At 34.2% G+C, this 72089-nt stretch overlaps 1 protein-coding gene across 5 annotated transcripts; it reads left to right on the plus strand.

The window, feature by feature from the left end:
• Positions 1 to 9942: 9942 nt before the first annotated feature.
• Positions 9943 to 31268, plus strand: LOC128230101 (uncharacterized). 5 transcript variants are annotated; one of them, XM_052942114.1, is made up of 8 exons: positions 9943 to 10305; positions 18079 to 18354; positions 19221 to 19293; positions 24182 to 24520; positions 25805 to 25885; positions 26200 to 26382; positions 26609 to 26788; positions 27346 to 31268. In XM_052942114.1, exons 2-8 carry the CDS (start codon positions 18085 to 18087, stop codon positions 27429 to 27431), a joined length of 1212 nt encoding a protein of 403 aa, XP_052798074.1. In that variant the 5' UTR covers positions 9943 to 10305; positions 18079 to 18084; the 3' UTR covers positions 27432 to 31268. The 5 variants fall into 5 exon arrangements, with proteins under 5 accessions (XP_052798074.1, XP_052798077.1, XP_052798076.1 ...); XM_052942117.1 differs by lacking the exon at positions 9943 to 10305 and adding an exon at positions 14949 to 15051; XM_052942116.1 differs by lacking the exon at positions 9943 to 10305 and adding an exon at positions 15878 to 15916.
• The last annotated feature ends 40821 nt before the right edge of the window (positions 31269 to 72089 follow it).

Raw genomic sequence — 72089 nt, forward strand, 5'->3', positions numbered from 1 at the left:
TAATTTATTAAAAAAAAATCTACTTGAACATAACAAAGCAATCATAAATTGAAGGCCAGAATCCTCTTTTTTATTATTTTGTACTAAATAAAGTTTTATTAATAATATACCCCTGAACCATCAATCAATCAAACAATTGCCGTTAGATGCATCGATTTCAATAAAAGTTTACATACAAACAGGACAGATCTGTTTTAAATAAGTTATAGCGGTGTTATTTCGTTCTCAATATCTTGTCAATGTTACGTTTCTATTTCATATAAATGTCACCTGTCATTTCTTCGATAACAGAAAAAAATCTGTATATTGTTTATAATTGTTACACCGACAACGTTTTTCATCAATATCACTTATTCTTAAAGGACCACCATAAACATTCGCACACCATATTTTGGGTTCTTCTTACAAATATCTTTGTAAATTATCTGTTTCATTTTTGTCCATTTTGTGAAAAAAAAACTATTAAAAATCATCATTGATACAAGGTCAACTTCTGATTTTGGATATGTACTTTTCGGACAACTTATAATACGATTATTTCTAAAACAAACACGATTTTAATGGCATAAAACGCACAAGTGAAGAATATATAATTATAAAATTAATAGTATTTTCGTCGATTTTACTCAGATAGCGTTCGAATATAAAATAAAGTTTAGCATTGTGCCACTATGTTTCTCAAAATGATTTGACACTAACAAACACATGCCACTAATCGAGTTTGACAATTTGTTGACATACGTTCCCTCCAAAACACAACGTTCCACCGAAACAATATGTTATACTGCTTTATAATTATTATTGTTGTCAAAAAATGCATCTTCATCTTTATTAAAATATTTTTCAAGTATCTCCTCTGATGCTTGAAATTTTCCTCTCAAAGCGATACTTATAATTGCTGAATTGGAATTAAAATCAAAATGCAATTGTGTGATTGAGACCAGCTGCCTTTGCGATAACTTTCACGATCTGAAGCAGTAACGTACGTAACTCAAAAGAAGATAACCGCGTAATGTAGTAACACAACGTGAAGATATATGACGTTGACATAAGTGGCAAAATATTGCAATATCTGACAATAATCCGAGACAATTGCATGGCAAGCAGCAGACAACATGCAGCACGTGGCATCTCGCACTAGAATTTTAAGCCACTTACGCAGACAATACCGTTAGCATGCACACATATGTTACATTTGCTAAACTTTGACTGTATACTATATTCATTACTGCCAAACAACATTAGTTCTTATGTTGCTAAAAGTAACGAAATCGGACTAAGCTTTAATAGGTTATTTAATATTAAGCAAATGAAACAGAGAATCCGTACATTATTATAATGGCATCCTTTCCTCTGACATTAGTGTAAGTTGTTTCTGAAAATCTTTGTCATATGCATCAATCCAGCTTCGTGAATCAATCGTGTTTATTATCATTCTGAAGGGTTAAGGCTATTAGGTATCTTCTCCTACGAAAAATCAACAATAACTGCGTGATAACCTCGTACAATATGTACCGCCAAACATAGAAATTTTGTAAAAATGGGTTTAAGTGTCATGCTTATGTTACAAACGCGTTTTAAAATATCAGCATGTATTATCATTTTAGTGAAAAATTTTGAATTTTTTTTATAATGTCTTCCAATGGTTGAAATCGGTTTTGAATTAATAAGATGAAATTACGCACTTGCCATGATGGGTTTCTCCTTAGATTACACAGCATTTCAAAATTCAAACTAGTTCTGTTGAGGAACTGACTTTAAGTACCATGCATGCAGACGCCAACGCGTGTTCGTTTGTCAAGGAGCACGACTAAACATATATTTTGAGCTTATAACTTAAAAAAAATGTGGTATTGTTAGTTTTTAAATTATTATCAAACTACTTCCGAAGTCTTTACCTGTTTTTTAATAAATATTGAAACATCATTTCACAATGACAACAACTCCACTGTCCCTAGCGGTTTCAGGTGGGGGGAGCGCACTTGACGCCCCACCTAATATAGTTCAAGTTAACTTGTGATTTGATTAAAGGAGAAAAAAGGTTATAAAAAAAAACGCCAACAGTACCCAATTTCGGACTAGTAATTGCTTGTTTTCTTGGGCGAGTATCTCTAAACTCCCCTTCTCAGACTTTAAACCAATTAATTATCGGTTCTAAGGGACAAGTGCATGTTAAACAATTACGCCTCGAAGTTAAGCCCCCTGTAATGTCAAATCCTGGATCGTCCTTGAATGTGGCTACGAATCATTAAAGACAGTCTTCAAACAAAAAGCAACAACACAATATTATTTTTTTATCAAAAGGTAACGACCACTCAGTTTAATAAATAAAGAAGAAAATAATATGTCAAAAAAGACATGTTCAAAAAAAAAAGATTCATACCTGCATTGTACATGTATTATTATTGCTTCAGTGTAACCATCAACGCACATGAGCTGTAGAGTGAAACATGTCCCTTTGAAAGGGACGTGGTATGACAAAAGACACAAATGATTTAAAACTGACATACTTTATCATTTTAATAACAAAAATTGACAATAACCTATACATGTACTTAGTAACATTTTTGTCGTAAAGACGCATAAATAAGGATATAGCAACGTTCGTTGTTCTGAAGTAGACGCTTAAAATAAAATAAATTTTGGTATGGCCTAAACTGTCAGTTAAAGTTTTGCTCGTCGGTGCAAATCATTCAAATTGCTGTAAAACAGTTTCGCTCGACCCTGTATTGTGCTCCTATTTCTGTTCAGACCTGTTTCAATAAAGATAACGACCTAGCCTCTTTAAACTGATAAACACTAATAAAACACACTTAACAACTAGTTATACACAATGTATGTCTAATAAAATGTTAGGAAGGAATTCCGTTGTCGTATCTGTTATGTACGGTAAAACAAGACAAGTGGTTTAAACACATGTTTAGTAAAGGTTTTCTAAAATATTGTGTACTTATGATTACCAGATATTGTGAGAAACAGTTTGAGTTTGTGCTTTCGCGATTCGTACCGTCATCAGTCGCTGTTCGTCGTCCGACACAATCCCTTAAGCAGCTAAAGTTTCTAAGCAATGATTTAGAAACCTATTCATATTGTATATTACGTCCGGTCAAAAATAGATCATTAGGTCAAATATCTTAAACTTATGATGAAATAAATATGATATTCATGATTGTTCATATAATGAGTTAATGCACAAAACTCATTTTTTTAGGATGCTTTAATTGGTATTATATTTAATTTTGTGGAATGAATACGTTTTTATCCGATAACCAGGGATACATATCTGATGAAAATCTGAATAATTCGTTTTCGATAAAAGTGTCAACGATCTCTTTCTTATTTTTTTGTTCATTAGAAAAGTAAGAAAAAATGTCGCAGTTACAATATTTGCCATAACACTTTTTATTCAATAACCTTTTTGAAAGAGGTCCTCGCTATATGTCGTTTATTGTCACGGGACGAGCGTCAAACAGTTGTTTTATGTTTAAAAACCTTAGGTAAAGAACAACATATTATGATGTAGCTTTGTGAATTGCAATCTCATAAGTATCAAGAATAATCTATAAAAGGCTTGTGTCGTAAAGGTGTATGTAATACTCACTGTTGTTCCGCTCAATAACTTCAATTAGAGATGCTTTTTAGATACATAGCTGGGACTGTTTTTACAGCGTTATAATGCAAAGATGTCTCAACGTCGTGGCAACGTTGTATTAAGACTGTATATTTGTTGTCAAAGTAATCGTATCACAACGTTAACAAAACCTCCACATTCATAACATTCTGATATTGTTATTGAATAACGTTAACAAACCTCCGCGGTAACGTTTCTACCACGTTGTTTCAACGTTATATGTAAGCTAAGAATGTCCCGGTAGCATTTTATGGCTGGGTGATGTAATATAAGAATCATCTTTTATCTATCTGACGATAGCAGACTAGCTTACTAGATTTCACATGAGCTATCTGCATGCAATTTATTTCTTTATCAATATTCATGCCCGACGGAATGGTCCTGAGTTTGATTGTTTTGAGTGATAATTTCTCAACGATTTTTTGCTTTGTACTGCGATAGATTATAATAAAAACGACATCAAACCTGGGTAGGGAAAATGAAATATAGTTATGGTATAGTATATAAGTTGTCAGTTACATGTTCTGTGAACTCCAGAGTTACGTGACCACCATGGTCAGCATGATCGTCAAGATTTATTTCAATATCCTGGGCAGCAAGTGTGTCCGGCTCATGGAGAACAAAGCGTGCATGGAGCGCTCCTGATGGGGCCGCTGCCAGCGTTACAAGAACAAGACGGCCTTTACCCTCGTCAACAAGGTCTCATAGGCACGTGGAGTCGGTCAGCCAGAACACAAGCACGTCATCATTAGCGTCGATGGTTTCAGCTCCATGCTCATGGTAAAATGATGTTTTCACATGTGCTTTTTGTGTAAGGATAATATCTGCTGTTTTTTTCATACAAATACAAAATTTTGACGTGAAACCATGCCACCAAATTCTTGGTTGTAAAATCTGCTGATGGTTGACTGTGATATATATAAGAAGAATGAAGTATGTTATAGCCATCTGTAGGAATCCGATTCCTTAAGCCACCATAACATCTATTAAATAAAAGTTATGTGGGGATTTCACAAGGCATGTACCTCAGTATAATTTAAATGGATACCACTTAAGGTTTCGAAAGTTTATTTATTGGACTTTTCAGCCTACATATGTTGTGAGGATCAACATCTCAATTATACTAGTACGTACTTGTATTGATGTCCGGCTAGGAATGCGAGGAATTCGCTGGTCAAGCTGTGCTCTGACGTAATTATTTCTTAATCCGGTGCTGATGAAGAAAACTATAGTTCAAATTGTGTTCGGAAAGAAAAAGGATATAATAAAAAGTTGGTATAATGCTCCATTGTCCGAGTAAACACAAGACACTTTTTGGTTACTAAATAAATCTGTCTGGTAGACTTAAGCTCTACATTATCATTATCAAACAAATGTCGAATATGATAAGCTGAATGTCCTTTTTTGTTACATTAAACCGTATATCAACCATAATAAATTGAGCTTAAATACTTATTTACCGTGCCTTTTAAAACATGTCTCCTCCATCTACAGAAATTTCATTCAGAGTTTAATATTTAAGCTTTTTCTATCAAAAACGGAATTCAATCGGAGTCATCAATTACAGAAGTCAATTAACGGTAAAAAGTTTAAGGTACTATTTGATCCCTTCGCTCGTTATTATAACAAGAAAGCGTTAATATTTATTTGCCTCACTGGTATATATATATATATTCCCTAATACCTGTACTGCGTGCAACTAGAGGTGGTGAGGTTTATCATTGTAAAGCAATAACTTTAAAAGACGTTTGAATTGATAAATCATTTGATTTTACTTTGTATCTTAAACAAGCTTGTAATTGCGGGTCATGTATTGTGCAAGCATTATATACATACTTTCAATTTGGCAATGTAAATGCTTTTATTTTATATCTTCAATTAACTTCAAACATTAATCATTTCAGAATCACCTCCATAAATGTTATAATTTAACTAGAACAATTAAAAAACCTTCGTTTATATGTTTAAAGTTATTATTTGTAAAATGAAAACACTGATGTTTATGATTCAGCTTATGTTTGAAATTGTTTTGTCACTCTCATCAGCCTTCTTATCTATTGCTGTAGTAGCACGGTCAGTGCTCTTTTTTTCTTCTTTACGATTTTAACTTGTTTAAGACGATTTTGTAAAAAAATAAGTAAAAAAAAAGGTTTCAAACTGTGTGATTATAATAAAATGTGTCATTGAACTAACTCTGAGAAAAAAATAACAAAAATAATTTTACAGTACATATTTGTTATATTCTTATTTCAAATGATATTCAGAGTGAACAGAGTGCCGTCATAAAACTTTCGAGTATACCACACGGCTGAAAGAAACGAACTATAACACAAATTGTTTATTGAAACCAAAGGACTGAAAGATTAAGACTACCGTTTTATTTAGATATAGTATTATAGTGACCATTAAAAAGTTTCCCTTATTGATGGTATCTGAAACACTGTTTAAGCACTTTATCCGTCATAGGTTTACTAGAACAGTTGATTTGTTTACATATGTGTATATTCTCATAGAGCAATGAGCAATTAGAGCAAATCAACATTTTGGACATTCTCAAGATTAACAGTTTAAAATACAATGTCAACTCTTGCTTTTCGTAACTGTTATTCAGTTAGAAGAAGACAGTGAGGCAAATTGATTGTGAAACTAAAGCCATAGTCTTACATGTATTACAAAAAAAAATGAAAAAGGTGTTCTTTGTAGGATTCCTTACAAACCCCTATCTTCAGGTTGTGTATGTTATTGCAAAAGAACATATGAATACATTTTGGCTCATGTTTTGAAAACATAGTTGAACAGACCTAAGGAACCATCTACCTCGTAATATAATTGTGATACATTTTCAAGAGTCTGTAAAGTTTTCAGTAAATGTTACGAATATAACCTCTAAGAATACAAACCCACCTTTGCACGAAATACTTAGATAATCACTCAAATTTAAACACAAACCTAGTGTGTCGAACATTTAAGGATTAATTAGTTGGAATGTATTTAATAAAACTCGAAAGGAGTTGAACAAGTTAGGGTTTTCTCTACACACCCTTACTCTTAATTTTACCTGAGCGTATCATTTACTATTAATAATAGTATTAAAGCATTTCATCTTAACTCAATTCTTTATTGTTTTTGCGAGGTGCAGTTATATCTCACCATAACACAAGCAATGCAAAACAAAATTAATAAACTTCGATTGAGCAACGATGGTGACGGGTTGAAACATCTTGTGGTCCGTGCACATTATTGAATCTCGATTTGAAGCATGATTTGTCGTATCAGTTTTGTTTTATCATGCAGCACCTGTAAAATTAATGTACCCTTAGATAAGTCGAATGATTCACTTGATTTGAAAACTCTTACGTTTTGCTGTTTCATGTGTACCGCCATATACCTTTTTTACCGAACTTTTGAAAACAAAACATATCTAAACGAAGTAAATCACCATCACCTTTTTGTAAAATAATCTTTCGAAAAGTATTATTATCATCACGGGTCGATGTAGCCAACTACGATGTTCACATAAGGAAATCATCCTTGAATCGGAGTAACGGGCAGTGAATACGCTTTACGCTCGCATCTGATTTTCCTTAAATTTAAAAGAAAGTATTTTTTCGCTTGCTCGCTCCTACTTTTTAGGCAAAACTCGTAGAACAAAAGATCAATTTTTCATGGCCTTATATTTTTGAAAACAAAAGATAAAAAGTTAATTTACTATTGACATTTTTATATAAATTGTATATAATATTGCCAGCCTTTTTAATCCTGATGTCTTAATTGTCTTGTTGTAAGGGTAAACAGATCTGAAGGAAAATTACTTATATCCACAAATACGTTGTTCAAAATCTAGCCGCAGTACAGAACACACATTGAAAGCAAAGAAATAATACGAACAAACATCGTTAACGTTCAATATATCGAAATGTAATTGAAACGAATGAAATCAACTATGAAATGGACAATGAGAGACAAGCCTTAAGCTTAAACCACAAACGAGACAAAGAAATGTAAGGCCACAAAGGTTAACATTTAGAACCAATTTGGTATGGCCTTATTTCGCAACTTGTCTTCCGGCAGTATGAGGCGCATTCAAACGAGTTGATAGCAAACTGCGTAATGTGTTTACTTTGTAAAAATATTCTTAGTTCGCCGTAAAGGATGGGTACTCTTAAACTTAAAAATAACAACAAATTGAGATCCTGTCACCATGATCAGTCCGTCTTGTAATCACATCATGTATTTAAAAAGATAGTTTGATGTATGTGTAGGCTGTAAAATTGATTTGTGACTTCTTTGTGGTATATTAGACTTCCCAAACTTGTCCTTCATTATTCTGTTTAAAAAACATTCAAACTTACCTTCATATTGTAAACAAAATGAAAGCGTTATTGCATCCGCATTCTTTACATTTTTTAATATTCTGACGTAGTCATACAATGAACACTTTTACGAGTTTATCATTTTAATCTGCATGTACTTATCAGCTCAGTTGTGAAGAACGTGCGTACTGATATGCACACTTTAGGTCAGTGATTATATCACCGGTACCTAGGTTAAGGGAAATATTAAAGTCAGTAAACAGTTGGTAGGCCAGGCGGACGGTCTTTGCGACAAAACATTCCGAGGTTTAAGATAGCATGTCCTGAAATGTGGCACAAATGACAAATATATCGTACCAATGCTGAACATTTCTGTCGTAAGTCTGCTTTTTACGGCGAAATAAAAAAGGCTTGTTTCCAGTTTCCCGTCTGGCTCAAATAGTGTTATTTATACTGGACATATTATGATGGTTTCTTCTCACTTAGAGTAAAATGCTTTGGTTGTTAATAAAGCCGGAAAGACACATGTACTGTTATTTTAAAGTGCTGACCACTGGCAAAATGGCGTGTAAATATCTTTTAGACACGAATTTACCTAAAATAGATATTTCGACCAGCTGATATTGATTTGGCAGTGGCATCGGAAACAAACAGTTTGTATTTTGGCCTATGCCAAAATCACAAAGGATTATTATCTATTTCAAGTCACGGTGAACTTCGGTCATTATTGACATTCATACCGTCAATGGAATATTATCGTAAAAATGCTTTTGTTCGTTTTGGAGGTTTACGTGCATGCACCGAGCGGCATAGAGTGCGTTGTGAATTAAACAGGTACTTTTTCCAGTTTTTGTTACGAAGCAGGGTAAAACTGATAAGCAACTGTACTTAAGCTCAAATATCTGCACAAGATATTATAAAACGCATGACATGATCATTTTCGGGAGCGGTCTAGTGGTTACGTTTGTGGTTTAGAACCTACCAGAGGTACTTTCCCTTCGATTCATAGAAAGGACATCCGTACTGGCTTTTACCAAAGACACTAAATCGAAAGTGATCAACATCATCTCACAATCCACTATAGAGTATTAAGTATGTACAATGACTGGGTGACAAAAATCCTTTACCAGCAGTTATTTTGTTCTATGTTACTATCCTAAGGTTCATAATGTGTTAGTGTAATGACCAATAAACCAGTATCCTAAATGGACTGTTACTTATTCTTATTGTGCAAATTATGCCCGTCACTTATAATGTATCCCCATATCTTTGCGTAGCGATAATTCCTTCGATTTTAACACGCAATGTGCGTCCAAAATAATGATAAACTGTTTTTGGAGGATATGGGTTTCCAATATGTTGAATTAAGTAAATAATCCAGTTTTTGTTTGGACAAAAGCATGCCTGAATGTGAAACTTGAACGTTTACCAATGCACGAAGTGCAGAGTTTATTGAACATTAAATAGTCTGTCAATGAATAATTTCAAGCAAACCGACACTGCCATTTTTAAATATGGACATAACTTCTGTGTTCGAAGTATAATCCATATTCAAGAGTGTATTTAAGAGTGCAGGAACAGGGTTTTATACATACTTTTTTTTTAAATTTAAATTAAGGAATTAATATTTTGAAGCTGTGAAGCGGTCTTTTAAAAGCAAATTGACATCCTCTTAAACGCATGAAATTCACATGAAATATATTATAAATTTAATGTTTTGAGTTTTGGCTCATTGGACGCTATGTGTGTTTTATACATTGAAATTTCAATTAAGATCTTCAAAAAAATGATGCAAGAAAGCTTTATCTCCTTAAAATTAACGTGTGTTACGTGAAATATTTCATAAATAATATTTCGCTTTAAATGCAATATCTAATCGTCTTAAGAAGAACATCCTTAGAATACTTACATACATTATTGTTATTATTGAAGGCATCTAATCAATTTTAATACTTCTACACTTTCGTACTAAATTATTTTCATTCATTTAATAAGGGCCTATTTTTAGTGTAGGAATTTGTCACTTAGCCAAATGGAATCCTGTATATATGGTTAAAGTCATTATTTACATTGAGCGACAATTTCAATTTAGATACACAAGATGTAAGGAGATCAGATAAGATTGATTCAATATAATTGAGGTGAATAGATTGTTTAGTTCATCAGGTGGTTTAATCATCGGCATAAATCGCTTATAGCGAAGACAATTATGGATCATGTGATGTGCTTTAAATGATATCCCAGAGAAAAGATATATATTTTAAAGCCCGCACAACAGAAAAGTTTGGCCATGTGATGGAAGTAGTAAGGCTGTGATTAGTTACAAGAAAACAAAAAAATCGGGACTAGAAACCTTCAAAGGTAAATATGTTTACACTTTAATTGTATTATTACTACGGTGACGTTTATGCTCCGCATTGCGTTTTAATAACCTTATCAGTTTGAAATGAAGAACACATTTGTAGCTTTGGAAAATATATTTCATGTACAACTACAAAATATGTTGGAAGTGCATTTTTCGAGTGTATCTCTCGTTGAGGGTGTGATTAATTGTTTATACTTATGCCTTTATCGTTTGGTCACTACAATTGTCTTTTTAAAGTACATAATGTTATAAGCACAATATTGCAAATAATGAAAAGAAAATCAAGGGAGATTTTAACCATTTTTTTTATATGAACAGTTTAGAATAAAATATCTGATCTTAGTCGAATTTTGGAAGAGTTTTGGAAAATTTATTTTCTGAATTTACTTCGATCCCACCTAGAATTTATGGCAAAATAGGTAATTCATATAATTCTACAATCATCAGTTACTGTAGACAAATTAAAAACGTGTTATAGACTATAAGAATCAATGTCGCAAGTTGTATTATAAGGTTTAAAGGTTACTTTAAGCATGACACATACTTCAACATGAATCATGATGAAATAGTCCGATAGACATGAATAAAGAAAAGGAAGTAATAGGAGTAAATCGATCCACTATTGGTGTTAATCAGAATTGAGCTAAATTGGCATGACATCCTTCGTTCATGAGTTGATATGTATGCTACATTATTTATATATTGTGATTAACCATGTTTAATGTTCGCTCCTTTTCTACTTTTTCATTGTGATTTGCTGTTTTAAAAGTATATTTAAACGAAAAGGAATTGAACATTGAATGTATGACAATTTTAGTTTTGGCTTAGTCGACTTGCCTATCTAGACTCTAATTATTCGTCAAGATCTCTACAATTATTATGTGGTAGGGTTTTAAAAGAATAAAATACAACCTACATTTTCAGCTCATGAATTTGACCAAAAGCAATCATAAAGTACTAGGCTTCATCATTAAGAATTTCGTGGGTGTTTGAAGGTACACATTCGTCGTGTCATATTTTGTATTGACAATGTATCAATGAGTTCCGTCTTAAGTCGGTTATACGGTCTAAAGTAAAATAATTTTTGATGATTTAGGAGCGCTCGATAACTACGCTCACTCCGCCCATTCTAAACAATTTAGAAAAAAATGTTTTATTTATATTTTTTTTTCTAGGGATGGCAACGAGTACCCGAGTACTCGAGTACTCGATCGAACGTCCGAGTACTCGAGTACCAAATCACTACTCGAGTACTCGGAAATAAATCTATTAAAATCACCAAATACACGATTTACAGATAAAATATCAGATCTGGTTAGTTGCCAAGAGGACAATTTACGGTCCCTCTAATCCCCGCTGTGTAATTTAGTCATTTATTTATATTTATTTATGTTTTCTTCAAAAGATTAATATTTTACATTTTCATTTATTGATTTATTGATTGATTGTCTGATTAATCTGGTGATTCATGTTTTACTTGATAGTGATATTTTGTTTGAGCCATTGGTTTAGAATTAATTTACAATAAATGTATTTTATTAAGAGCGAGTACACTACAAGTTTCAAGTTTAATTGGCATTATCGGCAACACAAGAGCCAAGTGAGACATGGCAACGTGCAAAAACCAAACCTGCATAACAAAACATTGACTATCTTTCAATTTCTAGTTATACAAAAAGTACGTATTTTGATATTGCCAAATTGAATTAACCGAATTTCATAAACATGTGAAGGATACGTGATAAAAGCTCGTTTACTTGACCTCTAAACTAAAAATAACTTGATATTATTTAATGGGTTATCACTATCTAACACGAATAGAGACACGTAACGGAAGGTTTTTTCCAATATTGACGCATTTATAGATATCGTAGTGCTATTTAAAACGCAGCATTCAGTTATTCTGATAAAAAAAACAATTATGTAAACACCGTCTTTCGATACATACAGCAATCTGATTAAATTTATTTACATTTTTTATTTTGCAAATAACATATAACAAGTTTAGGTAATTTCTAAAGAAAAGTCCGTATCAGTCTGCATTCAATTAGGGAAACATGTATCTTAATTTACCTTTACACATGTTGCTTTAATGTTTAAGTATTTTTGCAGTGCAGACTTGTAAAAATAAAACGAATAAGACAAATGAAAAGCCTAAAACAACATTTGTTTTCTTTTTATATCATTTATTGTTAAAATACGTAATGAAAGTTTACTTAGAAGGTGAAAATGAACAAAAATACGACCAACGCACAGTATACGTCATTAACGATACATGTATACACAATCATGTCTTCGCGAACACATATTCAATTTTTCCGAGTAATCGAGTACCCGAGTACTCGATCGAACGATCGTCCGAGTAATCGAGTATTAATTTTACTACTCGTTGCCATCCCTACTTTTTTCTGAAATACCAGATATTTCGGCCTAATCGTTAACATCCAAATATAACCATGTTTAATATGCTTCGCTTCTGAATAAAGGTCCGGAGATAAGATTTAGATTATAAAGACCATGTTTTATGAAAACATTGTATGGCCAGTGATGCATTTAAATTACAACGCTGGCGGGCCTAAAGCCCGACCTCCACACCATCGGCGTAAAGCCTATCCCTGACAGGTATCGCCTGATCGGGCATTGTTGGATGCGTCTGGTCTTGTTTTCCTCAGGAAATTTTCCAAGGATACCAAATTTGGTATTTATTCAGTCTAAAGCCGGGTGAAGGCACCTGTCCTTTTAATTTTTTTGCAATAATATGTCTTGGAGTGGGTTGGCGTTTATGGTTCGGACGACAGGGGCATGGTTCAGAGCTGTTTATGCGCTAAAACTTGACTTTACATGTGATATTAAACTTTTCAGATATGTATTTAATCAGAATACTTTCACAGTCCTCGTCCTTTGTATGTAGATATTACTGAAAACAAACATTTCTCTCATATTTTGCTTTTACTGTAAATTAAATCATCTCTTAGACTAGTATTTATTGGTTTCATGTCAATGATAACTGCGCTCACTACAACATTTTCGCGACGAATATCACCTGAATACTGTTCATTACAGTTTATATTTCACAACATCATATTTTCGCTGTATCTCGACTTAAACATATGTATCACTCACAAACTGCACAGAATCTTCTTGATATCTAATGCTAGACCTGGATTTGAAACTCATCTACGTGTGTGTATAAATAGTTTAATGTTATCTCTGTCTCATACAACTTGTCCATTTTTATACTTTGCTAAGCCCCTTTTAAAGAAAGGAAAATTTACAGAGGCAAATTGCAAAGTCGTAGACAAAGTCTTGTTTTGATTGTTGAAAAAACATGGTCTGTTTTGGACATTGAAACTGAACTGGTAGGGTTTTCCTGCCCATTATAACGTCACATTTTTTTTGTCTTGTATTAGGGCTAAGGGGACGGTAGTTCATCGGTCAATATATAGCAAACATATTCCATTGCGTTATGCTCTCTACATATTTCATTTGCAAAGCATTGCTTTGCCTGGTATAAATTTAAATGATGGGACGTTTTTCATGGTACATAAATACGCGAATGGTGACCATAAATAAAGCCTATGTAATAACGACGGATGCTTGGCCAACAGTAAAAGATTAACTGGGAATGCTTTTATTTTGTTTAGGGATTAGTCAATATCTGCTATTATCTGATATTTCAGCAAAAATTTTCCTCGGAAAATAACAAAAGCATATACGCTATGAAATAAAGATTGACTGATTGAATGATCAATCAACTGCTTGATTGAATAACTGTGTTACTGATCGATTATTTAAAATCAATTGGTCAATAAACTGATTGTCGATTTGATTGTTTGAGAGGAAAATGATTAGCGCAGCAATGTAAACCACTATTTGGCTATAAAACGCGTGTTACTATGGTTTCATTTGCAATGGCTTCTCAAAATTATTGAAAGCAAGCTGAGAATGGCGGCATTTCTTGTTCATTTAACTCGACCCTAATAAATTCATTTCGAAAATCAATAAACCAAAAATCCAAACGATATCAAATCCCAGCCGTCTGTGGGGAGTCGGCATTCTATCATAGACAACACACGATTGACCTAAAACGTACGTTGTGTAATATATAGTGTAACAAAATTTTGAATCATGATTTTCAAAGGTCGTAAGGTTTAATTGCCATGAAAGTAGACAACGTATTGTTGTTTCCACCAGATATTCCCGTACAGTTTCATTAGAGATAAATGAAAAATACCGTATATAAATGTCTATGTAACAGGCTATACAAATCATAATTGTGAATATAACACGCATGCTTAGTTAATTTTTTTTATTTGCAACGTATCTTTTTACGCCACTGTACTATGATAATTATTCAATGGGTTTTAAATAAGTAATCTAGGCTCTTCTTTTATATCAACCAAAGCATATCTTGATTAAATGTTCTTCAATATCTACGTATAAGCTTCTATATAATACATACAGTGAAGAGAGCTTAAACAGGAATGGCAAAAAATACGGCCATTACAAGATATTCTTTTCACGCATTTTAAAAGGGTATGTTTGATCAGCACGCACACGGTACTACCTTATCATGCACTACAAAATATCTGAAAAATGTTATTGTTATGCTTTCTTTTCACAAGCTTTGGGATGGGTTGCCGATACGACTTTTTAATACCCTGCGTACGTGCCGAAATAATGTTTTGGTGAACTTGCTGAAAAGGGCAAAAATGTGATTGCACTCTTGATCACAATGAAAGGTATTTTACAAAACAATTTACGCACTTGAAAGACAAAACAATCAATCTATAACTGTTCAAAGATCTCAGCAGTAATTTAAATGAATAGTACAGGGACAAGCCCAGTAGTTATTCATGTTCTGAATACCTCACTATCCGCTATTGGTTATGTATATAATACTGCTTGATATTTTGATAAGAAAAAAACATGCGATCAGACATTGTCTGCTATTTAATGTAAGGCATCACCACAATTTTCTACTTACATGTCCTAGTATATTTGACGAATTTGGTGACTGACAATACTGATAGCAACTAAACGATTTTTATAAACCTTTCTTTTATATAAAATTACTCATATCTGTTTATCCATTGATCACGTACATAAGAGGCCATAAAGACAAATGTTAGAGTCATATAATTTACATTATTGTTCGATGCATATACTATCTCGAAGTATCAAACAAGAATTACTATTTTCACTACAAGAGACTTTATCATATATTTTAATTAGTGATAATAAAAGCGCTTACCGTTAATTTCATATTTGACAGTATCAGGCAGCCAATGTTTGACATTTCTATAAGAACACTCAACAGTGAAAGACAAACACTGCGTTTTACTATTAAGATATTGCTAGCAATACATGTCTGAATAGCTGTGTTTGGCCTCTTATAATGCAAGTGAGCTTCAACTAGTTTAAGACTAAGAGTATTGTATTAGTAAAATTGTGTTCGCACGTGTATTAAGTGCAATTAGATAGCACATTTAGTTGTTCAGAGTTGTTGACATTTGTATTTAACCTATTCATTCCGCAGATAGTCACGTAGTCATATTGGAGTGTTATCTTAAATATGCTGATTTCGTCAGTGTTTAATATCGCCAGGTATGTTGTAAAATAGTTTATACCTTTACAGTACTCGTAATGAGAAGGTTGCGCAATCACCTATAGCTATTGGATAGACAACTTCCATTACATTGCATACATGATAAGCTTAGCCAATAGTTTAAACTGTGATACAAAGAGGTTACGAAACCATTGTATAAGTGTACGTGTATTTGGGATACTGTTTATGAAGTTAGTGATCCAGGTAAGTGAAAATTGTTCTAGTTTAGACCGACGAGGAAATGACGTACGTGACAATAAGCGAGCTCAAAATGATCTTTTAACTTAATTGCAAAGTTTACCTCTTCGAAAGCTACACGTAAATCTAAGAGTTAATATTTTGTTTTAACATCATTTGTCTCAGTGGCATTTTAAACCAAACATAAAAACTAACAAAGGTTTTTAAGTCTGAGTATTCATCCCGTAAATTCGAAAAGTACATAACGGAAACTCAACGTGAGACACTCAATGAAGCATAATAACAAAGTAAGATTATATCGACATTAAGTCAATATTGCGGCTAACAATTAAACGGACTACGAAAAAATGAGATCAATCGGAAGGGCCTGAGTGAGTACTAGTAGTAATATTAATATTAGTAGTAGTAGAAGTAGTAGTAGTAGCAGTAGCTGTAGCAGTAGCAGTAGCAGTAGCAGCAACAGCAGAAACAGTAGCGGTAGTAATAGTAGTAGTAGTAGTAAAACTGTCGAAGATTTATAACGCATTGGATAGTAAACCTAAATTCAGACATACGTGCATACAAGCAATACGATTTGTCGCACCATTTCTACGCAATCCCTATCTACCGCTGGTATTCCAGGTCGTTTATCATCATGTATTTGAGTGATAAAGACTTCATCCAAATGATTATCTTTACGATGTAGTTATATTTTAGATAAAACATTAAACATTTAATTGACAAGATTCGAGAAGTATATTACAGATACTTGAATTTCAGTGAGTGAACCACTAAACAAATACTTAATCGTACACTTATCTATATTATTTAACCAAGAATTTGTCAAAAAGTCTTTGACAAAACTGAATATATTTTAGAAGAGCATATTTTCAAAGACGGAATCTAAAGATAATCACCACCTGTAACATTTTTTATCTGATTTATTAAATATTATTATCAAATCCTTAAATTGCATGTAGTTGCACGCACAATTAAGGCTTTCAATTAATGACAACTTGAACAAAATTGAATGTATGCTTACAAACATTTTCATACAATTAATAACTTTTATAAAACTTAATGTATACATAATCTACCGTACCGTTCGAACATTTTTTTAAATACGATAGAAGTTACTTAATTTTAGTATCAATATCACTTCCTTATACAGATATAAACTAGTTCACTATGAAGGATATCATGTTTTGACTATAATATGTGTATACCGTATTGATAAACGTTGTATGAAAAATATGTTTCGACAAAAGAAATTAGATATGTAAAATGAGTTTACATGAATCAAAGTACCTGACAGTATGTTGGTTTGAACGAACACACAGGAAAACAAAGCAGTAATAATAAAATGTAACCGAGATGATATCGAATTATCTACCCGATCATTATTCATATGATTCATATGTGTGACCCCAGTCGATTTTGTTTCTGATTTTCGACAAATGTATCCTTAGTAAGAGCATTCCAAGCACCTTGGTGTATGTTTTCCAATTTATGAACTATCATTCTATTATATGAAATCACGTTTCATCGTAATAATGTTTTATCATTTATATTTGTTGAAATCATCAAACTCATGTTAATGTAGATTCGAACTTGAATAGTTCATACGAAAATCATCAGGATTTAGAATACCAGCGGGTACTATCTTCACAAACGCAAATTTAGATAATTGCTACCAAGCTACCGAAGTAATCGCTTACAGGTAATTCCAAATGGGAGATATCGGTGCTTCAGCTTTAATATGAAAAGGGCATGGTAGAATATTGAAAAAGGCGAAAATAGGGGAGGATGTGTGAGATGTTTGGTTCTCCCTTACGATCTTTGTTACTTTCAATCCAAAATTACGTGAAACAAGATATACATTTGTGTAACATAATTTATCATCATTCGGATAATATACTCATGCTATTAGAAACAGCATTTGAATTGTTTTTAATTTGCTGAATGTTATTTTGTTTTCTTTCAGGTCAGCATGTCGAGTTTTGATAAACTACTTGCTTTAGTTCTTCCTACAACTCATGATGTCTTTAGCTACTGTCGGAACAAAGTCAAAGCTGTTTGTGAATACATTTATGATACTTGCCATTTGCAACTACACAGCAAAAGGACAGAAGAAAAAAATAATGTAGCTATTACAGACATGAAAGGGAATCGGAAGAAGAGTTTCATCAAAAGTAAAAACAAAAACAGCGAAAGAAATAGAGAACCCAAGATACATCTTGTTTCAATTTTGTTGATTGCGGTGAGTAACATTAAAAACATTCAAGATTTCTTTATACATTTTGAAGAACGGTATGATTCATAATTAATCACTAAAGTCCGTACGCTTGTTTTTTGTATTGCTTGATTAGTTTTATATTTATGTAAATTTAGATATTAGCATAACTTTGATGTTGTGATTGTTCTTGTTATATGTCATTGGCGTTTACTCAGTGCTATTAATCCGGGTTTATGTTTAAAAGTTTTGCTACTGAGCTTGTTTCTGTAGCTTTTTGCATAAATATGCAAACACTGAAACCTAAAAGCATCAATTTTCTTTTCAAGATATTAAAATTGAAAATAGTAAAACTGTTACTTAAAGCAAATGATGTTGAAAGCAATCCACACTGTATAACTACTCTTAACATCTATTTGTTCTGATATATACGACAACACACCAAAACAGTGACAAAGTTTAAACCTTTTCAAAAAACTTTCTACCATATTATGGCATAATACATAACGATTGATTTTGTACTGAGGTATGTGACATAATTTTCAGGTATTGAGATATTTCCTAAAAAACAACGTTATCTTAGACAGAGACACATGTCATGTTTCAAAGCATCGTTGGTTGGTCGTCAATGATTCTTTTTTCCAGCCAGTATAGTGACTGGCTTTCCCAGTCTATTGTCAACTTAAATGGATATTCTGTCATTTTAAGCATAATACTAATGACTGTCAGTCACCAAATTTGAAAACATAAATTGATAACATGATATTTGGCTTGTATTAGAGTTTCTTAGCAAAAATATAAAATGTGCCAGCAATATAACATTAACGAATATTAATATATATAATTTGAACTTTTAAAATTGCGATTTTTCCATAATCTTTCAACAAATGCAGATATTGGCCCTTGTGATCCCATGCGCTGCTGCTGCTGCTGCTGCTGCTGCTGATGTTACCATCAATGATTCAGGTATAAAGTAAATTATGCAAGTTAAGTTTGACTTCCAACAGCCCGAACAATGACTAAAGTCACCAGGTTTCAATATGTAAAACCTGGTTAAAAAGTACGTTAATAAAATATGCAGCGCACAATAAGCATAAATCTTGGTGCAGTATGTTGTTAGTTAATGTTCATTCTGATCCTTTGTCTTGAGCGTAAGTTTAAAAGTATTTGCAGTTAACTTCCATTGTTCAATGGTAAGTCTTTTATGTTAGGCGATTGATAAAAAATACATTCTGCGCGCATAATATTATAATATAACAAGTGCAATACAATTGTTGTTTTTACTTCCCACCGTAAATTAATATCTGTTTCGAGGTATTGACTCAATTTTACAAAGTAAACCTTATTTTTTGTTTAGTCTACACAATATAAAAGTAGAGTATGCTTTTAAAGACAACAGTTAAACTGCGTTCGTTCAAACAGGCGGTCACTTGCGGTCAAAGCTTAGTCGCGACCATTATTCGTTCTATTTTCGTATAAAACATACTGACGCGGATCGAGACCTAAATAGGTGGAGGGGTCGAGCACGATAGCCAGTCTCAAATAAACAAATCATGCGCAAAGCCCTATGATTACCCTGAGGTCATAACACATTTTTCAAATGCCAAAATAAACACACACTTGCCATATGTTAAAATATTTGCAGTTGGTTATAATTTCAATTACGGATGAAAATAAATTTGAATATGTGTGAAAACCTAAAATCACCGTTTTTGCTTGACTGTTATTACTTGATGAGGGTATTCGAGAATATCGGATGTATATGAGATTGTGAGAAGGTTCTTCGAATTCGCTACCGACAGTGATCGTGATTTCAAAACGCTCTGTGCGCTTACACGCCATATTATGATTCAACAGTTCCGAGAGACACTCAAGGTGCGCCATTATCCGTCCTTGATTTGTGATACTAAATCTTATAAATGCCATAACTTGCGTTGTCATATTCCAATCTTGCTTTTTTAGAAGATGTTTTTATTTTTTTGTAAATATTTATTTTCACATTTAGTATACGGCAACTTCTTAAAATATTAGCGATTTGAACAACGAAATACATAATGGCTGTCGAAGTAAAAATAGGTAAGGCGACTTCTAAACTTGAAAATACATTGTAAGACATTTTATAACGGAAACTTGGGTCGTTCGAAGCATCAGATCACTCGAGGTTTTAGCTCGGTCCCACGTGTTCTCGAACAATCGCAGTTTAACTGTATTAGGAAAGTTTCAGGCATTATTTCACAGAACTTAAAGTCCTGATTCATATATTGTAAGAACATTGACTTAACTGATGACTTCTCACCGACAGAGGGCATCCAAGTAACATTCAGTATTTCCCCACTTGAAATACAAGGAAATTTGGTCCCAATTTTAACCTGAAAGTCAGGGGGCTATAAAAATAAAAATAAATAAATTAAGTCAAAAATCATTGATATTTGTGATTAAAATGTTTTATTTTGAATGACATTTTACATGGTTTTTTATTACTATTTTCGTATTGTATTTTCTTACCAGCCCGGTCTTATAAATCGTATATAAGGTAGTTGGTTAGCCAGTCTAGAGATCAATGGGATCATATGGTATTCGACTGACCGCTTTATTGTCTGTTGATGCGGGAGTATAGTGCGGTTAAGACAGCAGGCGAAAAAAGATCTTTACACTAAATGAGCTTGCGTCATATAGTGTACGATTTGATTTTCAGACTACAAACACAGAGCGGTGGTGTTAAGTTCAACATATATGTTAACAAAACGTTGGAAATTAATATGATGAACTTAAATGCAATTTTAAATGGTAATGCAAACATAATACTTGATGTTCAAGTGACTAAATTGAAATCAACACAATTGCTTAACAAACACATAAACATGCTCTCCCTCAGCTTTTTGCTGATAACGTCATGTACCCTGACCACGTTACAGTGTTCTAATAACTAACCTACCTCCACATAAGAGAGCTCACAGTTGACAAAGTAATCACTGACTTTATTCAACATTAGTTGATATTTGAATGTTTAGTTTGAACAGTAACTCTAACTTGGTGAATAATGCTTCTTGATTTGCCTTAAAATCAGGGGCAAAATTTGGTACCACACTCCCAGTGATACTTCTTAATAAGGAGGTGGTTGGTGGGTAGTAATCACATCCAGTGATAGCTCTTATAGGTACTAGTGGATAACTGGCAAAATTGTAAAACATACAACAAGAAATTCTCTATTTTAAAATAAAATTAGGACTAGTGGAAATGGGAGTGGCTTATTGTAAAATAACTCAGCTATGGAACCGTCTGTTAAACTCAGTGTTCTGTCTTTAGCACACGCTGGAGAAATGTAAACAAACAGACCAATTCTGAGCAGACGTATTTCCTCACACTACTATCTACTATATGATATTAAGATGATCAGGCCGTCTTTTCCAGATGTTTTCTTTGAAATGATTGTTTTCCTTTTCTGTTTGGCATTTTAAAGTTTCGATCATTTTTCTGTATGGGACTTCCCTCTAAAATATTTAAAATCTACATTCTCATTCCAGTTCAAAATAGCAAGGTTTATTCTCGATTTGGAACCCCAAACCAATTTTTTGTCAACATACTATAATAATGCTTTTTTGACTGCATCCACAGCCCAGGTACAAATTAGCGTTTTTGTAAACGAATTCATCCCGGATACAGTTTAGTCTGCCATAACATAATTCATATAGTGTTGACACATTTAATTGATTATTAAATGTCACTGGCTGGAATCTGGTTTAAATTTGTGTTTTGATAACTGGAAAACAAATATGAGTCAAAAAGGAGGGAACTCAAACACAGTTATACATGAACCTTTGCAAATCATGGAACTAGGTACTGCCTTCTGTTAAATTATACTTTGGGCAGAATAAAATGAATTGCAAAATGGAACATAACACTCAAGAAAAAGAGAGATATATAGTTTACATGACTGGGATATATACAAAAGTGTTGATAGAGAAGTGAAAGGAGCAAAATATATTGAAGCAATGTGTTTTATAATTTTCTTCAAAAAGACAAATATGAAAACAGTATAACATATCTAAACCTGGGAAAAGATTTACCAGAACTATTAATTAACGTTTCAAAAGGGAAAAAGTGTAAATATCATAGAAAACAATGAGATTGAAAATGTAGTATATGAAGCTGATGATATATATCAATAATTATTGGATATGCTTAAAACATGTGAAGTTAAAACTTATCATGGTATGTTCACTTTTGTTACTTCAGTATTGGATAGTAAGGCAGCTCGTCTGTTACAAACAAGTTGCGAGAAATGTTTACACCAGCAAGTGGTAATGTTTACAACAGATAGTTCATAACCCCCAGAACACCAACTAGCCACTCCCCCAGCAAATTCAAATTTTCAATCTGACAGTTAATTTTTTTTTGCTCAAAGTCATATTCTAGAAAAGTTTCAAATACAAATTAAGGATTGTATATTTGTGTAACCTTCATTCTACATGCTTGCAAAGTTACATGTCTAAAATATTTGTTGGTATTTCTTAATTTTGAAAAAGTGTCTCTGATGTTAAAAATACAATCAAATTATACAAAACTTGCTCCATCTCCACTTGAATGTTTATATACTACTGTCACCCCTTTAAACCACTGAAGAGAAGTCGCTCTTTGATTGTAAAAATACTTTAGAATCCTTTGCCCAACTGTCACCAAAATCGGGCAGAATGTGTACGGGAAAAAAATCATGTTAAGATTTGATAACATGCCTGAGTGACTCAAAGAGTTATGACCCTTGAATTGGAAAAAAATGGCAAAACAAATAAACGATTTTCACCTAACATGGTGTTCTGAAATTAGGATGAGCGTATTTGTTTTGACAGTTATCGCTCTTGTTAGATTCTGAATCAGATCGAAATGATCTTGAGATATAGTTGATACAATCAAATGGATATTATGAAGTTTCGTAAAATTAAGCTTGACATTCTGTTTAGCCTATGAGTTAAAATAACAATTTTGTTTAATTTTTGTTAAGATATTTTTGCAATTTCTTTTAAACTTTATGTAATAAGATGCGCAGTAAAATACGTTTTTTTTCACTCATATGGGTTTCAAGATGTCATTGCCTTTGGCTGTTTTTATTTACAGTCGTCATGACTCTTTTACAACCATTTTTAAGGGCCGCATTCTGCAAGTTTTAAAGGTTCCGAATATAAGTTGTTTTCTAAAAACAAACTAAAAAATCAATCAATCCGTTAGCGTTTTCATTTTAAAGAACTCTTTAATCTAAGGGTGCTTATAATATATTTAAATAATTAAATACTTGTGTTATGTTCAACATTGATCAGACACGCGACTTGTTAAACTGGCTTTCCATACTTGTTAATTAACTCCATATTCCATTTTATGTGACAAAATTTAGGCATTAAGTTTGAACACTCATGTTAAGTCGAAGGTATTTGAAAAAAGAGATGAAAAAATAAATGTTATTACATATGGTAATACACAGAAGGAAAACAATGCGGGGTGCACAAAATATTGCATCATATTTCAAAACCACAAATGTTCTCAATTTATTCAAATACATATAACAATCTGAATAAAATGCAGGAAATTGTCTTTTTATCTCGCTGTTTTATATTATCATCCTCCAGACCGTCGTAATGCTCAGATACTATAATGTTTGCTTTCTGAAATCAGGACCAATAGGGTACTTCGAATCCAAAGCGCGCTGACAATTTGAACGAGGGCACTCGTTTATTCGTCTATGAAGTACATTTGATATAATGCAAAAATTCTTGGGTGTACTGTCGGTGCTGATGATGAAGAATAGTTAAGGTAAATATATAAGGTTTGATTTTAAATATTTTACATTTTTTGTATTTTTCAGGACAAGAGATGTGCACAGTTAATGTAAACCAAGGCCTCGTAATAATAAATGTCACATCCGATGTAAAGAATGACATCCTCAATTTCGGCGTTGGTGAAGATGATGTTGGCGACTGCGCGAAAAACACTGAGGAAGCAGTTATTCTTCCGAATTTTCAACATCAGTATAACATATCTTTGACACGAAGTGGACATTGCATCTTCAAAATCTTAGATTTAAATGTATCCCAGGCTATTGTCAACATCTTCTCCGAAGCTACGGCTTTGACGGTAGTGTTAATTAATGGAAAAGATAACCCTGAATGCAAGGACCCTTGGAAGCGGAGTTTTGTCCTTAAAGGTTAGTTCAAGTTAAAAGTCCCATTATGCATAAGTGGTGTAAGCTTATGTTTTTGTTTGTATATCTAAATTGCTTCTCTTAAAAAAGAATTGCAATTTAAAACCCCAAAGGGGAATTTATGTCAATATCAAAATGCAACAAACCGAAAGTTACTTATTATTTAGCGCACTTCTCTTTACGAAATATGCATATCAGTTTACTTTCTGAACACCTAAATTTTGTTGATGTTTTAAATCCATAAAAAAAACTGTAATTGCATCTGAAAATACTTATTTCATCAATACTTAACTCTATTTTATTAATATTGCAGCGCAAAGACAGCTATATTATAAAAAGTATGTTGGTTTTATGGGGTCGCTAACCTACGCCGTTAAAGCTAAGAAAAATGATTACATAGACAACACCTGACCAACAGCACTTTCTTTAAAACATTTGATATTTCGACATCTTAACCATACATTATTAAATTACGTGAGTATGTCAATCAACAAAGCTGTTAATATTTATTATATGAATATAATAGTCTTTTACAAATCTACATGAACGGGTACCTTTCTGCGACTTTTCACCAAACAACATAGATATATTTTCATTCGGAAATACTTGGATCAAAATTATTCTAGAAAAAGGAGGTTAATTCCTTTATGTTAAATATACTATAAATGTTAAAGTGAACATCGTCCAACCTTAAAGTCAAAGTTCAGGAAAACACGGAACATTTTTACTTTAAACCATGTTAACTCCACTTATATTGCCCTTGACCATAACATTACCTGAAGTTTAGTATTCCCCGTCAGACGAAGATTAAATGGGGTGAAATTAAGTCTTCTTCATCATTTAGCCTTGTCCATAGCTTAAGTGCATACAAAGTGTTTTTTATGCTTTTCGGCTTAATTCGGATCATTCCCTGTAACTTTGTTTAAAAGATTATCACATCCAGAACTCTGATTGGATCTTTTGATGTTTTATTATTGTTATAAGCATTTCGTTAATATATTCAAATATCAGCAGTTAAAAAACTGGTATAAATTATATGTAACAATTGCATATCGTCCATTTCATTGGGTAGTTTATGCAACAGTTGCGGGACAGTAATTTTTACTTTGAAATAGCGATTATTTCGGACTACCGATTTTGGATTAAAGATTGAAAATTTAGTTAAACAAAGAAAATATAAAATCGGGACTAATCGGGAAATATAATTTCGAAATAACGATAATTTGGGATAAACGGTGTTCGGAATAGGGTGTCCAACTGCAATTTATTATTGTGAGTTTTTTCCAGCTTCTCATAATGAACTCGACGTTGACCCAGAAGCTGGCGTTCCTCTGACCACGTCAACAACGACAGTTACAGAAACTATCGGTAACATGAAATAGTTATTCCAATATTTAATCTTAACCAAATAATATACTTTGGTAGAATCAGAAAACTGTGCCAACGTAACGTTTTATTGTAGCAAATTTGTTGATACAAATAATGAAAACATTACATAAGTATTTTTTCAAACTGATTAAAACTGCAAATTAGTATAATTAGCAGAGTTAGTTGTGTAAACAGACATTTGTTTTGAGTATGATCAGAATGGTAATGGTTGTCTAAAACAGGTGACACATCCACATCCATGGAAATGTAGTTTACATCTCCGTATTGTACAAACATGTTTTGTTTTTTTCCAGAATCGAAGTTGCCAATCAACGGATGGCCAGCATGGGCTTATGCTGTCTTAGTAATTGGAATTGTCGTGATTATTGCAATCCCGATTGTCATAATAAGAGTAATACGTTTTCTAGCTTCTCGTCGTACAGAAGAAGTTGATCCAGAAGCTGACGTTCTTCAGAACATGTTAAATGAAACCAACGGTAAAATAAGATAATTATTTCCATACTCAATATCTTTATGAAAATACACTTTGACAGCTTTAGAAACTTATGCAAACATTTAAGCAAATTTGCTGATAAACAATAATGCAAATATGATATTAGTATTTTCACTAAATGCTTAAAACTGGCAGTATTCAACAATGCTGATTTTGCAAACATTTATTCACATGTTAAGTTGTATCTAATGGTTACGCTCACAATGCAGGTACAGGTGAATCCATCGGTAACGCTCCCCACTCAGGTGCTTTGGTATCCAATGGTAGTGCTCACAACGGAGGTGCAGTTGTATTAAATGGTAACGCTCATAACGCAGGTGCAGTTGTATCCATTGGTAACACTCACAACGCAGGTGAAGATTTACCCAATGGTGACGCTAACAACGCAGGTAAAGTTATATGAAATAATGATAATGTCCCTAACATCACGCTGTTGGACACTGGTCAAACTATTGTATAATGATTTATCAAATATACTTACAGATTAAAGATATACTATTATTTAAAGATACAAAACTAAGATGTCGATGGAAGAATATGTTTCCCGCAAAATACTTGACACATAAATTTTTCAAAACTTGAAGCAAAAATCCCTTAACCAGGCAAAGTTGAACCTGAATCGGTATTTTCATTATAAAAATCCGTCATTGTGTTTGCCATGGAACATTTTTATCATTTCATGTTTGCATGAAACGAAATTGCAATCCCCTACCACCTTGTTTCCTTCAGATCCTGATAAATTCACATTGAATCATAGTTATTGATACATTTTTAACTTCGAAAAAAATCAGAAAATGGTGCCAGAGTAAGTTAAAGTTGGAGAAATTTGCTTTAATTAAACAGAATGCAAAAAAAGGGGATTAGTATATAAACATGTATACTTGATGAGTATTGATGTGCATCAGGCGCTCTTAATTTTTAATGGTGTTTTTCTTTTATTGTTTAGAAAACCAGAGGCCTGTGAAAGATCTTGTACGACAAATTGAGGAAAACATTCTTCATTCAGGCCCGGAGGGTGTATCCAGCGTATAGTATCCCAGCTGTACCAATTATTTGGTGTCAAAACCAATTGATCGAGAAAAAAGAAAAAACGTACATGTAACAAGTTTATGTAGTTTGTATAAAAAAGAAGATTATGTCGGTAACTAGTTTTAAGCTCAACAATTCGAAGAAAATGAAAAGCTTTATTATGTACCCTAGCGTCAGCTTTTCATTTTGGTTTTGCATGTTAGAACGTTAAAGTCGAGTTATCAAATTATACATCATGTTAGGAATTGAAACTTTAGACATTCCTTCTCAACTATCTACATTATATATCAAGTTAGATACCTCTTTTGCAAATAATGTAAATAGTGTCACTTTATATTTTTAATGTTTTTACTATTCTTATAACAGTGAAATACTTTGCAACTAAAAACAGCCATTTTAATTTGTTTGGCATACAAATAATTAATTCTACTTCAATAATTATGAAAGTACTGCTTAATCTTGACTCCAGGTTTTGAGACTTTTAACTTGCAAAAACTCCATTTTTGGTGTTTTATCTCAGTTATATATGTCCAATGAAGTATTTGTATTTGTTGAAAAGCTTTAGAAAAGTATTCATGGTCAAGTACTTGCAAATAATGTAGCTGTGCAAACGTTTTTTTAACAAATGCATAAATTTTACTTATATATGTAAATAAACACATACTATATCAGCGGCATGTTCGATCTTAATGAGTTGCCATTAAATACAAACAATACTAAAATAAATTCTGATCAAATTATAAAAAACGAGCATTTGGTTTAATATATAGAATGGACTATTTCCACATAATGAAGAACACTAGTATATATGTTTCACTCATGAAATAAAGTGTTTGATGTATATTGAATGGTTAATCAATAATATTATGCGTGAGTGTATGCGTGTTTACATTAAAATGCTTACTTGTTGTCTCTTTGCTGTGCCATTTTAGTTTGTGTTAGTAAAGGTTGAGTTTTACCATGTACATATTTTAGTATTTGTAAATGCAGCCAATGTTTATCACAAAAGTCATGTTAATTCTTAGGTTTGGTAGAAATTAGCTTGAGTGTTTGCTCAATGTTTGTTTGTTCATTTATCCCAGAAATTGAGATTTACCAAAATGGATATTTACTAATCAAAATCATTTAGATATGCAAACAAGCAAATAGATAACAAGTCCATGGGTTTTCAGTGTGTTATACAATTGGATATTGATGTATACTGTGGCATTCGTTTATTTACAGAATGTAAAGATATCAGAACTGATGGCATTATTAAACGGCTTTTGCAATTATGACACATGTTGAACGTGTTCTTCTTTTTAATGTATGTCGCTTTGGGCATTGGCAAGTTTATAGGTATTTTTCCCATTAATGCTCAGGTATAAATGACTTTATTTATAATGTGGCATTCCTAAATTGTACAAACTTAACATGTTCATTTTGTAACGTTCGGTGATAATTGAGATATTTTGAACAGTGTGTTAAACTATTTATAAAGCCTTTGGCGCTGAATGAATTTTCATTTTAGAGCGCGAAGCAAATATTTACTGTTTTATTACATGAACTGTGTGCGAATGAGTAGTTTAGTAGTTTTATTTCTCCTGTTCACTGTAGAGCATGGAACAAATATTCGCAAATGTATCAAAGGTATTATGTGTGTTTACATAAAAAAGGCTGACAATATTTAAGCCGTTTTCCTTTTTCATGTGCATTATTAACTTGTTGTCTTTTTGCTGTGCCATATAGTATTTGTTAGTAAATGTTAGTTTTATCCTGTAAATGCTAATTTATACCTGCAGTCAATGTTTAACAGTGGTTTTTTCCTTCGTTTGTTTTAAAGTAGCTGCAATGTTTGTTCAACGGGCAATATTTATCCCGAAATGGCTATTTACTTATATAAGTATTTTTCAAAAAGATAGCATGTGGATGGCTCATCAGTGTATCAATACAAATGGCTGCTGTTGTATATTGTTGCATTCGTTTATTTACAGAATGTTAAGATATCTATAGTAATGACATTATCTTATAGCCTTTGTAAAAATGGCATAGCTTTAATTTGTCACATGTTCTTTTCTTCAATGTCCATTGTTTTTTGTGGGAACTGGAAAGTTCAAAAGGCATTCTTTTTCCATTAATATTTTGTAATACATATGTTAATGTATAATATGGCATTCCTAAATTGTGCAGACTGTATAGATATATAAATATATAGTAATGGCATTTTGTTCTCTGCTCAACTATCTACCTACTATAATAAATCAAGTAAGATACCTCTTATGCAAATAATGTAAATAGTGTCCCTTTATATTTTTTTAAATGTTTTCATTATTCTAAAAACAATTAAATACTTTTCAACCAATAACAGCCAACTGAATTAGGTTTATTATATAGAATGGGCAACTATTTTCACATTATGAAGAACAGTAGTCTAATAGTTTCACTCATTAAATAAAGCGTTTAATTCATATTCAATGCTTTATCAAACGAAGTATTCGTGAATGTATGCGTGTTGACATCAAAAAGGCTGGCATTGATTTAGTAGTTGACTGTTCATTGTAGTAAAGCATAAACTAATATTCACTGATTTATAAAAGGTATTCTGTGTTGAAGAATGCGTGTACACATAGAAAAGCCTGATATTAATTAAGTAGTTTCCTCCCTGATTTTCATTGTCGTCTCTTTACTGTGCCATTTTAGTCTTTGTTGGTAAATATTGAGTTTTATCATGTACATGTTTATTTATAACTGCAGCCAATGTTTATCACAAAAGTCATGTTAATTTTTAGGTTTGGTCGAAATTACCTTGAATGTTTGCACAATGTTTGTTTGTTCATGTGCAAATTCGCTCAAGATAACAAATGGATGGGTTATCAGTGTGTTATACAAGTGGATGCTTATGTATACTGTGGCATTCGTTTATTAACAGAATGTAAAAATATCAGAACTGATGGCGTTATTAAACCGCTTTTGCAATTATGATACAGCTTAAACGTGTTCTTTTTAATGTACGTTAATTTGTCTCTTTAGGCATTGGCAAAATTTGAATGTATTCTTTTCCCATAAATCCCCAGGTATAAATAACAAATGTATGATTCAATAATTGTACAAACTCTATGTCTTCTTTTTTGTAATGGTCGGTGGTCATTGAGATATTTTGAACAGTGTGTTAAACTAACACTAACTGTGTGCGAAAAAATGTGTTTTAACTTTATATTATATGAAAAAAAACTGACTTTACTTTAGTAGTTTTCTTTCTACTGTTCATTGTAGAGCATTCAACAAATATTCACAAATGTATCAAAGGTATCATGTGTGAATGCATGCATGTTTACATAAAAAAGGCTGACACTATTTAAGCAGTTTTCTTTTTCATGTTCATTATTAACTTGTGGTATTTTTAATTGGCTGCTGTTGTATACTGTGTTTAATTGTTTATTAACAGAATGTTAAGATATCTATAGGAATCACTTTATCATACAGCTTTTGTAATTATGACACAGCTTTAATTGGTCACATGTTCCTCTTTTCAATGTCAAATTGTTTTGTGGAATTTGAAAGTTTAAAAGGCATTCTTTTTCTGTTAATATTCAGTTATAAATATATGACATTCCTAAATTGTGCAGACTGTACAGATATATATAGTAATGACATTATGTTAAAATATTTACTTGACAACGTTTAAACTTTGACATATTCCTATCATAAAATGTTTACATAAAGCGAAACGTTTAGAAATTGTTTGTGCGATACCTATTTCAGTAAGAATTGTTATGCATGTTATAAACTGTAAACTTTGTGTCTTAATGTGAATGCATTACTTGTCCGAATTAAAGTTATCTCTGAATATCTGAAATAAACTTATTTTGCCAGCCATGTTTGTATTGTTGTTAATCAATGGTTTAACAGTTTTAAGATAAAAAGGACAACCAACATGTTTAGCATGGAGAGCTCTCGTAGGACAGCGCGCTCGACTACGTTGCTTTGTATTTCACATAAGTTTTGTCTTAGAAATGAATACACAACCTCTTGGTTAAGAGGCGTAAGTCTATATCACAAGACCACTCTCATCCTACTTGGGATCAAACTAACAACCTCTTGGTTGAGAGGCGGAAGTCTATATCACAAGACCATTCTCACCCTACTGGTGATCAAACTAACAACCTCTTGGTTGAGAGGCGGAAGTCTTTATCACAAGACCACTCTCACTCTTCTGGGGATCAAACTAACAACTTCTTGGTTGAGAGGCGGAAGCCTATATCACAAGACCATTCTCACCCTACTGGTGATCAAACTAACAACCTCTTGGTTGAGAGGCGGAAGTCTATATCACAAGACCAATCTCACCCTGCTGGTGTTCAAACTAACAACCTCTTGGTTGAAATGAAGACGTCTGTTTCACTAGACCACTGTCACCCCGCAGGGGACAAAACTAACAACCTCTTGGTTGAGAGGCGGGCGTCTATACCACAAGATCACTCTCACCCTGTTGGGGATCAAACTAACAACATCTTGGTTAAAAGGCTAACGTTTTATTTCACTAGACCACTCTCACCCTGCAAGGGACAAAACTAACAACCTTTTGGTTGAGAGGCGGGCGTCTATATCACAAGGCCACTCTCACCCTGCCGGGGACAAAACTAACAACCTTTTGGTTGAGAGGCGAACGTCTATATTACAAGACCACTCTCACCCTGCTGAGGATCAAACTAACACCCTCTTGGTGGAGAGGCGGACGCCTATATCACAAGACCACTCTCATCCTGCTGGGGATCAAACTAACAACTTCTTGGTTGAGAGGCAGACGTCTTTATCACAAGACCACTCTTACCCTGCTGGGGATCAAACTAACAACTTCTTGGTGGAGAGGCAGACGCCTTTATCACAAGACCACTCTCATCATACTGGGGTTCAAACTAACAACCTCTTGGTTGAGTAGCGGACGTCTATACCAAAAGACCACTGTCACCCTGCTGGGGGATCACACTAATCAACTATTGATTGGGAGGCGGACATCTATGTCATAAGACCACTCTCAGCCTGCTGGGGATCGAACTAACAACCTCTTGGTTGAGAGGCGGACATCTTTTACACAAGACCACTCTTATCCTGCAAGGGGATCAAACTAACTACCTCTTGGTTGAGAGGCTAACATCTATATCACAAGACCACTCTCAGCCTGCTGGGAAACGAACTAACAACCTCTTGTTTGAGAGGGGACAGCTATATCACAAGATCACTCTCACCATGCTGGGGATTAAACTTACAACCTCTTGGTTCAAAGGCTGGCGATTATATTACAAGACAAATCTCATTCTACTGGGATTAAACTAACAACCTCTTGGCTGAGAGGCGGACGTTTATACCACAAGATCACTCTCACACTGCACGCGTTTATAGCATTATTGATGTCCACGGGTAATTTTATACTCATCTTATTGGCCAGGTTAAAAAATGACATATGCAACTTAGTAATATGAACATTTTTTGTTCAGTTTCACACTCTTCTCCAAAGCAAATGTAACGCAATTGTAAAGATTTAATTTGTCGCGTACAGTAGATTGTACCTATGCCTAGAGCTGCTGAATTTGACTGCTGGCCCGTAGCAGTTTAGCCGTCTATGTGCTTAAGTATCGGAGAGGATATGATGTTAGTGTTCGGGCCCAACAGGTTCAGTGTCGCTTGTAAACCTTTGAATGTAAAAAGACGCTATCTTGGAACTTACTAAGTTATGTAAAATAATAGTGTAATGAAAAAGGTAAACAGAAATATCACGGAATATAATCAAAATTCATACAATGTGAGTTCCTGCTTAGTTTTAACAAGTGAAATTATTTTATTTAAAAGATGAACCCAGTGAAAATATGTGTGTGTCTATGTTCCCATTTTGCTGGGAACTAATGTAAGTGGCACACGATGGTTTCAGGACACAAGCGACGAGTGAATCAACATCCGTACGCGCCTCTTGTTCCCGTCCAGTTTCGCGAACGCCGAAGTTAACGTGCACGGGCAGCGGGAGCTCCGCATCTCGCACGACAAGGTACTTGTTCTCGAGACGTTTCTGCCGAGCATTTCTCGCAAGAGATTGACATGGCCTTCCGGCAGGTGACGGACGTACGCCGGATTTTGCAAGCCGTTTTTCAGGGAGATATTCTTAAAGAATGTGATTCTACCTCAGATTCAAATATCTTACAATATTTTGTATCAAACTTGGTAACTATGGCACCGAAGTATAGCAGTTTTGGGGATGTCTTATCCGAGGCATCCTTAACAAATATCACAGCAAAATAATACACCACTAGCGCATTCATGTCGTTTAACAGAATATTGCAATTAACAGAACTAGCAAATCTTACCGATATGAAATCCATTCGACGGCAATGTCGCAGGTTTTTTAAAAATTGCCTCTGCAACTGCAGAAAAAGAAACAAAATCTGGGAAATTTACAGATATTTACGATGAAGTGCTCCAAATAATTGACCTTGAAACTTTGAAAAGTAACGGCGCACACTTATTACACAGTTAGACAAATCAGAAAACACAGGAACAGTTAATACCTTTTCTCTTAGAGAAACATTTTTAGAGAGCATAAAGTAAAGAGACGGTCGACGGCTCCGCTAGAATTTAAACACCGTCCGAAGGTGGGTACGCTCGATATGAACAGCGTGCTAATTTTTCCGGGCAAGAAGGGTGACCTGGCCCGCTGCTATGATGACCTTGGCCCAGTCATGGAATCGGTCATGTGCTGCAGGGATCTCAACTGTTGCTCCAACGTTATAGCACCCTTTACCTCACGGTTCAACCCATTCAACCACCGCTTCCAATTTCTGCTGAACTGCGACTGTGATCAGAAGTAACCAACAACATAAAAAGGCATGCACATTATCATCCGCTCCGAACGTGTCATAATATGTTTTGTTACAAAAAACAACAACAAAGCTTAGCGTTTTGACGCCTTGTTTTGAAGAAACAGGTTTTGGCAGTCACAAATAAATTTTGTCAAAATGTATCGATGATGATATTGACTACACTTTAAACTAAATAGCATTATTTTATCACATTTTCACCATACTTGGACCTCCATGTATAAATGAAACTGTTAGCTGTGTCTAAACTGCCGCCGGAAATTTGTTGAATATTGGCAAATTGTAACATACTCGTTCCTACCAAAACACGAATAATCAGCGCAACTTTAGAAGATATTTCTTGATATTACTTATTGTTGTCAAATTGCATCTTCATCTATTCAAATTAAATAGTATATATCTCGAAGAATTCCTCCGTCTTTCACCACTCGAGCTTTTTGAATGACAGGTTTATTATTATTATTTACTAAACATCCTCTGTTACGACAATACACCAATTATATGATAATATCTTACAATATGTACGAAACTATAACAAAATATATTAATCGTGTTTTAAAGTGATTAGCATTTACAAAATCATTTAATGAAACCAAACAAACAAGCATGGCAATATGAACAAAAGATATTGCTATGGAAGTACAAATGTAATTATGTTTTATTGTCATTGTCTAGAAAGAAGATCATCGCTCTATCTATTCGATATGACGCAATAGGGAAGTCAGTGTCGGTGTCAGTTCTGCCCTGAATTCATGTAGGCGAACAGTCGCTCATGTAAGCATACTGTTTTGTTTCGTTTCCCTGTTCTATCATGTAGGCGAACAGTCGCTCACGTAAACAAACTGTTTTGATTCGTTTCCCAGTTCTATCGTATCGCATATCTCGTATCGCAGACACTGCAAGCACGGGACTATATAGACTATTGGTAGTTTTTGTCAGTACACAAAAATACTTCATTATAAATACTTGGTTTAAACAATATTTATTTCGATATAATATTTACAATAAGTTTAGTTTGACAAATTTGAGCATAATCAACATTAACAAAGACATAATATGTAATGCATATAAACAAAGAACATGTTAAGTATGCACAAAACAATAGTGTAAACAGAATTGAGAAGAAAGCCTTAAGGCTTATACTATGTCTCGCTTCTGTAGGTCATTCACGCTGCTTAGGCTAGTGCACAAGTTGCGGTGACTCGAATAAATATAATCATGAAGTCGTATTGTGTAAACTATGGTATGTAAAGACAAGTTGTTTTAGTCTGAAATCATTTATAGTTAGATTGCAGAAAACACAACGATAGAATAAAAGCTGAAATGAGAGGGGTGGTACAGGCACTGGTCAGATCGGGATCGGGATAAGGTTTGTTTGTATGTGTGCTCAAAAACGTTTAGATTGACGTATATAGTTCTGGACGCAGTCAAAGATAAGTTTGTTCGTTTGATATGAGGCCTCCTTCGATCCAAAGAGTAACAGTTGAAGAGACAATTGCCTAACGGTGGATAACTGAACAGTCAGAAGATTTCTTTGGACAGGTAAAGAAAAAGTGAAAAGTGTCCTTAATTTCAACACATTGACAATAAGGACTGTTGACAATATTTTTTGAGAATAGATGTTTATTAAGATTGCTACAGTGCAAGCGTAACCTCGCATGATTGACACAGTATTTGCGGTCACCTTCGTTATAGAAGTCAGGAACTTTTTTTTTGTTCTTATTAAGTTTGTATTTGAAAGAAGGCACGGATTGCGATGAACGAATTTCTTCCGGGAGTGCGTTCCATGCAGATATAGTTGATGGCAGGAATGAACTCGTCAACAACTGTGATTTGCATGAAATGTTCCGAAGGTTATTTGCATTTCTAAGGTTATATGAAGTAATATCACCAACTCTTGTTGGAATCAGTGAAGTTAGATATGCTGGTGCAAGGGAGTGAAACATCTTGTAAAATAGGATAAGTTTGTGTTTACGTCGCCTTTCTTTGAGTGGTTCGATTCCAGTTTCAACATAAAGATTAGTAGGAGATACTAGTCGAGTTGCACCCGATATAATTCTGGCCGCCTCATGCTGTACCTTTTCTAAGTCATCCTCATCAGCTTGCATCAGATTATTCCACACAACATCGGCATATTCCAACAAAGGCCTAATGAATGTGAAATACAGAACCTCAAGCGATTTACGATCAAGAACGTATTTGAATGATCGCATGAAGTGAATTCGCTTCCAAGCCTTCTGTTTGACGGATTGAATATGATCTTGCCAGGAGCATGTGCTAGAAAGAGTCACGCCAAAGTGTTTATGAGTTGTAACTTCAGATAGTTGGGTATTATTCATGAATATTGACGGGTGCACTTGTCTATTAGAATTCCTAGTGAATAGTAGCGATTTGCTTTCTGCAGGATTAAATGTAACAAGCCATCTTTCAGCCCACGTGTGAATTTTTTCTAGGTCATCAGTAAGTTGCTGCGCGGCAAGCACAGGGGCTTCGACTATTAAATACAAGGTTGTATCATCTGTGAATAGTCGTATATGTGATTGTATATCGCAGACAATGTCATCAATGTAGATAAGAAAGAGCAGAGGCCCAAGAATGGAGCCTTGAGGGACTCCAGCTGATATTGATACCGTATCAGACAAAGAACCAGAAAGAACAACACGTTGTTTACGTTCGCTGATATAATCACATAGCCATAACAACAAGGAACTGGTAATGCCACTTTCATAAAGATTAATAAGAGATATTAGTCGAGTTTATGGATTAGACCGTCATGCCATACTCGATCAAAGGCTTTCGAAACATCACAAAATACTGCTCTTACTTCTTTACCTTCATCTAGATCGAGACAAAAAAGAATGATATATCGATACTAGCTGGTTGACAGTAAAGTCTTTAGGAACAAAACCAGATTGAAATGGTGTTAGATAGTGGTTTTGACGCAAGAAATTGAACATATACTTATGCAAAATTCTTTCAAGAACCTTACTGACAACACTTAATAGGGAAATAGGCCTATAGTTTTCAACATCTTGGGGGTCAGACTTCTTATAATATCACAGACATGAGCTAGCTTCCACTCACATGGTACTTTACGACGAAGTGAGTTTTTAAAAAGGTCGCGAAGTGGATAAGAAATTTCAATTTCTACTTTCCTTAGCAAAAAGCTATTTATTAAGTCTGGTCCAGTTGCTTTGCCTGTTTTAAGAACCATTATTGAATCAATTACTCTCTTGAAGTGAAATAACAAAGTCTTGTAGTTCTGGATTATCAGTGTCAGTGGAGGAAGGAAGTGGCCTGTTTGGAACATTTATGTGAGTCTGAGATTGAAAGAATGTGTTAAATATGCTCGCTTTGTCTGTATCTGATTCGTAGATAATACCGTTATTGCTAAGTGGTGGGATTTCTTAAGATGAAATTGTTGGTGTAGCGAAGTTCTTTATGGTTTTCAAAAGTCGGAAGTGGGAATGTTTATTTCCTTGAGTCGTGTAGCTAGTTTTTCATAATATGACTGCTTGGCAGTTCGAACAAGGTTGGTAACACGATTTCGTATTTGATTATATATACACCATTGGTGTTTGGTATTTACACGTTTTGCCTGTCTATAAGCGCGCCGTCTTTGTCAAAGTGATTTTCGGATTTCATTATGAAACCAAGGGGGTCCTTATTGCGAATTACAACAGTCTTTGTAGGTATGCAGGTCTCACACATAGGCATGAAGTATTTAGTGAAATTATCGGTATATATATCGATATCTGTGTGCACACAAGACTGCCAGTTAAAGTTAGAGATAAGGTATCTTAATTTTTTCATAATCGACTTGATCGAATTTCCAAACCTTACGTTTAAATGATGAACCGACAGTTTTATCGAAGCGAATAACGCAATAAACTGGACAATGATACCGTACTTACTGTTCGAAGGATGCTTAACCTACTCCACAGTCGAGGACAATATCTTTTGAAGAGACGAAAAAAGGTCAATGAGAGACTCAAAAGACTCGGTGAAATGAGTAGGGTCTCCAATTACTTGGGTCAAGTTGAACTGTTAACAGATTGAGTCAATCTTTTGGCGGGTAAAGGGTTTATTTACTTCTAGGTTAAAATCCTAGGTTAGCCCTGTGATGAATTATCTAATAATTACGTAGAAAGTAACTATAAAATGGCATGTGTGGTAAACGTCAATGTGACTCTTACTGTAAATAGAAATTATTTTCCACTCAATTACACACTTTATAGATGAAAATTTAATTTACGGTATCAACAACATTTCGGATACCCAGCTTTAATTGTAATTTGGGTCTATGTTGGTATGAGCAAGGTCACTTATACAGTGAATAGAAAATAGTTTCAGCTCAATAATCCATTACTGTATTTGAGGTATGTGCGGTCAAGGTCAAGAACAATGCCATTGTACCTAAAATGGAAACGTGGTTCTGCTTAATACGAACGGTAATGAGAATATTGCGGTCTTTTAAGGGTACATATAATATTTTGATAGTTTATTTTAAATGCGTAAAACTTTACGCATATTGGCATACTTTAATGAAATACATAATATATAATACATATAATTATAAATACAAACACCAACAAATCAGTCGATGGTCGTATCTATTAAATGTTTAATAGTACAAATTAATATGAAATGCACGAAGTATTTATGTAGAATAACTAATACATATAATATCACCTTGAGGATACGGATGTTCAGCATACGTCTTTACATTTGATCAATTTAAAAGTTGTTGTTGTTTTTTTGTGGGGGAGGGCGTGTGTTGGTTAAATACTATATAATCAACTTTCTAACAAGAAATGCGATTTTTCTTCAAGAACATGGCATATGTTGCATTGCCTATTAGTAACGGAATAGGTCGTCTTTCGGCTTCAATTGCTTATCTAGATGATGTTAGTCCTGACTGCAATTTGTTTTTCTTTTTCTAAATAGTACTATATGAACCTGTTACAAGTACGTTTGTACCTTAAAATCTTCAAACAGTACTTAAGTTTTAGCTCTGGATGGAATGTTTAATTATTCAAAACAATTCTGTACATACACATATTGCAGTATTTTAATTCACACATCAATATATCAACATATTAAACAAAATTCAAACATCATACCAACGATTGCAATAAAAAATTGTTTCCGCTAAATAATTTAATATTTGGTACATGGGCAATCAATATCAAGGTCGCTGTGCCTAAAATAGAGAAGTCATTCTGCTAAATAAGTAATACGTAACGTATTAATCAACTTGACCCCAGATGTCGAGATGCGAAGCTACATCAATCTGAAAGCAAACTTTTTAAAAAGGTAATGAAAGTGAATATCAGAGGTTTATTGTTGCAGTGAATAACGAAAGATCTTACACACTGCTGAATAGCGACCTGCTTTGGAATATTTTTATTAAAGTTGATTACATATTTTTTTTACGTTTGACCTTGACAAAAGTGCAAAAAAGTGTAGAACAAATGACATTTATATACTTGGTACTATAATAAACATTTGGAGGTTTACCAGGTGTAATTTTTAGATTTGGTGGAAAATTAGTTATATCAATTAAAGTAATCAAAGCTATCAGATTCATTATAATTATGCTACTGATTTGAAATAAAGTGTCATTCATGTATTGACAAAACTGGTAATGCAGAATACTTAGTACGAAACAATATGGTAAAAAAACTCAAGCTCGTTTTATCTTATTTAAAAAATTACTTGGCAAACCGTTAAACATTATTTTGTTTATCTTCAACATTTAAGAATCTCATGGTTTTATTCAAGTGAACAAATGATTTAAGTTCAAGAGTCAGTTGTTCAACAACATCAAAGAGTTATCTAAGAAAAAGCCAGAAACTCCAGCATCGGCGTGTATTCATGCGAGGCAGATACAATTTGTTTACAAATTTTTCGTTGGACTGCGCAACTTGATTTTAAAACAAATATGAAATCAACCCCAAAAATGGTATATAGCTGAAATGTTCTGCTTTCTGGTTCCGTGGCAGTCTTTGGAGCTCCGTGTCCACGATGGCCAGCATGATCGGCAAGATTTACTTCAACATCCTTGACAGCAAGTGTTTCCGGCTCACGTAGGCGGAAGTGTGCATGGAACGCTCCTGGTGGGGCCGCTGCCAGCGATACGAGAACCAGACGACCGCCGCCCTCGTCAACCAGGTCTCCTTCCTGGAGGACGACCGGCGCGCGGATGCGGACATCCACAACTCAAGCATGTGAATTTCAGCGATAACGATTTCAATTGTATTTGATTTGGTGGTCGTATTCTTGAGGACGACATGCTCGATCTAGCAGACAGCCTTTACTCCAGCACGTGAACATCGCAGATGATGATCTCAGTTCTGAATTATTTGCGATTTGGTGTTTTTATATTTTGTGTTGTTTGTGTAAGGATAATATCTGCTGCCTTTTAAATAAAATCCTTGGTTATTGATTACTCGGTTACTGGTGGACTGTGTTCTTTGCGCAATACATTGTGTTGGTCATGTTCACACTTTGCAATAATTTTTGAGATAAGGTATGTTACAGCCGTTTGCACTTTAAACGTCCTTCTCAAAGAAAAAGCTGGTGTAGAAATATATAAACCACCAATATATAATATATATAAATGATAGGTATGTTTGTATTGCGCAAAATATATAATATATATAAATGATAGGTATGTTTGTATTGCGCAGGCCTGTACATCAAAAGACTGTATTAAAGGCATATTACTTTATTCCTAATATATCAGTATGTACATGTATTGATTTCCTTACCCAGCCCTTATAAAGGAAAGTATAGTTAAAATCTGTGAAAGTGGGTATGATGCTCCAAATATTGTAGTATTGGGCTGGTTAGAACATCTGTCTGCTGTACATACTCATTTTCAGACAAATGTATTATATGTTTTACTAAATGTGTTTTTCTCTCACAACATCCCGTAGTTTAACCTGATCTTTGATGCATTTTGCATGCATATGTTCAAGTGGAACGTAGGTGATTATTTCCTGGAAAAGAACTGCAATCTATTAAGAACAAAACAGAAATGCCGAACAGTGAAAAATAGTGATTTAGATTTTGGAAATGAACATCAAATTCACATACAACTTAATATTTATAACTGTTTCAATAACATACATCTGTACAACTAATTTAATCGATTGATTGTAACACGATTATATTGAGACGCTTTTAAGTCAATGTTAAGTGTTCATTCGACCTTGTATTTATGTTTTAACACCTGCTATGATGGTGACGTTTATCACTGTAAAGGAATAACTGAAATAGACGTTTTAACCGATCAAGTTATTTATCAATGTTAATTGAGATGGTTATTTAAATTTTTCATCATTTCTTAGTTCAAACATAATTTCTGAATCCTTTTCATCATTTTTATAGTAAGACATGAACGATTGAAATGAATTCAAATATCTGTTATTAGTTATTATTCCTTCAAGAAAAATGTTTTTAATTAAACTTCGTTCATAAAATTGTCATGTAACGTTAATATTTTTTGTTATTTATTGCTGTAGTAGCACGGTCAGTGTAGCTGTTCTTTTGATAAACATTTCGTTAACGGGTAAAAGATGTGGTTGTAGTTTTTGTAAATTTTAAATTGTTAAAATAAAACATACAGTTTATTTTAGTTACATTTGTGTTATAAATCATGATGCTGTTGTTGCTGCTGCTGCTGATGATGATGATGATGATGATGATGTTGTTGTTGATGATGATGCCGACGACGACGACGACGATGACGATGACGATGATGATGAGGATGATGATGATGATGATGATGATGATGATGATGATGATGATGATGATGACGTTGTTGTAGAAATAGGCGCTAATTGTAAGCATTGAACGTAACTTTACTTGAGTGACTGCATCATCATTCCATATATCTTCACAGATATAAAGGACAAACGATTTCTGTCTCCAAACAAATGTCACCAATCTAGTGGGAGAGAAGGGTCGCGACCTTCAAGCTGAGGGCAATCAATCACCGCAGTCACCAGACCGTACCCCGATAAAGAAGTTATTAATATTAACAGCATCGTATTCACATGACCATCGTGCTTAACAGAAATTTATGAATGCAATGACCATGATTGACACAAAGGACGTGTGCTAGAATAAATTCGTTTCATTCTCTGCATTAACTCCCACTGTACAAAACATGAACATGTGAAAAGGTTTTACAAAATAACATCGATCAGGTTGTATTACAGTTAAAAGCTTTTCAGATGATGAAGTGTTAATCGGCTAACGGAAACGAAATAAAATTAGCAACAACGAATGATTTGTACGGGTTATTCAGAGTAATGTGTTATGCCTCTTCTTATTTAATTCCATTCATTTATTTCTTAAACGAAATGTAGGCCAAGGACATCGAAACCGAAACGTTAAAAGTGTAATTTGGCCGAAAATAATTTACTGTTTCGCAAGATAGGTAGGCAAGAAGTTTGAATAAAAACGGGTTGATTATTTCCGTTTTTTTCTTATATATGAAAGATATGCTTTTACATTGGATAAAGAATCAACGCAAAGTGACCTTATAAAACAATATGTTTGATATTCCTATTCCACTAAACATCGCTTTAAACTCTTAGTGTGTTGAACAAAACACTCTAGTTTAGCGTCAGAATGACACTTTAAACGTAATTGTCGTAATATAATTTTTCTTTACTCCTTACTTAAACAGTTACGGTCTGATTCAAGGACACACTAAACAAATCAAAAAAGTTAATTTCAATCACGGTCAAAGGCGAGAGGGTTCTATGGATTTCCTTTTGTGTTGTATGCTTTCAAGTACGTATACATTCTAACTACACATACAAAATGCTAATGTTTACCCCGAGACATTTGATTCAGAAGATTCCTTTTTCACATATGTTTTATATCTGTCTGCGAATTTTACAACTTGCCTATTGTTCTGACCTGCAGGCTGAACAAAGACTGTCCGAAAACACAAACATTTGATCGCGGAGTTTCTTAATATGTGAATTTCAATAATCAAATCTCATGATTTATTACAAGCCAGAGGTGAGAAGTCCATCTTGACCTTGAAAGCGAGAGGATCTAAAGGGCATAAGTTAAGGAAGCAGATAATACATTCTTGTTTTCAACACTCGATTTGAGGAGCATGCATTCCCGGAGTGTAGCTGCTCCCCTCATACTAGTCGGCAGGCTCTTGTATGGAACATAAAATGCCTCTACCTGTAATTACCGTTAATAAACCTTGAATACCGTTTAACGGCTAAAGCAGTTAACTGTCGACAATTCTTTGTCTGGTATTTTTCTTCAATGAAAATAAATTGACCTTTGAAAATCACTTTATTTCAGGGACCAGGAATATGTTTAGTCTATGGATTAAACAGATGCCATAGCCGCGTGTAATGCCTTTTAATGGTAATTGAAGGCTTTAAACCAAACCTGGTCCAGTTCTCTAATATTAGTTTTTTACTAGATATTTAAAGCTGCACTCTCACAGATTTAACGTTTTGACAACTTTTTTTTTTGTCTTGGAACGAGCGAATTTTTGCGAAAATCCATGGAAATCAGTTATATAAGACTGCTGACAAAAAATAAGATCGCAGATTTTTATATTTAAGTTCAAAAATTGATGTTTTATGCATTTTTCTTAAACCGTTAGTAACGGTTTAAGCCATAAAAAATATTTTCGTACGAAAATATGAAATACGATCTGATTTTTTGTCAGCAATCTTATTTCATTGGTTTGCAGATATTTACGCAAAAATTTGCTCTTTCCATTATAAAACATAAAACTGTTGAAAAAATGGTATATCTGTCTATTGCAGCTTTAAGACAACCTTTCATGTTCTACTTCTAATGCAACATGTTTACTTTCATATTGCCATTGAATATGAGACAAACTTATATTTATGCAAGTAGACCTACAAATTAGTATTGAACTGAATCATAATATAATTTGATACGCAAGTTAAAGCATTTAAAAATTGATTTGTTTTGGTAATTCTCTTTTCAATGTAATTTTATTGACCTATAAAGATCTCTTTATTCCAGGGACCAAGAATGTATTTAGTCTATTGATTCAATACATGCCAGTTATGCCTTTTAGTAGTGATTGCAGGCTTTCAGACAAACATGGTCCACTATAATCACAAATATTAACACTTTAAGGCAAGCTATTGTTAAATCCTACTTCTAATGTAGCTTTGCTACTCGCATTTTCAAAAAAAACATAATATATCCTTTTATTTATACAAAAAGACTTACATAATTTGTATTTAAACTACCATACAATGTAATATGACACATCACGTTTCTTTTATGTACAATCTTGAAATCAAACGTACAACGGTTTGATACAGAGACGGGGATTTTTCGTCATAATTTGATACTTTATAATTTCGATAAGAGGAATAAATTTGCCCTTGTTTTAAGTTCATTTGGATCTAAATGATAAATGTGTATTAAAACTGAATCAAAATATAATATGATACACCGCATTTCTTTCATGCGCAATCTTGTTAACCAACCGACAACGGTTTGATGCTGAGACGAGAACTTTCTTTATTAATACTGAGGAGTAGCAGGACAGTATAGTTCTATCATCCCGTTCTAGGACCGTACATTTGGATATGAACTCAATGTTTTATGCATAAAAAGTGGTGCATCTACATATTTAAAATACGACCAACCTTTTAAGCGAAATAAAGGGAGAAAGGCGATCATTAAGTTCTAGACTAAATCATTCAGAATTTCTATTTTTTTTTCTTGAAGTAATATCTTAATGATTACGGGGATCTCGTTCGCTACGCTTATTTCGCCAATTCTTAATCATTAAAACATACAAACCTTCTTACCATTACGCAAAATACCCCTTTCTGGTTATGCTTCTCTACAAGACCCTATTTTCTGTGTATTTTAGTGCCAAAAACTCAACGAGAAGTAATGTCATTTCCGTCTGGAATGTTTGAAATATATAGAGATGAACAAATCAAAGAACCCTTCTACCTCGTATGATAGCTGTGGTACATTTTAACTACATATTTAGAGTCTTCTAAGTCTGAAGTACATGTTAAAATGAGGAGAAGAAGAAAATTGTATGCAAAAAATACAAAATTTACGTTAAATCACGAAATTGAAATGCCGACGTATTGTGTCAAACATGTAATTTATGTTTAGGCTAAATGTTGTTAGGTAAGACCCCACGTGTTGAAAAAAAATCAAAGGGAATTTTCTTTGCATGTTCTTACTGTAAATATCGCTTATGCTTATCATTAACAGTATTATCTCATTTTGTCTTATCTCAATTGTAATCAGCATTATATTTTGTAAATCGCAGTTATATCTCGCCGTAACACAAACATTGCACCCAAGATTAATGCATTTCGATAAAGCATCGAATAATAGATATATTGACATCTGATGGTCCATGAGTCGTTTTATTTGACTGAGAACATGACTGAATCTCGATTAGGATCCTGATTTCTCATAGCGGAATGTCACACCATGCAACAGATGTTAAAATAATGTAGCCTTAAAACTCAGTCAGACAATGCACTTTGTTTGCATATGCTTTGTAACTCTTGTTAATCAAGAAAGAGTTTGTGTCAGTTACCACCGACCACCGGCGCGTTTTAAAAGTAAAAATCTCGCTACGAGGGAACGTATGAAAACTAAAGAATTATGCAAAACAGAAATAAGTGAGGTCATTAGGGCACTGTTTGATCAACAGTGAAAGTTCAGAAACCAGAAAAAAATGTAAGGAATGCTTCAAAACTATGAAAAACTAAAAGATATTTGTCTATTGCGAATATCTAAATTGTGCAGCAATGAAAACTTTCAAATTGTGAAAATGTCGTCGTCATCATCATCATCATCATCATCATCATCATCATCATCATCATCATTCAACACCACCATTAATATCATAATTATCAATGTGCCAGCCGGCATCTAAACGTTAATTTAAAGATAGTAGTTAGTAGGTAATAAAGCGTCTGTCATTCCGAGAAAAAATGAAACAAATGTGTTCTCTATATGTTTACCTGCAATTTATTAGTATGCATACCAGTAAATCTCTTCAATGGCACACTAAATGAATAACAATGGTGGCAATTCTTCATACATCGTATCTCATCATTAAATGAACATGGTACTAACACCAACCGCTTCTATCGATGAATGGTTCGGATGGTGTTTATAACGTTTCCTTTTCTATTAAACTGACGACCTGATTTGTTCTAATTATTGAACACACAAGTGTGCTAAAATCAAGAAATTGATATGTTTTCCAAACTGCATGCCTTTTAAATCGCAAGTATCTTGCTTTGAACTTATGCAACTAAATGGGTAAACTGCGATTATTCAAAATCAGTGGATAACAGCGTAGACCGGTCACATGACTCGATCATTGCAGTCGCAATCAGTGGCGACACACGGTGTACGCCAGTTTCAACTGAGGTCCTTAAAAGACATATAATTACTTGTTCGCCAGTATTTGGAAGCCTCTAAACATTCTGATCATCAGTTTTATCTACTGGTACATCCCTTTAGTTTCATTAAATGTGTACCTTTACGCCATTATACTGAATGAAGTGCCTTTTGTCAATGTTTCTGCATTGATTTATACGGGTCACCTTTAGCTAACTCGTTGTTTGGCCACGTTTGAAAGAGTTGGGGGTCATTACCTGAAACAATCCTAGAAGAATATTTTAACAGTATTATTGCACTATTTTAGATCATCCCTAAACCACCGATTTCTCTGTTCATATTTACGAATAGAGAGGAATTATATTACAAGTTCAATTAAGTTTCTTGTACGCATATCTGATATCAAAACCTGACTTTAAAGCTATATTTGTTAGACCTATTGCTAAAAGACATATAAACATTCAAGTCCTGAAATATATCACTTGAATGTGCAATTATAAATGTGTTAAAGGTTACATAAGCCCTGTATATGTGATAACGGCACCGGTTAGAAACCTGCTGCTGACGGGATTCTAAAGATAAAATATACAAATAACACCAACATAATCTGGGTTCATCTTGCAAAATCATGAAGTTCGTCTATTTAGTGCAGTTAACATCACCATATACACAAGTTAAATGTCTGTGTTCGAATATGTAGCTGTTCGGACAAACCTTAAATACGATTATAAACAAACGCCCAATGAGACAGGCGTCCCGAAAATATACTTGCCGGGTTCATTTGTTGATGTCTGGAACATCTCCGACCCTTGTTTTTTGTCATTAAGTCTTGTCTCAGCGATTGGATATAGACGACAAATATTTCGTCTCAAACCTTTTGGTGATCCCCATCTGCTTGTTAGGCGATGAATTCAAACGTGTATTGTGTTTTAGGTGGTTCGTCGTAGTTTTGTCACTGTATCAGACAAAATAATTATTTAATTTGTATTATTTCATATAAAAATACGTCTATTTAGTTATAGATATAAGTTTCTTTTGACAAAAAATGTAGCGTAGACTTAGCGTTTAACAGGTAATATGTGTTGTTGTTTTTCTATTTTGTTTAGGTCTTCGTTCTGCGTTATGTTTAATCTGCAGTATTTAATAAATCTGTAGCCAATAAACATTAGCAATGATGTTTTCCAGGTATTCACAGTGTTTTTCGGTTCCTCTTATCTACACATTAATTATTCGATGCTACCTATCGTTTACCGACCAAATGTGTAAACTTCTTGAAATTAATGCAAATAATATTACTACTGCCTCATATGCGCGTATTGATCATGTAACACGGTAGCATTGGCTTCACAAATCGATTGAACATAAAAAGTTTCCACTGCTTCAGATACGTGTTTGGCAAGATATCGTTTACATGACAAATCGTTTATTAACCAAACGTTAACATTGCTAAAAACCGCGTGTCTTGAAAATGTGACACGATGTCACTGATCTCGTCAGTCGTGTAATGACCTCATGATTTCATTACCTAGAGGCGCGTATTGAAGATGCGAGACGACGATAAGGACATAAACATCTTGGAAAATCGGCCTAAGTATTGCCTTGTACGGAAATATGGAACATACAGTCGTTTAGAATATGGTTTATATTTGAACGGATTTTTTTTAACTCGGGCATATTCTGATGGCCCAGATATATAACACTGGTATACTGAATACTACTCCAAAGACTGTTTTAATAATGCATGCCTTACTTAAAGCTTGCCCTTTTTTACACTTATCAGTTAGCTAACGCTATTTAAACATTATAATAATTACGATATTCTGATATTGTTTCAAAGGTATATATTTACCCACACCTAAAGCAATTGTTCAAAGGTTCCACAGAAGGTTAATTTCTCAGTGGGTATTTTCGTTTATAGGCACATATGTTGTGCCCCCGGAGGCAAATTTGTCTCAAGGGATTGTATTTGCTGGTAATAAAAAGTATGATATATGGATATCAAGTTCACACCATCGTCCGTATTATTATGATTCTGTAAACGGCTCAGGAAAGTATAGGGCCATCTTGTGTATAAAAATCTTCTTGATTCAAGTTGTCGCTTACAGTAGATTAAGCCTAGGCCTAGGCCTGCTGAACTTGCCTGTAGGATGATAGCAGCTTAACCGTCTCTGTGCGTAAGTATCGGATCGGAATTCTGGCTCGACAGGTTCAGTGTCGCTTGTTACAGAAATGAGATGTTCCCTTGAAATTTACTAATTTATGTCAATAAATAGTTTTAGTCAGATGCGATTGTTATATTTTCCCCATTTATCCACCGCATTGAATCAACGAACTGTCACTGTATCGGTATATTTTTTTTCCACAAATATCTTACACAAACTCGATGTTTATGTAACGTTTGTCAATCTATTTACAAAACACTTGACACAAAGTTTGCATTTGTATGTGTATTCACAATTCAGTGCAAAATACATAATCCAAAAGTGGCCCCACTTGGCGTTCTTTTATCTTTATTTTTATTACAAGAAACCTCAACACTATATTCCTTTCGACAATCGCGGAACAATATTAAAATATCTGTCAATCTTTGATGCCATAAGTGTGTCAATAAAAACCAAGTATGTATGTGCCCCAAAAGCCACATGCCGAAGCTTGATGTGGGGCGGCATTTGAAGACACGAAGCTCGTCAAGCAATGAAAACAAGATAAGTATTAGAGCATTTTTATAATAATACGATTTTCAAGTTAACGATAAAACATGTTCGTGAAATGAGATATTCTTATCATTTACTAAGTAAGGCAAAACACAATAAAATAATTATTTTCTCATCCTCTGTTTACACCGCTGCATGTTATTTTTTCACAAAATTAATATAAAATAATTAATATTTCCATATTCTGGAAAGTATTTTGAGATCAGTCACTTTCCTTCTTTATTAATTATGTAAACATAATCAAATATTGAGTTAAACAGCTTTAAATGTGCCAATGTCCCATTTGTACGTAGCTTCTGTTTCTAAATCATAAAAGTTCTTTAAATAATTCGAAACCCCAACCCATTCCTCATTTCTTTAAAAAGGAGCATAACATAAAAAGCGTACTATTCCTTTTTATAGCCTTATAGCCACTGTACTAAATTTAGGGAAACAGTATTGTGAGTAATGCGATCTCACACATCAATTGTTTTTCACTTACATAGTCGTATTTCTATTGTTTTTAAATAATATAATGACTCTTGTATTAGTTAGAAGACAAAATCATATGATTGTAAAACCGCTCTGTCTGATAATTAGCAAGTATGGACGGTACGCACTCAAAAAGCTTAATTCCCAATTTACTACAAGAACAGTGAAGTTTTGCCATAAAACCTTTGACTACAATTCTTCATCAAAGTAATGCATTCTATTTATGTCAAGTACGTTTACGAAAAGCAACGAAGCTAATCAGATAAAGTTTTTTGTTGACAATAAACCATTTTCATTATTTTTGACTAACGTACTGCCGTAATTATTGGTAGGTAGGATACATCTTGAAACAGTCAGAATGGTTTTAAAGGAAGGTGTTTAGTGGAGTGCAAACTAGCATGGAATTTGTAATTTTACAAAATGTATTATGTAGTCGGCTTTAAAGACATACAATGTCAGGATAATGATGATTGGCTCGTATATAGTATATTATTTGAAGTTAAAATAGTTGAAAAAAAGTTGAAATATGTAATTAATGAATGTAATTATTTAATGTTTAAGTTTAACTAATCATGGCTTATACAATGAATGATTGATTCGTTGAACAATTTGTTTAACTTGATTAGCTTGGGTTGTGTTTAAGGATTGTTGTTTTTTCAACTGCCACTGGTTTATCTTTTGCGCAGAATTATCTCGCATTTCCATACCATCGGAAATATATATATTGTATTTGGCATTTTTCAGTGATCCTTTGAATGAGCTATCTAATGGCTATCCGCACTTTAAGTGTCCATCTCAGATGGAAAAGGAGTGAATAACTCTTTAAACAACCAATACATATAAAGCGATAGTTATGTTAACACATTGCAAGGCTTGCATATCAAACGAATGTGAGGGCATATAACATAAGAATAAGAAATGATCTTATATTTTATTGTGAGATTATCACTTAATTATGTAGGTACGAGCTTTTATTGATGTAAGGTACGAAATGTGAAGATTCCGTCCGTCAAACTGTTCTTTGATAAAATAATTATCTAATCCAGCACTCATTAATTCCCGTAGTTCAATCTTAATCAATTAAAGATTAAAACATATGAATCGCGACTGATCAAACATGTCTCCATGAGCTTTAGAAAATTAATTCCGATCATCTATACCTTGACCAATTTACACACGGATTTAATAACTGATTCATTTTAAAGATTATATCTTAATTGAAATGTTGTGCTAAATTATTAACATATGTTTACAAAATATTTGAACAATTCTGCAATCCCATTTCACAAAATGTAATTACGAACACTGAAGCTCGGTTATTTTAATGTTCAAAATAAATATCAACTTCACGTACAGTATATTTTGTATCGCTTGTAATATGATAAGATCAATTAATCAATTACTGGTAGTGTTTTTAAAGTTTTCGAAACTCAATAATATAACGGGACGATTTTAAGTCAATAAAAAACTGTTACTGCACAAACACGTAAGTTTTATTTTTATTTTTGTTAAACACCTATACTGTGTTTATCTGAATTGATGGAGATGGTATCGCTGTAAAGCAATAACTGAAAAAGGCGTTTTAATCGATCAAACATTTTGATAGCATTTCCAATTAGAAGGGGATTGTTTTTCTTTCCATGTTCGAAAATGTTATAATTGCGGGGGTTTCGCGATCAAAACAGATTTCAATTTGTTAATGTAGGTTTTAATGATTCAATAGTTTCGTTTTTTCATGTCGCATTAACTACAAACCTGAACCATTTCTGAATCATCTTCGTAAATTTTGAAAGTTGAACAATTTTAGATAACTTCAATCATATGTTTTATATAAGCATTCGTTCAATAAAAACGTAGTTTTGATATTTTTCAAAATTGCTAAGTCATGCTTATCATTATTGATATTGTTGAAGTATCACAGTCAGAGTTTTTGTTCGTTTTAAACGGTTAAAACTTGTATTGGTAGATTGTGTAAACTGTAATTGTTATCTTAAAAAATACCGATGATGATGATGATGATGATGATGATTTTTTCATTATAAAAGGATAAACAACCTCCACCAAACAAATGTCATCAATTTAGGGGAAGGCAAGATCGCGACAGTGGACAACAAGCTAGGGGCAATAAATCACCTCAGCCGCAAAACCGCATTCGGCTGAAAGATTACCAACATCTTTTTCACATGAACACCGTGGTATAAATGAGTGATAATGATTGACACACTGAGACGTGTGACGGAATTAATTCATTTCATTCTCTGTATCAACTCTTTGTGTACTGAAAAGGCTATACAAAATACAGCCGTTCAATCAATTATTTAACAATTCAATGATATTCAGATGATGTGGGGCTGGTTCATTGACGAAAACGAAATATAAAATGCAACTACGAATAATTTATACGGGAACTTCAGTGAAATTACTTCCTCTCTGTGTGTTATGACTGAATGTACCCACGATTGAAAACTAATTCTGGGTAATAACACTATTTAAATGCGCCATGCTTCTTTTTAGAAGCTTAATTCTTGAGGCTGAAGTAACCGAATCTCAAAAATACTGATTGGGCCAAACATTATTTAGTGTCTCTTAAGGATGTTACAAAAGCAGATGACCTGAAGATGAATTCCGTTTTCTTCTCTCCAATTTTTGCACATTCTACTTTTACATTTTAATTGTCTGTATCGAAACCAATCATACAAATAAAACTATTATTCGGCCCTGCAGACTGATGAAACACTTTCCGAAAACACAGACTAGATTATGGGGTGTCCTTGTAGGATAATTTCAAACCTCAAGTTTTATAGCAACCCAGAGGTGAAAAAACTCGGGGTGACAGCGAAGAGGTATTAAGTAGCATAAATAAAGGATACAGATAAGGTATTCTTGTTTTCGTCTCACTATTTGAAAAGCGGGTACTGCTTGCCTGAATTTGCCCCTCAATACCAGGTCTCTTGAACGGAACATAAAACACCTCTTCTAGTAATTAACGTTGATTAACAGGCTTCATATTCATCTAGAATAGCGTGTATTGCTAGGAAAGTTTAGAATCGGCATGTGTTTCTGGTAATTCTTTTTACAGAATTCTTTTATTGACCTATGAAAAAGACTGAAGAATTCATTAAGTCTATAAATTAAAGCCCAGTGTTATGCCTTTTTAGGTTGCCGGCTTACTGTCAGGCATGGCACATATGAAGAAAATTCAGCCAATTTGTTATCATGTATTACTCCTTATGCAATACTTTATATCTCATATATCCCTATAATACATAATATGTCATGTTTTTTATGAAAATGGTCTTACACATTTGTATTTAACTGAATGACAATAGATATGATACACCGAGTTACTTTTATCTGCCATCTTGTAGTCCAACTTTGTATTATTGATACTAAGTTATAATACGATATGCAGTATGTTATTTATCATCCCGCTACATTTGGATAAGAATTCATTGTTTATGTATAAAATATAGGTGCATTCATCGAAATGAAAAAAACATGAAACGTTGTACCTCTTTAATACAGGTGTACGCTATTTAATAGATTTAACTTCACCTCTGTATAAAAAGATGCACCTTTATCTTTATAATATCAGTTAACATTCATTTTAACAGGTGCATTATTATCTAATGAATACAATCAATACAAAGTAGTGGTAAACTTATACCTCATACCTCATATATCTAAACGCACCTCAATACAAAACTGTTCACTTTTGACTCATATACACAAATGCAACTCTAATTAAAGACAGAGATATAGAGTGGCCTCAGTATATGAGACAGATTTATAGCTGTTTTTGGGAATTCATGTTGATTAAAGGGCGGTTTTTACCCAGATGGTTCACTTAAGTTAATACTATGTAGTTAAAAGAATTCGAGTATTAAATGATAACCTCACCATTGCCATTATGCGTTGATTGACGGGCGTACAGAGCTAATGAATGTAGCCACTGTGAGGAGCGTAACTTACTTACCATCATCTTTGTCAATGCGGGGATAATCTATTCTGCTCATGTGAAATCACGGCCCGTCTTTTCTCCGAGTCTGTTTAACACGTACTTTTATTGTATGTCATGAATAAGTTAAAAGCATATTCAAAGTGTTCTTAAAGTGAGTATTTTATACCAAATGATTTGTCGAGTCCGAGTTTATGAAGTGACTGCCATAACTTAAACATTATCAAAACACGGCTTAACATGCAACTGCAGCGAACAACCGCGATATATTGTAATGCAATTGTAAGAAATCTCGTCTTTATCAGCTAAAGCAACTCTAGCAACTCTTCAGCAATTGTCGCCAAAAAGATTATCACATCGTAGCAAATCGCTGAAAAAACAGATATCGTAGCAACTCTTGAAACACTCTATAACTATAGCAATATATTGCGAGACAAGTAGTGTCAAAACTCTCATCGAAAACAGGAAAATTAAAATCTCTTAACATATTTCATCAATGTAGCAACTCATAGCAAAATCAGAAATTGTTGCAACTCTTAGCGATATCAGCAAACTAATGTTTGAAAAAGGGGAAAATAGATGACAAGAAACTCCAAATGTAAAATAACTTGTTGATATTTATATGAAAAACTACAGAAACAAGTACAGTAGTCAAAAGTTAAAACATAGGCAGAAGGTCAACGCCAAAGACATAAAACTCAAAAACAAACAATTACAAACCAAAAACATGGAACATGGGGTTAATGATGGTATTGTCGCCTCGATTTTTTTAAGTATACGGTTTTGAACAAATCTAAGAACCCTCATACCTCGTATAATACTTCTGATACCTGTTGTCCTTTTTTAGAGTCTTTAAAGTCTGAAGTACATAGTAAATTGAAAAGAAGACGCTAAAGGATGAACTCTTTCTTGCACAAACTATATGTTTGATCACCAACTTAAATGCCAAACTATTGCGCGAACATTTAAGGTAATTTAAGTTAGGTCAAACTTTGTTAGGTAGGACTCCACAGGTGTTGGAAAAATCAGGGCATTTTCTCAACACCTTCTTTTGTCAATGTCGCTAATATTATTATTTCATTTCATTTTATCTCAATTGAAATAAGGATTATGTTTTACAAAGCGCAGTAATATCACAACATAACACAAACACTGCACGTACGTATTAATGAATTTCGATGGAGCAACGATTGTGACAGGTTAAGTAATTGATGTAGTGGCTCTTGTGAATAGTGAGTGACTTCATTTGGCTAAGCACACTATTGATACTCGATTACGATTTGTAATTTTGAGTGGCGGAAGGTTACAACATCCAACATATTTTAAATAAATGCCCATTAAAGGGGCAAAGTATAGGTATTAAAAACATTATTTTTATGTTTTAACCATTATAATGTATAAATCATTTTACTTTAATGGTGAAAACAAACAAGAAGTATAAATTACGTACAAATAAAAATATATTAGCCTTTATAAACGAGTTCGTCCTTCAATAAATAGCTGCGTGGCCACAAATTTCCAGCAAAAAAAGCGCCAAAATATCGCTTATATTTTCTCCTTGTACACAAATCATGTCCTTTTTTGTATCATTCCATACACTTCATCCTACACCCCTTTAAAATTATTTTGCTGATGAATTTTGTTTCCATACTCTTCCGGCTTCTGTTGTTTTGGGCGGCCAACTGAAGTAGAATTTTGCAAAACTGAACTAGTGACAATATCTCGCTTTGAGGGTACGTAAGAAAACTCCCGAATGATGTAAAACAATACGTGTCAGGACACAATGCAACTGTATTGTCAACGTCACAGTAAATGTTCATAAAGCATTTAGTTTTGTAAAAATGTAAGGAATGCTTGAAAACTATGTAAATCTCAAGTATGTTTGTCTATTTAGAATATATGAATTGTGCAGCGATGAAAGATTTCATCTTGTGACAATGCAAGGACGCTGGGTGGTCAAGTTAATCTCGTCTGTAATCTGTTAAAGATGATGGTGATGACCCTTTATTACGGCAGCGAATGATCTGACCATAGAGGTGTATATGATTTTGTAAAAAGAAACTACCTGAGGCTTATTTGAATGAAACTTGAAAATACCATACAGTACTATACAATGACGCACCTATAAAACATACCGATATACAATCTAGGAAAACGTTTAGCTGAAACATTTGCTCCTACAAGTAATGAAGAAAATCTCACTCGATACATGCGTATATCATAGAAAGGAGAACATTATGAAAATAAGAAAAGTTGTCATGAATGTTTTCAATATGCGAGTATTATTCAAAGGTTTTACAGAACATTACCAGGTCTTTGTCGAAAAAAACACGAAGGCACAAATGCCTAAACTTGCACATTGGTATCAAAACATTAATAAAAATAAAGGCAAGTGAAGTTGACTAGTGAAGATCACAAATTAAATAACAATTCAATAGGTTGTTACTTGATAAATGAAGTTTTTTTAATATATGACCAATTAAAATCAGTTATGAATTCTTTGCCGGTCTCAAGTCAATAATATATCACCACGAAACCGTGTTTTATCATTGAACTAGTGTGGAAAAGGGACACATTGTATAATAAATTAACCATCAATGAACGGGTGCACCTCCAAAGACTCTTAACAAGTGTCAACATAATCACATATTGATCACTGACAATGCCTCTTCCTATTCTTTACGTCCAAAATATAATTGATTAAGAAATTCGAAACCCCATAAGTATGTCCGTGCCCTTTGACCGGATACTTTGTGTCCCACACCCGGCCTTCCGCGTGACCTCTGGGTCAACCAATATATTGTCCTGAAAGCTTTTGCCAATTGAAAGCATTGCACTGCACGAAAAAAAAACACGGATAAACGCTGAACAAAATTATTTTCAATACCTGGTTTATGCAAAGATCTCATAGAAAAACATTGCCAGTTGTCATCAAAAGGTTCTTGTTTAAGATATTAGTAAGTGGGTCATTAAGCGTGTGCCATTCTGATAAATGTTGAACAAATGCGTTCTGTATTTTATACCAAACACTGTACCAGTATTCATGCCTGTGTACCTTGCAAAAATAAAAACGTTATTAAAATGCTGTCATTTATTTCTACAGTGCATCTTATCTACAAAAACACGCTGTACTTATATCAAACGGTACCATTAATCAACGGTTCGGACTGTTTTTATAATCTTTCTTTTCTATAAATTTAAACTGATCACTCGATTGTCTTATTATTGAGCACACAGGTGTGCTATAATCAATCAATTTATCTGTTTTTAAATTGAAAGCCTTTAACATCCAACTGATATATTTGAAGTTTTTTTTTTAATTCAAGATAGTGAATAGGCCAATTTAGTCATTCAAAATCAGCGTAAACCGGCTTACGCCGGTCACAAGACTAGGCTCATGCCAGTAGCAATGAGACTGAGTACAAAAAGGCGGCACTCGATTCACGCCAAATTCATCCGCGTCATATTTGTCAAATAGACTGCTTTAAAAAAATGTCCATATTTTTATCTTCAGATATCTTACAAACTAAAAAAGGAAAACGTGATTTCTTGGGTTTGTTCAGGGAAGGGTGGGTCATAAACAATCCCACGAACGATTGTGTACGAAGAAAATGCTTGAATAGCAAAATGACTCTATTTTAAAGGACTTCCTAAACGCGCCATTCCCATACGCACATCATTGTTTATATGTACGAAGAGTGAAATAAATATATAGAGGATATTTGTTTATTTCAGATTTGTTAAGATCGTATTTTACTTCACGAGTGTCATAAAAAACATATTTTCACTAGTGGCGAAGCCACGAGTAAAAATATAGTTTTTCTATGATTACGAGTGAAATAAAACAGGTTTAATTAGGTCTCTTTAAGCAAACCTGATCTAAAGTAAATATGTGCGTCTTGTTGATAAGCATTTAACATGTAAACAGTAAACATTCAAGTGTTGACAATTTTTGTGTAAAAAGTGCGATTAAAATCGTTTTAGTCACGTAAAACCCAGTATCGATCACAACCGGGCACCGAATATTTCAATAGATGCTACCCAAATTAGAATCCTTCTACCGACGGAGCTTTAAAGAGAAACATAGCATCTTTATATCATAAAATTAATTTAATTTCTAACCTTCTTCCCTTTTTTGTAAAAATGTTCGGAAATATTTTATATATTAGGAAATTCACGAGTTGTAAAGACATTATGGCGGAAAACAGCTTCGATGATTGTAGTTTAAATGCCTTCAATATATTTATATCAAATTACATAACGCATTATAATTTCGCTAATGAATGAACACGGCTTAAAAAAGAGACCGACTACTTAACAATTTCATTCAAACATGTTTTGTTGAAATTTCATCCTGCATTTTATATTTTAGTCCAGAAGTGTCAGACATACCATCGTCGCCCGAAATATGGCTAGGTATGCCACAATTATCTTTTAAATTAGTCACACAATATTCTTTGCATTTTAAATTGAAAACTAAAATGAAAGGACACCTTCAAGATTTTAAAATGTGTCAAAATAATTACGGATAACTTGATAAATATGATAAATAATTATATTATAAGAAAATGATATACCATTCATCTTAGCTCTTATGAGAAGAGATTATCAAATACGTCATTCAATGGCTTGTTTGTCAGTTATTGAAAATCCTAAATTAATAAAGATATATTAAGGAAGGGTTTCTGTTAAAAACATGCACTGACGAACGTTTTGTATTTTATAAATTGTTTACTGCACTTGAAAATCACTTAATAATAATAACTGTATGTGTATCATATTGAACTCAATACAAAATATTTAATATGGTACCAGTGATCCTTCAAAACATAAAACAAATTAGAAATATTAATTTGAACTAAAATCAAGGTCGTGCATGCTATATCATAGTATGAGCAGTGTCCAATCGTTCTAAATGTTATGTCAACATTAATCTGTTTCATATGAATGTCATGTGTCAAATATCGATCACAATAAATTTCGCCAATCTCTCAGTTTCTATCGATGATAAAATAGACGAGAAGGTTTATTTTTAAATAAAACAAAGATCTGTGGCCGTATTTACAAGAAAATCGAATTTTAAAATTTCAACTGATTAATATTCAAATCCAGTTTGATTGTATAGACCATTTTCTTTCTATTTTCATATTTTGTGTGTTCAAAGATCGTTAGGTTTCTGTACATTTCACTTAAAACATGGCGGGATTATTTACTGGGTTGAATATTTAATTAAGGATCTAACATGCATACAACCCTTGGTACGCGACTCAGCAGTAAATGTAGACATTATGCGAGCTACGTTTACTAATGCACGACGTAAGGTAGAAAAGAACTATCTGCCTTGCAAATCGTGTAATAACCAAAGGTGCGCAATGACTTAGATATGTATGAACGTTTTAAAAGGGAGGCAAAACCCATTATTTGAACATTAGGTATTCGTATGACGATAAAACATCACATGTTAAATGATTACAAAAGAAGGGATCGAAGAGATCGCTTAAAACTAATTTTAAAACCTTTCTCTTTAAATGCCCTTGCAAATAGTGTCATTAGCAAAAACGAATCCATTGTCTTAGTTATCTGCTTTTGGAAGATGTGACATAATGGCAATGCCTTTGCATATTGTTCAATGACAAAACGTGTCCACTGTCTTAGATAACTATTTGAAAATTTTGACAAAATGACAATGTCTCGCAAATCATGTAATAAATAAATGTATCCACAATCTTTGATCTGGGTCTGGAAGATGAGACAAGATGACATTGGCCTTACAAATCGTAAAATAACCAAGCGTGTCCACTGACTTATATCTCCATTATGCGCCTTTCACACTGTCCCGAGATTGACACCAGATGAAACAAACGATAAAGAAAATTTTAAAATGAAATTTGGCTCTGATAGCAGAAACTATCAGGCCATTCGTGAGGGCAGCGTAAACCAACGTATGACCGCCGGTTGAGTTTTTCGATACTTCAGCAGCAAATTCGTTAGCGATAGCAAACTGTTTGGCGTGCCAAATAATTGCTGAAAGCTCTTAAGACGGTTTTTGTTCTTGTTGAATTCGTGTGTCCTTTTTCCCTGCGTAAGGTCAAAGTGAGGGCATTTTGTCAAATCATGGCATTTTTTGTCTTTACTTCGTGTGATCAACGGTGTAATCGCGCATATCTGCTTCATGAATACAATACGAAGGAAACAATAAGCGACCCGATTGTTTAATGAAGGAAATACGACCACTTTAAGCCCTCCCAATTCTGTCATGTAGCCATCATGAAGCCGTCATCTTATAGTGCGATGACATCGAGATGGCACCACAGTGTCAGCGAAGACAGCTGATTTAAATTAATGAAGTCTGCGATGCCATCAAAGCCTAGTTTGCTGCTAAGGTAATCAAGTGTCCTACTATAACTGATGAGTAGACCGTTATTGCTGAGCACTTTGAGAAGAGATGGTAATTTCCACACTGCCGTGGTCCTCTGGATGGTAAGCATTTGACGGTCATATGTACTCGGAATACTGACTCTGTGTGCAGAAACTACATGGGCGTCTTTTTCATTGTCCTCATGACCTTGGTCTACGAAGACTACACATTTCACAGGATTCATGTCGGCTCCGGTTGTTCCAGCAACGATGCCAGTACCTACAATGGGTCTGAATTGATGGAAGGCCTGTATAGTCCGAACAACATATTCAATATTTCTGAAGAGAAGTGTCTTCCTGGTTATGATGTTCCTGTCACATACTTTATAGTAGGGGACAATGCTTTTGGGCAGAATGTTTTATACCATGGGGCGGTCACGTGACGCCTTCGTGACTTATATCGAATTTTAGTACTCGTTAAACGGCGTATTGTAGCCATCCTGTGGCCTTCATGTGGCCTGCGGGTAAACTACATAATAAACGTTCACGTATTTGTGCTGCCTTAGTGAGTGGTTCGGATGCCATCGTTGACCTTCTGTAGGCATCGTTTTTACTTCGGCTGTTGATTGGCTGTTGACCAAGTACGGGGCTTCGCGCGAAATTCAAAGTACAGATTCGTATGGCCATTTGGTGTCCTTTTTGGGCAGTGTAACACCTGCATCATGAAAATCCGATATGGTGTTATTGCCCTCGCCCTTTGAAAGATCAAAATTATGTTGCAACATCTGGTAGATAGAGCAAGATTGTATTGACTGTCAAAATCGTGTATTGATAGAAAATTACCACTGCCTTAATGCCGCAAATTGGGCTTTATATGTATATGTGTTTAAATTCGCGAATAAAGAAACACATTTCTTACTGTATTATGCCTTTTGAACACTTCTCATTTTCCTTTGACCTGTAAACCATCAACATAAATATGTGAAACACGTGTTACATACAGATTATTATTTTCATCATTTATTTTATTTAACTTTCATCTATCTGTATGCATGCAATTTTATTAACATATTTTTTTTGTTTCATTGCTCCAATATCGCGGCCTATGAGCTTTTAAATGTTTGTAGTGAAGAACAAATGCGACAAGTTGACATTGGCCTTGCAAATGGTGTAATGACCATCTGTTTTCACTCCTTTACATGTACATCTCGAAGATGCAATTAAATGACATTGACCTTTCCAATCGTGTATGTTTCTAATGCCTTAGATGATGTAATACGATGACAATTGTTGGTGTTGATTTACCTATTTGCAAATACGAAATCCAAAGCAGTATGTGTTGCTGTTCATCACTGCAGTGTTTTCCCGCTTGTTTACCATATTGTTCATTTTGAATAAATATCGCAGATAAAGAAGTTTAAGAAGCTGTCGATCCAGTGCAAAGTTTTGCCGCAAAACAATAAAAAATCCTTCACTTTCCTATCTGCTTCTGCTGCTGATTTACAACAAGTGCATGATAAGGGTACGTAAACCATTCTACAATATGTTGAGAGCAGATTTATGTTTTGCACCTTTATCAATAATTAAATCATTACAAAGATCTTTTGCAAAAAAATATACTGTCATCTCCCACCCAGGCAGCTACAAGTAGTCATTAATTGAAAGTGTCGGGCAGCGTCTTTGCTGTGGTAATAGAATCCAGTACCCATGGAGTAATCACATGTCTTCATGCAAGGCTCGTGCTAATTAAAGGCGGAAAATGTAAATATGTTTGTCCTTTAGAGGTAAATATAAGTTCATCCAGGTTCCAAGCTAACGCAATGTTGTACAAAGAATTATGACAAAAAAACAACATATTATACAATGATAATACATTAATTATATAATTCAGTAATACCCTGTACTCCGTTGCAAATCAAAACCTATCAGCAATTGATAAAGTATATTTCTACGTGAAAAAAAAGTTAATAGCTTTGATTATTAAATACTTGTATTTATTTTTAATGCCCGGTACCGATATCTAAATCTTACAAACTTTATTGACTCTCTTTCATTGATGTCTAAGATACTAAGATGGAAGGTCAATTTTAAATCACATAAACTATACAACTACTGTCCTCAATAACACAAATTTTACAGGAAATCACTGCTGCAAACAGATTGCCGTAATGTTTTCTGTTTTGTGGCCGTTTATCAAAAATATCAAATATTACCGACACCAAAGCATTTTCATATATAACATCAAATAAACTGTACTGAATCATTTATAATATTTTAAAAACAAATGCAACCGTTGTATTTATTCGCAATGTATTTAAAAATAGTTATTTCATCGACATCAGCTAAATAATAACTCCTAATGTCGACTAATAACCCGTTGAAAAGACCTTTGGAACGTTTCTATTGACAAAGCTACCTGGTAGCGAATTCTGATGGTAAAATGACAATCGTGTTCTTAAGTATAATGATTAACCTATAGATTAATGCCAACTGACACTTGAATGAGCACATAACCATGTGTTAAAAATACCTACTTTAATAACACTTTTAATTTGCTTTTAACTTATTCATGAAATACAATACAAGTACGTAAAAAATACTCGGAGAAAAGACGGGCTGTGATTTTTCATGAGCAGAATAGATTATCCCCGCATTAACAAGGATGATGGCAAGTAAGTTACGCTCCGCACAGTGGCTAAATTCATTAGCTCTGTACGCCCGTCAATAAACGCATCATGCCACTGGCGAGATTATCATTTAATACTCTAATTCTTTGAACGACATGGTATTAACTTAAAATGAACCATCTGGATGAAAACCGCACTTTAATGAACAGGAATTAAAAACAAAACCAGCTACACATCTATTTCAAATCTGAGGCCACTTTGTATGCCTCTCTATAATTAGAGTTGCATTTGTATGATATCAATGAACAGCTTTGTATTGAGGTGCATTTGTATTCATGAGATAAAAGATTTCCACTTTGTATTGAGGTGCAGTTGTATTCATTAGATAATAATGATCCTGCGAAAAATAAAGGTTTATTTAATATACTATTTAGATAAAGGTGCATGTCTTCATATAGAGGTCAGGTTAATCTATTAAATTACGTACACCTGTATTAAAGAGGTACAACGTTTCATGTTTTAAATATGCAGATGCACCTTAGACATAAAACTGGATTCTTATCCAAATGTCACGCCCTACAAGGGAATGATAAATAATATACTTCCCTGCTTCTCGTAATCCAGTTTTAATAACAAAAGTTCTCGTCCCCGCATGGGGCCCTTGAAGGCTGGATTTCAAGATGGCACATACTAGTAAATCGGTTTATGATATAATATTGTGATTCAGTTTAATACTAATGTTTGAGTCTGTTTTCATATATAATAGGATATTTTATGTTTTATAGGGAAATAGGAGTTATGAAGTTACATGAGAAGAAGTGCATTAAAAATATTAAACTGGCTTAAATTCAGTTAAAACGGATATTTAAATATTTCTTCAGATGGACCTTGTCTGGCTCTAAGCTGGCGATCAATGTTAAAAGGCATAACACGGGGCTTAAATTAAATCTATAGTCTAAATACATAGGTCAATGAAAGGATTCTGAAAATGAATGATCAGAAAAACATGCCGACTCTTAATTCTTTTAGCCGTTACATGGTATTCTTGGTGAATATGAAGCCTGTTAATTTACGGTAATTACTAGAAGAGATGTTTTATGTTCCGTTCAAGAGACTTGGTATTGAGGAGCAAATTCAGGCCAGCAGTACCCACATTTTAAAAAGAGAGACGAAAACAAGAATATAATATCTGTTTTCTTTATTTATGCTACTTATTACCTTTTCGCTGTCACCCTCGAGGTGGACTTTTCACCTCTTGCAGGTTGCTTTAAATCTTTCGTTTTGATAATTACAATTCGTATATAAGGACACCCCATGATCTTAAGTCTGTGTTTACGGAAAGGGTTTCCGCAGACTGCAGAACCGAAGACTAGTTTAATTTGTGTGATTGGTTTGGACACAGGCAATTAAAATGTCACCTCTTGCAGGTTGCTTTAAATCTTTCGTTTTGATAATTACAATTCGTATATAAGGACAACCCATGATCTTAAGTCTGTGTTTACGGAAAGGGTTTCCGCAGACTGCAGAACCGAAGAATAGTTTAATTTGTGTGATTGGTTTGGATACAGGCAGTTAAAATGTCAGAGCATATTTTGCAACATTTGGACAAAAAACAACGGAATTCGTCTTCTAGTCATTGTTTAAACTGGCCCCGAAACATTTTTTTTGGAATTCGGTTACGATGTCTTCAGCCTGAAGAATTCAGCCTAGAAAAAGTGTTATTACACTGAATTAGTCATCATACTTAGTTACATTCAGTCATTACACACATATAGTAAGTAACTCAAGTACCGGTATAAAATATTCGTCGTTGCATATTATATTTCGTTTCCGTCAGTGAACCAGTAAATCATCATTTGAATAACTTTGGATTGTTATACAGATTGAACGACTTTGTTTTGTATAGCCTTTTTGTACACTTGGAGTTAATACAGAGAATAAAATTAAATCCAGCACACGTCTCAATGAGCAATCATTCTCACTTCTTTTTTACCACGGTGGTCACGTGAACAAGATGTTGTTAATCTTTCAGCCGATTGCGGTTTGGCCGCTGAGGCGATTTATTTCTCACAGCTTGTTGTTCACTGTCGCGACCTTTGCCTTCCGGTTAATTGGTGACATTTGTTTTGAGGCGATGGTTTGTTTATCCTTGTATAGCTAGAAGAAACATAATCATCTTCCTCATCATCATCCTCATCCTCCTCCTCATCATCATCATTGAAGACATAACACAAGTTTTACCCATTTAAGAAAGGCTTATCAAACGAACAAAAACACTGACCGTGATACTACAACAATAACAAGAATGATTAACGTGACATGTCAATTTTCAAAAATCACAAAACATACGTTTTTATTGAACAAATGCTAAAAAAACATATGATTGAAGTAATTTAAATAATTCACGTTTATTTTTCAAAATTTACGAAGATGATTCAAGAATGGTTTAGGTTTGAAGTTAATGGAACATATAAAAATGAAAATATTGAATCATCAAAATTTACATTGACTAATTAAAATCTGTTTTGTTTGCGAAAACCCCGCAATTATATCTTTGTCGAACATGGAAAGAAAAAAAATCATTTTTTAATTGCAAACTCTATCAAAATGTTTGATCGATTAAAACGCCTTTTTCATTTATTGCTGTTCAGCGATACCATCGCCATATCTCCAGATACATGCAGTACAGGTGTCAAATAAATATAAAACTAAAGCATATGTGCAATAACTTTGACCTAAACGCGTCTTGTTATAATACTGAGATTAGAAAAACGTGACCAGTAATTGATTAATTGGTAATATCACAAGCAATACAAAATATACTGCAATTAGAGGTTAATACGTTTTAAACTTTAATTTATTAAGATTGAACTTCGGGAAAACTTAGCGTTGGTTTAGGATATAGTTTCGTCAAAGCACAATTTGACCGACGGAATCTTCCCATTTCGTACCCGACATCAATAAAAGCTCGTACCTACATAATTAATCACAATACAATATAGGCCGGAACTTACATTCGTTTGATGTACAAGCCTTGCACAGGCGAAACATCGCTTTATTGGTTGTTTTGAGAGTTCTACCCTCTTCCATCTGAGAAGGACACTTAAAGTACGGATGGCCATTAGATAGCTTATTCCAATGATCACTGCAAAACGTTAAATGGCCAAAGACAATTTCCCATAATACACAGGACACCACTAACAAGTTTTAAAACAACCAAGGTATTCGTGGTGTGATTTTATGTCAAAATAGTGTATTTCTATCAAAAAAGCAGCAGGTTCTATCCTTTTGCAATTGTAACAAGTAAGAACACTAACTCATAAAGAACTAAGTACTGAAAATGTCATCGCTGATGTTCACGTGCTGGTGTTTTGGCTGGCCGCCTCCGCGGGCCTGTCGCCCTCAAAGAAGGACACCTGGTTGACGAAGGCGGCGGTCTTCTGGTTCCCGTACCGCTGACATCGGCCCCACAAGGAAAAGTTGAAGGAAATCTTGCCGATTATGCAGGCCATCGTTGACACGGAACTCCGTAGACAGCCGCGAAACCTGCAAGCAATAAACTACAGCTAAATACTGTATTCTTCCTAGGATTAATTTCATTGCAGTCTAAAGCTCTGTTAAGAAATTGTCTATGCCAACGATCGAAGCAATGTCCTCTCCGTTCAGCATAAATATAAATAGAAAAAATTGTGTCATGCAGTGAACAAATTTTCTATTGCCAGTTAGACCTAAAAGGGTTTTTAATATCACACGGCACAGTCAGAGTATGGCACCGGTACGATTTCCGGGACATGGATGTGCGTGGTACCACATTGGTCTAGTCAGTAATGTATATCCGTAAACATAATATGATACAATCTTTTGCGCGAAAATGAGCAGACGAATGGTCAAAAAAGGTCAGGTGTTCTTATTCGTACGATTACCAGTATCATCGACGTAGTGATAATAAAATCAAGCTCCATTGGCACGAAAATCTATTCATTCTTTTTTAATGTGCCCTATCGACAGACATAATGAAATATCTTGTAATATCAAGATCGAACGCGGGAACAAGCACAGTATGTTACGAAAATTCCGAGAAAAAAGTGTACAGGATGTATGAAACAAGGTGATTATCGAACATAAAAACGATGAGCTCTTAAACTCTCCGAAACATTTATACTTAGACAACTATTAAACTCGATTATCTTGTTTAATATCTGACTCTCGAGCTTCGATGATTTGTTCACTTGAATAAAACCGTGAAGGTCTAGATCTGAAATGTTGAAGATAAACTCTGCATATGCACAACATTAGATAGCCTGTGTTTGCCTGTATTTTCTGTATATAAATAACTGCAATCGAGGTCGTTTTTGCCTTACTTTCTTGTTATAATAATTCTTTAATACTCAAATGGGTTTTGGGATGTGCCTTAATTCAAGTTGATGTAAGGTAGGGACTGTTTCATGAAGCATTAACTGATAGCTTGATTTCTGTAATTGGAATAACAAAATTATTTTCCGGAAAATATTTAACATTGTATTTTTTGATAAACTTTTCCGTGCACGAATGGTTCAGTATTTGAACAAAGCTTTAGATGGTCAAGCTCCGAAAGTCAAGGAATTACTATTTCATCCTCAAGTTTATTATAATACCAAGTATATCAATATAATTTTAACAAATATAGTTTACGCATCTTGACTTCTGGCGTAAAGTTGATTAATTAACTTCATCATTTCAGTTACAGAGACATTGACCTTGATATTACATGTTAGGAAAGTATTTTTTTCAAGAGTTTTAAGTGTGAATTTAAATCAGGCTATCAGTCAGTCCGTAATATGTATTTAAACAGAATTGGTTTGCATAATTCATTATTTCAGTAAGAGCATATGTACCGTTTACAGTGTTTAAAACTTACTCTTATGATATTTATAGTATACAATTAAGAAAACATAAACTGTTGGCTATGACTTGCATCACACATAGTAGGAACTGAATCCGGTATGCGACATAAACCTGACTCTAAACCTGCTAATGAAAGACAATGTCAAATTTATAATATTCTCGGAGAGGATTTTTTTAGAATGTTCAAAGTATTTAAATCATGTGTTCTTTACTGAAGTTTTCCGCCGAAAACCAGCAGTTTGACGCTAGCCTCGTGACAACAAATGATATATCATAGTCAATTAAAGAGGATTTCTTTCCAAAAACTTTTTGAATAAACGTCCACCTGGTTGCCATACACAAAATATTTGTTTAGTAATTTCATATCTCATTGTTTAATATGTATTGTTTCCAGAAATCTATTTATCTTATGAACAAAACTATTAATACAAAGTCAAAGGGCAAACATAGACCGTTGAATCTCTAATTGCATACGAATTTTACAGATTTCCAACATATATTAATCCTTCTAAAGTGACTACTGACGATGACCGAGGGCGGTGTGAAATACCGTATAGAATACGAGCCATGCATGGGGAACGACAACACGGATGTTAAAGTACCTGTTGCCGAATGTCAAGATGTAGGACGCTTAAGAGACATTATGTTGCCTAGCAACGGCTTGCACAATCAAGAATCAGTGACGCAAAGAACTCGGTCAGATGATTTGTCAGGTGATCGGCCAGGTGATATAGCATGTGACTTGTCATGTGATGAGGACAGTTGCCATGGAACCGAAGATGACTTGAGTGACGTGGACGACGAGGACTTCCGGGTAATTGAAGAATATCGGACTCTAGTTAAGCATTACAGAGAACTCCCGAAGGAAATGTGTGTACAACAGATCATGCGTGATTATGCGTCGAGCGAAAGTGATCTTGAAAGACTGCGTTGCCATTATTTTGAGCATCTTAAACACATTGATGAAACATTTCCATTCGGCCAAACTGCTGAACTGAAGCGGCGGGTGTTTACTAGGAGTGGAGAACCGTTACCAATTCGGTTAGCAAGGGACATTTATAACATTATAGAGGTAACAGAGGGCGATGATCCTAGTGTACTGAAAAACATGATCAGCACCGGCAAGGGCCGTAAAAGCTCAGTCGTTTACCAAAAGGCATTGAAAATTCAAAATACAGGGCAACAGCCAGAGAAATGTATCTGTGCTATTGAGTTAAGCATGCTAAAGGACACTCTTTCATCGTTACAGGCAGGTTTTATATTGCTTAAACAGTCATTACATATAAATGACAAACTTAGATCTGAACAATTGGGTCTCACCAGAAACGTTTTGCAAAGTATAAGTTTGGATATACTAGAGTGTAAAAGTGCAATAAAAACTTCTGCAAGCTCGTCTGTAGATAAAATAACTGAACTTACTAGCTCATGTGTAGCAAGAATTACAGAGATGGAAGACAGGGTACGGAGCCCTGAGAGTTTTCTTGACACGGAGCATATTGTTACTTTAGCGGCGGTGCCGTCTGACAGTTTTGGGACCTTTGAAAATGGAGACTCTACTGTGGGGTTTCAGATGGCAGCATCTGAAACGTTACCATATGATGACGGCGAACAACGTGATAGACGTGTATGGGAGGCGGGGCCAGACCCCCCCCCCCCCTGTGAGCGGCGGCAACAACAACACCACGTACATTGAAACGGAATCGCACCCTATTCCGGTTAGGGTCACCGAGCGTGGAGACTTCCATGTTGTGCAACGCAAGCGCGGTAATAAACATTTCTGTGTACTTGGACTTAGTAGTGAGGTAAATACGGAACTTTTATCAACTGTCATATCGACGAAGGGGCCTTCTGTAAAAGGCATCCGTGTTTTCCCTTTAAGGAAAAACGCAAAGCGGGCACTGGTAAAGCTAACTCTCGCGTCATATGAACAAACTTTTTATGTGCTGGAGGATGACTTCTGGCCGAGCTACGTTACAAGTGAGCCGTGGCGGTCAGACGGGTCGCTCCTGGAACCAAGGAATGGGTCGGCAACTTCAAGACCAGATGGGCGTACCGGCGTCCGCCGGGAGTGGGGCAATCGGATTACCTCATCTAGAGCGAAAGGGCTCTACGGAACCCTCAGGGAACCAAGCGAGCGCCAAACGAGTCGGCCGTCGGGGACTCATCGTGATATTCCTCCAAGGTTTAGAGCAGCAATGCAACAGATGGCAGAGGGACGGCGAGCGAATGGAGTCACACAGTGGAGAGAGTGCAAGTGGAAAAACCCATTCAGTACATTGGCTGAGTTAGTGGACTAATAAAACGGACGTTCATAAGCCATTTATAGTTAGCATTGTGATTGTAATTATGATTATGCGAACCATACTTATATTTTTAACTATATTTATGAGTCTGTGCAATCTTAATCTATTTACATGGAATGTTACGGGAATTATGTCTAGTGCATCTTATCTTTGTGATGTATTAACTCAGGGAAATATAGACATTTGTGGTATATCAGAACATTGGTTGCTGCCATCCAACTCGCATTTCATGAACTCGATATCAAGTAATTACAATCAGTATACATGTTGTGATAACACTCTGAAGCAATGTGGGGTAGGAAAGGGCGGTGTCTCTATATTGTGGCAAAAACGGTTTGACCATTTTATTTCACCATTGAATATAAATGATGATCGTATTGTAGGTATTCAATTCCAAATTGTACCTGGACAATATATGTACATTTTTCAAGTATACCTGCCTTGTGTAAACCACTCTCTTGAGATATATTATGATTATATTTCCATATTGTATGATTTACATCATACCTACAGTGAAATGGGTCTAACGATTTTCATGGGTGACTTTAACGCCAAGGTGCGTGCGCCGTCGTAAAACAGCTGAGATAAGTGTTTGATAGAATTTTTAAATGATTGTAACATGTGTCCTATAAATACATTGTCATCGTGTGTACGTTCTGACAATACTTACGTATCATATGACGGTTGTTATACGTCACTTATAGACTATATATGTATACCACAGGAGAATATTGACTTTGTGACACATTGTGAAGTTGCGGATGACTGTTGTTTAAACGTTTCTCGACATAGACCTATTATTTGTTGCTTAGCGCTTAAAATTGTTGACTGTATTGAAAATGAATATAATGCCAATAATATGACTAATTGTACTAACTGGGAAAAAGTCAAGGTAAATCACATTCATTGCTATGAATCTTTATTGCATTAGGAGTTTAACCAGTTTACTATAGACCCATGTGACGAAAGGGGCATTGACAAACTGTATGAAAGTGTATGTGATAAACTGTTAGAATGTTCGAGTAAATCATTTCCAGAACGGATCTTCAAGAGACACCTCAAACCATATTGGTCGGAAGAGCTCTCTATTCTACAGAAAAATATGAAAGTGCTACGTGATAGCTGGTGTCGGGCTGGTAGGCCAAGAGGCGAAAATTATTCTGAATATGTTGAGTACAAAAAAGTGTGCATTTAGACGTAAACACAGAAGAACAGTTGAAGAATTTCTGCAAAATCTTGACCATACGATTGAAAGGGCGGCTGAAACAGATTCCGATTATTTCTGGAAATCAGTGAAAGCGCGAAAGAATAGCTCTGTGAATAAGATTGGTGATGGAATTAAGTTTAACGGGGAGATGTGCAGAGGCCGGGAGAAAATTACAGAGCAGTGGGGCTTGTATTTTCAGTCACTTTATTCCCCATCAGAATCACCCGAGTTCGACGAGAATTGGAGAGAACATATAACAGAGGCGGTGGAGCAGTCATTTGCGGAAATTACCCTTGATCCAAAAGTTGTCGTGTCACATAAAGTTGTGAAAAACGCGATAAAGACATTACCAAAGGGAAAGGCGTGTGGGCCAGATAGTGTTAGGCATGAACATTTGATTTATGGGCGAAACGTTGTGTCAAATACTCTTGCAAACTTGTACACTAGTATGTTGCGTCTAGGATATATTCCTGATTTGATGAAGCGTGGTGAAATAATTACACTCCATAAGGGCGGAAAAAAGTCAAAAGACGACCCCAATAAATTTCGCGCTATCACGTTGTCTTCTACACTGCTCAAACTTTACGAATTAGTACTGCTAAGTCGATGTAAGGACTCTATTACTCATAAGCTGAACAGACAGCAAGGTGGATTTCAGGATCATCTTGGTTGTATCATGACGTCATTTTCACTCCGGGAATGTCTGCACTTTGCTAAAGAAAACATGTCAACAGTGTACCTTTGTTTTTGGACAGTAGACAGGCCTTTGACCGTGTCTGGACCGACGGTCTTTTATTCAAGCTTATTCAGCTAAACAAGGAGCTTGACAAAGATACCTCATCCACAGTTATTGACAGTAATACCTTGGTTGCGTT

Source organism: Mya arenaria, chromosome 4, assembly GCF_026914265.1.
Source record: "Mya arenaria isolate MELC-2E11 chromosome 4, ASM2691426v1".
In the NCBI taxonomy this organism is placed as follows: Eukaryota; Metazoa; Mollusca; class Bivalvia; order Myida; family Myidae; genus Mya; species Mya arenaria.

Excerpts from the sequence above, each read along its gene's own strand:
- LOC128230101 (XM_052942113.1), top strand. The coding sequence starts at position 16,017 with ATGATAAGCTTAGCCAATAGTTTAAACTGTGATACAAAGAGGTTACGA. Across the intron at positions 24,521-25,804 it reads GCGGAGTTTTGTCCTTAAAG|CTTCTCATAATGAACTCGAC; the intron begins GTTAGTTCAAGT and ends AGTTTTTTCCAG. Across the intron at positions 25,886-26,199 it reads GACAGTTACAGAAACTATCG|AATCGAAGTTGCCAATCAAC; the intron begins GTAACATGAAAT and ends GTTTTTTTCCAG.